This window comes from Euphorbia lathyris, chromosome 1 (assembly GCF_963576675.1).
Source record: "Euphorbia lathyris chromosome 1, ddEupLath1.1, whole genome shotgun sequence".
NCBI classification, from domain to species: domain Eukaryota; kingdom Viridiplantae; phylum Streptophyta; class Magnoliopsida; order Malpighiales; family Euphorbiaceae; genus Euphorbia; species Euphorbia lathyris.
Window position 1 is genome coordinate 106,468,402 of NC_088910.1, and position 72,089 is coordinate 106,540,490.

General features: G+C 37.7%; 3 protein-coding genes across 4 annotated transcripts; 2 read left to right on the top strand and 1 right to left on the bottom strand.

Moving 5' to 3' along the window:
- The first annotated feature begins 10,584 nt into the window (after positions 1–10,584).
- Positions 10,585–16,672, top strand: LOC136210518 (uncharacterized). The gene is made up of 2 exons (XM_066001802.1): positions 10,585–11,364; positions 15,381–16,672. Exons 1-2 carry the CDS (start codon positions 10,711–10,713, stop codon positions 16,461–16,463), a joined length of 1,737 nt encoding a protein of 578 aa, XP_065857874.1. The 5' UTR covers positions 10,585–10,710; the 3' UTR covers positions 16,464–16,672.
- Positions 16,673–34,899: 18,227 nt separating this feature from the next.
- Positions 34,900–38,312, top strand: LOC136210520 (peroxisome biogenesis protein 19-2-like). Of its 2 annotated transcripts, none has more exons than XM_066001806.1 (5): positions 34,900–35,181; positions 35,260–35,308; positions 35,509–35,791; positions 37,560–37,876; positions 37,993–38,312. In XM_066001806.1, exons 1-5 carry the CDS (start codon positions 35,136–35,138, stop codon positions 38,036–38,038), a joined length of 741 nt encoding a protein of 246 aa, XP_065857878.1. In that variant the 5' UTR covers positions 34,900–35,135; the 3' UTR covers positions 38,039–38,312. The 2 variants fall into 2 exon arrangements, with proteins under 2 accessions (XP_065857878.1, XP_065857877.1); XM_066001805.1 differs by having other exon boundaries at positions 34,903–35,181; positions 35,506–35,791.
- Positions 38,313–38,680: 368 nt separating this feature from the next.
- LOC136210519 (probable pectinesterase 68) lies at positions 38,681–43,339 on the bottom strand. The gene is made up of 5 exons (XM_066001803.1): positions 42,989–43,339; positions 42,531–42,720; positions 41,094–41,300; positions 39,232–39,470; positions 38,681–39,143 (listed from the first exon to the last, which is right to left on the bottom strand). Exons 1-5 carry the CDS (start codon positions 43,240–43,242, stop codon positions 38,987–38,989), a joined length of 1,047 nt encoding a protein of 348 aa, XP_065857875.1. The 5' UTR covers positions 43,243–43,339; the 3' UTR covers positions 38,681–38,986.
- Between the last annotated feature and the right edge of the window lie 28,750 nt (positions 43,340–72,089).

Sequence of the window (72,089 nt, forward strand, 5' to 3'; positions counted from 1 at the left end):
GTTTATATGGCCTAAACGACAATGCCACAAGTAAGTTGAATTATCTAGCTTATGTCTTTTGGTATCAATTGCAAAAATAGGAGTTTTATCATCTAACACATAAATCCCATTTTGTGATATTCCTGAAAAATAAAAGATCGAATCTTTATAAAAATTGCAACTATTGTTCTTTATTGAAATATGAAAACCGTCGTCAACGAGACGGCTAATAGAAATAATGTTACGAGACATCTCAGGAACGTATAAACAATTCCTTAATTCTATTACAAGCCCAGAGGGCAAAAGTAAAACATAATCTCCAATTGCGAGGGCGGCAACTCTTGCTCCATTTCCCACTCGCAAGTTTATGCTTCCTTTCTTTAGTTCCTTAGTCTGTTTTAGCTCCTGCATATTTGTACAAATATGAGATCCACATCCGGTATCAAGTACCCAAGATTCAGACAATGAAACCGTATTTATTTCAATATAGAACATACCAGACGTAGAAGCACTGTCTTTTCCCTTCTTGAGGGTGGCTAGATACTCCTTGCAGTTTCTCTTCCAATGCCCATCTTTACCACAGTGCATTCTCCTTTGGGCTTCTTCACTTCCTTTCCCTTGGACACATCTCTCTTACCTTTCTTGGGATGTTTAGGATTGGGAAAATTCCCTTTCCTTTTCTTCGATCCCTCGATTACAAGAGCCGGTATGGCCTTGTCTTTCTTCATATTGGGCTCAACTGATTTGAGCATGTTTGCAAGCTCTTCAAGAGAGGTTTGCAAGTCATTCATTTGGTAGTTCATGATGAACTGTGAATAACTCTCTGGGAGGGACTGAAGAACCAAGTCGGTACTTAATTCGTTGTCCATCACAAATCCAATACTAGAAAGTTTGGTAATATAGCCTATCATCTTGACACAATATGTCATGACAGATGTGCCCTCTTGCATCCTGCAACGATATAACAATTTTGATATCTCGTAGCGTTCGCACCTGGTTTGTTTCCCAAACAATTCCTTTAGGTGCATGATGATGGAATAGGCATTCATCTCCTCATGTTGCCTTTGTAATTCTGATGTCATCGATGCAAGTATGATGCAAGCGGCATGATCATCATCAGCCTTGTGCTTCTGATAAGCATCAATTTCCTTGATGGGAGCATCATCTTCAGGGACAGGGGGTATCGACGTATCAAGTACATACCCAATTTTCTCGAACTTCAAAACAATTTTGAGGTTACGAAACCAGTCGGTGAAGTTTGAACCATTCAATTTGTTATTGGTAAGAATGTTTTGCAGATTGGTTTTAGTCATGATTTTAAGAGTGTGTGTTTAAACAAAACCTGAGAGTGAGAAAGAGTAAACGTATGTCATTCATTTGCTTTAAAGTATAACAATCTAAAATTATAGGCCTTTTAATTTATTTCAGATTGCTCCCACTATTTTGTCAAATTAATAGCCCTCCATATTAATTCGAAGAATTTCACAAATCCTTTAGTGAGCTAGGATCCTAACTCCTGAGATTTCGCCTTGAGTTTGCTCAACAAGCTAGTCCCATTTGTCAGGTAGATTCATGTAATCAATCACATCTTGAATGTGATTCCTAGGTTATTGGGTTACTAACCACATTAGTAACTAATATGTTATTCACATTAATCCCAACCATATTGCCCATTAGTTTATGACAACATGAGTTTGCTCATCCAATTATCATAATCTAATTTAAGTATTACCCCATATTCATGAAAGAATAACTTTCGATAATTCAGGTGTTACCATAAGACCCCGAGCTTGAGTTTTCTCAACAACCCAAAGGCCCCCAGTACTGCCGGCTGAATTATAATATTAGGGAGGGGCAACCGATTTTAATAACTTGCTTATTTACTTAACTTTTTAACGAGGGATTTTATTTAAGTCTCATAATCTAACTTAGTCTTGATTTGCTTTAGCATACATCAGACATACATACATTCACATACATTGGCGTTATGGACACATCATCTAAATTATTCCGTCGAGCCAGAGACGGAATAAAAGGCCAAACCTAAGGAAATACTAACTATTACATATTTCTCTTTAGGTCCTCCGTCTTCTCCATGGCGCCTTGAAATTACATATTAATTTCTATACTACTATAAGAAAACTTCAATTGAATTGAAGGGAATCAGTTGAGAGGAGAAATTACAATAGATAGTAGAAAGGCAGGACGCGCAGGCCCTATTTCAAAAATACCAAAAGACTAAAAGAGGGTCCAAATATGTCCATAACTCCAAACATGCATAGACTCAATTAAATAAATTTAATTGGTTGATTACATAACCGGCTTATGTAATATTTAGGTTAATCACATTAACTCGTCAAATTAACTTTCATCCAATTTTACTTCTAATCGTTTTGTATCTTTATATTAATCCTTAGATTAATATAACCATATAAAACGTTGATTATGCACGTCCCAATTATTTTGATTTCAATTCATTTAACACTTTGATTTACATATTGGTAAAAACAAACATTTAAACGAATTTTTCATTCGATAATCAAAACAGAAAACTATTAATTTCTGAAACATATATATACATTTAATACAAAACGATTTTAAACCATTTAAAATCAAGTGGGTATCGGGCCGGGCCCGAGAGCGGGCTGCTGCCGATTGGCAGCATCCCTTAGGGCACGCGGGACGCCGCTGCCTTGCGGAAGTGGCGCCCCTGCGTTGTGGCGGCAGCGGCGCCCCTGCGCCGCACGCGGCTGCTGCCGCGCGACAGCGGCCAGTCGCGCCGTGAGGCGCGACTCGGGCTGCTGTCGTTATTATTTTTTTTTATTATATATATATATATATGTATATGTATATACATCAGTTCTAAAATAATTTTAAAACGATTTTCAGAAATAGGAAAAACTACAATAGATTTCCGTTTTATCATTTAGAATTAATAAAACTAATTTTATCAACCTAACCATAAAACTAATAGATTTTGTTATAATGATTATCAACCGAAATAATTAGGAACATAAGCATAATCAGTTTTAATTAACAATTAATCAAAACTCTATTTATCTTTAGAATTAATTAATCAAAACTATTTGTCAATTAATCCTAACCATAAATATTTATTCAACCCTATTGAAAACTTCTATATTTTCATATATGAAATAACGGATTTAACGATGTCTCTGATACCACTGAAGGAAATTAGGGCTAAGGTATAGCAGCGGAAATATAAAAAATTTAGCCTATTTCCTTTTAACCATAGGATCCGTTAATCGTTATTTCATATAAAGAGGGATAAGAAGGAATACCTTTCGATGAACAATCTACCGTTGTTAAAGAAGCGCCCATAATTCTTCTCCGAGATTCCAACCACAAAGTTTAACACAGAGAGGTTAAGATGAAATCAACCCTTATGAGATGCAACCAAAATAGATTGCCTCTAATTAACCAACACAAGATCAAAGAGAAAGAGGGATGAATAAGATTAATCAATCGATGGAATGCCGTATGAATTCTTGTCCACGAACTAGGGGATGAGAATTCTTTTTCTCTCTCTAATTAGTAATTTCGAAAATCACTATAGGGGGAGGTTAGAGGCTTGGTCGAAATTCACATGGGAGGGGGTATATATAGTTGCTTGAATCTAAACCCTAGTTAGATAGGAATAGGTTACTTAATAGGAATCCAATTCGGAAAAGGATTCCTAATTATTATCTCACTATATATCTAATATATTTAGGATAATAATAAATAACCTAATTGGATAATAATAGGAGTATATTAATCCAATTAAAACTCCTAATTTAATTATCTTTTAATTAATTTAATTCATAATCCTAATCAAATTAGGATTAATGGAATAAAATCAATTCTTTATCTCTATATACAAATTTCGCCCCCCTCCATATATTTGGGCCTTACTGGGCTCAATTGGACTTCCATCTATTAATCATATCCATCTCTCTTTTGGTTCCAAGTCTTATGTGTGATCCATTAGGTTCTTACTACTTCTGGCCGTATGCAACTATTAAATTAATTTCTTCAAGAATTATATTTAATCCTTGCATAACGGAATGATGTACTGAGTATGTTATTGGCAAGTCTGTAATCATTCCCCCAGAGTCCGTTAAGAAGACAGGTTGATTCTGTCGTTAACCCTTCCGTATTAGTTACGGTATAATACGATCCTTTATCAACTACATCCTTGAACTGAATCTTATGACTATGGGTAATGTCAAGTCACATATAGCGAGACGTTTATTTTACTTGTTCTTAGCCGAGTCAACTCAAAAAGATAGGTTAAGTGAAATCTGTATTTCTACTCTTAAGCTATCACCTTGCAAGGGTTTAGAGTCGAGTCTTCCACAAGCGATCCTTGGATGTATCTCCCATTAATCGGGAGTGATAAATGCTCAATCCAATGTATAACTACCCTGAAATTACTTCCTGTGACACCCAACCTTTGCAGTTCACACCCCAGAGTCATCTCTGTTAAGGATCGTGGGACCGCAGGATCAAAGTCTCACATTCAGTAATTCAGGATGACCAATTAACATTCTTTTGAGTCTGAGGATTAGTTATACCTAGTAATACCAATGAGATGAACAGTTGACAAGGATGAATCTACCCATCCTGTTATCTCAAATCGGATCCCCAATCCTAATGAACAACGTTTCACCGGATCTATGTAACTGTCCAGATATCTATATATATGAAGCTTGTGAGATCAGCTTTCTGTCGGACAGAAGACATTGTTACATACAAGTCTCAACCGTGATATACCAATCCTAAACATATCACTTGACTTGGGGTGGTTTTAAGTTTATTATAAAGTTTTGTCTCACTTCATGCTTGTATGAACACTTTATAATCACTTTAAACAAACTTACAGATTTCCTTTTATTAGACTTTATTCAGTGCTTAAAAGGGATTGCCTTTATATAGTTATAAAACATATATCTCATTAAAACAAATGATATAAAGAATAATTCATTTACAATAAGTTTGTATCCCGCAACAATTGACTATAGGACACTAAACCCCAACATACTCCCACTTGGGTGGCAATGGGAGGCACTAGAAATCCAGGTCTTAAATAAAGACGTATGGAGTGTTCAAAACCCCCCAAATGACAAATGACAATCTCTCGCTCCGGTGGTCTTCCATCGTCCAAACGCATCGGCAGTATGGTACAACATCCTAACTGTGGCGCAGTAAAAAGGAATATCACTACATTCAACACAGATGCAGCAGCATATAAGTCGTCCCGACTCACCATCTAGTGAGATTGACCACACCCCGCTCCTATCCATCCAATATGTGTGAGGGCATCATCTAGTCCGTTCCAGAACACTAGCGCATACAGATCACGGTGGGCCCGCACCTCATTTTCTATAAGCACTCTCATCAGCTTCCACTCCTCTTGATTATTTGTGACAGCGTCGGCTAAAACACGAAATCCACAGTTACCATCTGATACAACATCTAGGTATCCAGTAATATATGGTACGATCAGTCCCTGGACCCTTCCGCTGATATCCGCATCAAATCCGGCTGCAAATATGAACATATGAAGTTCGTCGGCGATAATATATTTACTTTAACATGAACTTATATATTACAAAAAGAAAATATACACGAGATCTCGTTGTTATGTACAGAGGACGATGAGCTTCAGCCTCGACTATGGCTACTCCTCGAAGTAGAAGACCGAGCACGACCTCGTGGTCCCTGACTGTACTCCCATGCACTCGGATTCTGATTCGTAGATGAATTCCCCTTTGGTCTACCCCTAACTGTGTCTTTGACCTCGGGTTCTTTGTAACTACTTTGATCCGGGTTAATTTGATCATGGATGTAGACAGATATGCTACGCACCATTACATGATATAATTTGTCAACATTTTCCACATGAGAGTGAAAAAACCGGTGATCCTCGGACCCGTCACCATATACGGGAGCAGTAACTGGTATGTCAATCAAACCATCAAACGCAAGAGATCTCCAAAAAGGATGGAAGCGCTCCACACTAACCGATGTATCTGAATCAATATAACGTTTAAGTTCACATGCACAAGGAATGCCATGAGTCATGGGCAACACACATCCGCATTCGCTTAACACATCCACGCTCAATCCGCGCGTACGCACTATCTCATCATTAAGTACACGCAAACAGTAATGTGAAACATATAAGTCAAGTTAAGCGAAAGGAGCTACATAGTGAGACACCACAGATCTTCTCAAGTCCTCAAGTGAGTATCTGGTAATAAACAGTAAAAAATTACAAAACTAATTTATTACAATTTTAAATTTTAAATTTAAGAACAGAAAAAATGTCTTACTTGATCGCATCGATCTGAGCCTCAATGTCCTTGTGCACCTTCGCCCATACTGTATCGAGTGCACCAGTAGATGAATTCAACCACTGCTTCAACTGTGCATGTGAACTCTCCACTTGACAGGTTGTTGTGTTTCCTAAGTGCAACACTTTGCTCGTCCACGCTCGACAGAACTTCTCCTTATGCACTAGCCATGTGGTCTCCACATACTGTATCACACGAGGCCATTTGGCAGAAGTATTCTTCATGCTTACCACTGGCTTCTCATATTCGGCTACTGTCGGCGCTTCAATTATATTTTTCCATTTGGAATTCTTAAAAATTTCTCCAAAAACCTTCAACCAACACAACTTGCCTACTCTATCCTGCACATCTTTATTAATATGCCATGTACATAACAAATGATGAGTTTCAGGAAATACCTCACGGACCGGTCTCATCAACCCTAACTCCCGGTCCGTAGCAATGACTATTGGATGCACATCAGCTCCAGTCTCAATTTTTCTAAAACCCACATATAACCACCCTCAGTCTCATCCTTCATAATTGCATAGGCAATCAAGAAGTTCTTGTTTGAAGGCGTCATTCCAATGATCTCAAAAAATGACATTTTATACTTGTTTGTTTTATACGTTGAATCCATACCAACAAACAAGTAATATAATCGGAACAGTGTGATCGAAGTAGGATGTGCCATAAAGAGGTGAGTCACAACATTGCTGCCCGGCTCCACTTGCGTCCAATTTATGTAATCCTTATATATAGCAAGCCGATAAAACTGACTGATTACATCCCGACCCTCATAGCTCTTAATCCTTTTTTTCCCCTGTAGTTATACACATGTCTTTGTGACGGGCAATCCTCCGGGTGTTTTTCTTTAATTGCTGCAAAAATAGCACAAGGCTTTGCTTGAGCTGCACTCATTTGACGAACAATTTTTTTGAACCGGGACTTAGTCCGCTCATCTGTCTATAGCTCTGACGATATACAACCAAGAGATGATTGTGCTGTCCTCTCTCTCCAGCAACCCCATTCACCATCCAACCCGTTAATTCAACGATTTCCATAACCTTTACCTGGAATTTGCAACCACAGTATTTTATTTTCGTATTCCTCCGTACTACTTCCTCCATATCCATATCATTTTTCCTTTGAGTATTCTTTATAGCACGGACACATTTAACCAATATCCACTTTAACTTAGCCCCTGTCTTGTGAGACGCTATAGTTAACTCGAAGCCGAGCCCAATCACCGTCTGTTTTGCCTAGTTAACAGCTTCCCGGTATGTTTCAAACGTTTGCACATGAAAAAAATCCGCACTATAATCAACACCGTTGCCACCAAAATATTCTAACGGAACTTGCAAATGATAACTAACAAACATTAGATTCCATTACGGTCAATTTCATAAATTTTTCGGTGCCTAAACCCCTAAAATCCAAAGTTCAAGGTACTGGGGCGTGTGGCTATCACGCCCCACCACATGGTGGGGCGTGATAGCCACACGCCCCACCACAAGGTGGAGCGTAATGCTCACACGCCCGACAACAGCAATCCGAATTTTTTCTAAAAATTTGACAGAAATCATTATATACTCAATCGGAAAAATACCTCGACTTCAGCGGCTAGTTCATTCTCGTCTCATCCCGGTGATAACGAATTGCTCGCCATTGTATGTGTAATCTTTGATTTCGGAAAGAAATGAGTTTGGGAGAGTTTGAGAGAATTTGAGAGAGTTTAGAAATTTTGAATTTTTGCTAAAGGGGCAGTTTCGTCTTTTTACGGGACTGATGGTGAAAAATTGGATATAGTAATTCACATTGTTAAACTAAAATTATAACACAAGTGGCAAGATATGTATATTCCATGTGTAAATGTGTAAATTATCACACATTTGGATTTTATTTGCCATATATATTTTGTAAATTATTACTATACTACTTGAATTTTATTTGCATGTATTTCTTAATTTACCGTAAACAATCAAAAGCTAAATTTGACTCTTTGTGATATTTCTTCTAAATTGATTTACATTTTTATTAATATCCATATTAATGGATTGCTATACGTCGTTGCTATTTTACTTACCGTCGCTTTCTGTTTGACATTTTTGCCCTTTTCATTTTTCATTCAAAAAAGTGAAATTCTCTCAACCTCGAAGAACAAAAAGAAGAAAAATCATGTCTCCAAAACAAGGAAAAATACTTGAACATCTAAGTTCCGTATTTACCAATAATCTGAAATTTAACGAATTTAACTTGAAATAATTTTTTTTTTCCGTTGAATTTGCTCTAAACGGGTAGCCCGTACGGTCTGGTCCATGGACCGGTAGTATGAACTACCCGTTTTACCTAGGTAAAAACGGGTAGCCTACCCGTTTCTACCTAGGCAAAACGGGTAGCCTACCCGTTTTTACCTAGGTATAAACAGATAGGCTACCCATTTTTACCTAGGAGAAACGGGTAGCCTACCCGTTTTTCATTTAGGGGGCGTTTGGTTCAAATTTCGGAATCGGAATTGGAATTGGAATCGGAATGTTACGGAATCAGAATCGGAATGACTATTTATTTGTTTTGTTTGGTTTAATCCGGAATCGGAATCTAATTACATTTAAGGTTGTTTGGTTCAAATTTCGGAATTGGAATCAAAATCATGTGGAATAAAATTAAAATTTACTTATTTCAAACTAATAAAAAAATTTCATTAAATAATATAATATAATATTACATTAATAAATGAATTAATAAATTTAATATATGATATTTTATATATTGAAAAAAATTGATATATAGAATTAATATGAATCAATATGTTTATGTGCATATATATAGTTTCATTTATTATTATTTTATTTACATATATGATAGTTAGTGGAAATGTGGGGTTAGTGGAAATATGGGTTTCTTAAAAATTGAACAAAAACGTTTATTAAAAAATTTGAACAAAAACGTGGGTTTTATGGATTTCATTTCACAAGGAAAGGGAATGCTATTTGATTAATGGGGAGGGAGAAAGGAATCAATAATTCTAAATATGGGGAATGTGATTCCCATTAAACTAAACAATAAGAAAAGCAATCATTCCCATTCCCATTCCATACCATAAATTTATCTAACCAAACACTCCCTTAAAGAAAACAAGTTTATTTATTTATTTATTTTTAATTATAATAAATATTAAAAATTGATTGGACGCTTCAATACGTTTTTTATTTCCAATTATCTATACGTTTTTTCTATCCAATCAATACATAATTTATCAATAATTAAATTTACGTTCTAAAAGATAAATAAATATAAATTAACAAATAAAAATTAATTGCACGCGTTAATACGTATTTTTTTTATTTCCAATCAGTAATTTATATATACGTTTTTTCTATCCAGTCAATACATAATTTACGTATAATTAAATTTACGTTCTAAAAGGTAAATAAATATAATTTACCAAATAAAAATTAATTGGACACTTCAATACGTATTTTTTATTTCCAATCAATAATTTATCTATACGTTTTTTCTATCCAATCAATACATAATTTATCTATAATTAATATTTATTATAATTAAAAAAATAAATAAATAAACCCGTTTTCCCGTTCAGGACCCATTTTACCTAGGTAAAAACGGGTAGCCTACCCGTTTCTACCTAGGCAAAACAGGTAGCCTACCCGTTTCTACCTAGGTAAAAACGGGTAGGCTACCCGTTTTGCCTAGGTAGAAACGGGTAGGCTACCTGTTTTTACCTAGGTAAAACGGGTAGTTCATACTACCGGTCCATGGACCGGACCGTATGGGCTACCCGTTTAGAGCAAATTCAACGGAAAAAAAAATTCGTTTCAAGTTAAATTCATTAAATTTCAAATTATTGGTAAATACGAAACTTAGATGTTCAAGTATTTTTTCTTGTTTTGGAGGCATGATTTTTCTTCGTTTTGTTTTTCGGAGTTGAGAGAATTTCATTTTTTTTAATGAAAAATGAAAAGGAAAAAAACGTCAAACAGAAGGCGACGGTAAGTAAAATAGGGACGACGTATAGCAAAACCTATTAATATGACCAAGTTAGTAGTCGAGGATACAAACATTAGTAACATTTATGATAGTTTTTTTTTTTTTTTTGTGCGCAAACATTTATGATAGTTCATGGGTCAAAATAATACACTTTGAGTCTTTGAGACCCGTTAATTGTAAATCTGTAATTCAAAAAAACAACAAGATAAATTTTGAACCTTATCTTTTTTTCCATTTTAAAAAATGGTGCAGGCCACCACGTGTCAAAGTAAACCATGGAAGCATGAGTACCCAAGATTTACCTTGTTCATGGTTTAATTAACCTACGCTAAAATTCCCCTTTCTTCATTCTGTAATCAACCAATTCATCAATACCCCTTAATCAATGGAGGTTTCTTCATCTCTTCCAGAATCCGCCCAGCCACCACAATCGCAACCTCAACCTCAATCGGACCCTCAAACTCAACCTCAGCCGCAACAGCAATTGCAATTGCAACCTCAACCTCAACTCAATCCTCAGATTCATGACCAATCGCAGCAATACCCTCAACAACCAAACCAAATTCAAGATTATTACTATCAAAACCCAGCCCAAGTCTATGACCAGTCTTATTACTCGTATTATCAGCAATACCCATACCAAAATCAATGGCAATATCCCCAACAACCGCAAAATTATGCTTATTACCCACCTGATTATGCCGCTGCATACCAACAACAACCTTTAACTCAACAGCCCCCCGAGTCAGGGCCAGCGGTTTCAGCGCAAGGAATGCAAATTGCTGATGCTAGTGGTACTGCAGCACCCCAGGTACAGGTACTGCAGCAACCCCAACATCACCAGCAGATCGCTTATCCTCCGGTTCAGAGCTCCGGAAATGTGGTGGTTCCACCTGGGATGAATCCAGCAGCGGCTGCAGCGATTGCTGCACTTGAACGGCTGACCCAGTTCGCTGGAACGATGGATGCTGCAGAGAGGGCTATGGCCGGGATTCCGGCGTATAATCCGAACTTTGTGCCGATGGCTATGCGTCCTCCGGTACGATGTTTCTGATTTTGTCAATTTAAATTGGAAGTGGAGGAGCGTTTATCTGATATTTATATCTTAGTCTAACTGACCATTCTGATCCCAATTCCTTGTACAGCTGCTTAATGTAAATTGATGTATTTTGGTTCACGGTTGCATTCGATAGTGTTTCCCAATTCTTGAAGCTTTTCCGTCATATGCTTTGCTATTTTGATAGTTCACCTATTGTCTGTGTAATGTTTATAAATCTAAATTAGGGGTGGCATTTCATAGTTTGATCCTCTATGATGCGAAGGAAAGGATTTACATTTGTTAAGTTCTTGCTCAAAATTAGTTGGAATTTAGATGAGTAATAATCTAGTTCTTCGTGATTGTATTTGTAACTCTTGTATATTTGCTGTGAGAGTGAAACTGAGGAGTTGACTGTTGAATCTTGGAGAAATTTGTTCTCTCTATTTTGCTTATGCCTTCTCTCTATGTGCATATAAGTGGATACATAATACTGAAATACATACACATTTATGATTCCAATGACCTTTTAATTGGAAGGGGGCTTATATATGTTGTAGTTTTACAGAAGATAGATCTTTTAGCATCCCATTTTGTTTGTACTATTCAAAGGGTCCAGAATTGTCAAAGTTATACAGTTCTTTTGTTCTTTTAACGTTGTGCTAGCTTGCTACTAAAAATTATAAACATTTGATTGCCATCCTATTTGCAGTCTTATCCTCAATGGCTATTGGGTTGCTATTGTTGAAGATGTTATCTACTGCATTAAGAAATTGTAGTGCTTTTGCTTTGGCCATGTGATACCATGTTAGTCATTCTTCAACAATGCCAGGTTGCTATAATCTTTACACGTTTGCTTTTGGTAGTCAATTGCACTCATTCAAATTTTATGAGGCGTAGAAACGGCTTTTATTTGTGAGGGTTTGTTCATTTGTGGGATCAGTCTAGCCCATATGTCTAGATGAAGAAGCAGGTTTAAGAAATATATTCTTTTTGGTACATGGCTTATAGGATTATGTTGAAAAATCACTAGCATACTGAATATGGTTATTGGTTAAGATATATGTTTATAGGTACACAGTTTTCTTTGTAGGTGTCCTCTAGTCACTGGTCACACCTTTAGCTGAAAGAAGTCTATAAAATCTTAGCCATGTGAATGGAATGGACAACTTTCTCTGTTAAGTAGAAAAATAGATTTAGCTGTGACATGGTATTTGGTTTGGAATAATTGATTTTCTTCATGGATGCTAAGCAGATTCTAGCACTGAAAATTCACATGAGTGGGTGTGAGCCAAAAGGGCTGGGCATAACAATAGATAGCTGTATTCCAAGTATTTGAGATTAATGGAGGTTTTTCATGATTGAGTCATGGAATACCACATCCTAACCGACAAGGGATTCAAAATTCAGTCTTTTTTGGTTTTCCCCTTAAAGAAATTAAGACTTTTAGGAACTAGAAAATTGTGGCAATAGAGAGTTGGACCATTGAAATTTTAGAATTCATTTGCAAATTATTCTAAATTTTATTCACCATGGTCAGTTTTTACTGCTTCAGCCGGCTAATTTTATTCAACCCTTAGTTTTCATATCTTATGGTGGCTTGTATCAGTGTAAATTTATGTTAGGTTATAATTGTTATCGTTGATTAAAATGTTTCTGGATGTTACATGCAGTTATAGGTCAATTGTTTTGTGGCCTTAGCTATTAATTCACAGCATGAAGAGGATGTTCGGGCCTTAGTACTTGAATTTGATTATAATTGTTGCTTATGGTTACAGAAATTCATATTTAATCGTCCGGTTGAGTCGAAGTTTCCTCAATGTACAGTTTATCTTGTTTATATTGTCCTGTGCTTTCATGAATAGATGGTTCATGGTTGATATAGTTTTCTCTCTTCAGTTTAAATGGCAGTTTACTATCAACACTTAACATGGTATTTCACTAAAGATGCAAGGTCCAGTATTGACATATTGTCAATTTTTAGTTTTAATCAAAATTGAAATACTTATACATGACATGACATGGTGATTTCATACGTTAACTGTGAGAATGAAGGAAAGTTAGTTCTTGCTTGTTTGAAGCTCAGATTGCATTATGAGCTTGCAGCTTGATAAGTTTGTAAATCTTAGAGCTTTTTTAGATTGTTTTATGTGGATTATCTGACCATTATGAACATATCTTGAGCTTCTCATGATGAACCCAATCATGAATTGCTTGCTTTTCTCAGGAAGCTCATTAGCATAATATATTCAGTTTGACAAACAATGACTTGTTAAGCGAATTCCTTATGATCTCAATAGATTGTTCAGGAAACATCATTATATGCAATTGCAATTTCTTCAACCATGAATTTGGCTGCATATCTAATAAAGTGAGCATGTCTTCTTCTGGAAATGAAACAGATATTAGGTTTGGAAGCTAAACGGGAAATCCACTCTGTTTGTACTTCTAAGATTGACAAGTTTGTCGTTATGCATTTGGAAGCTTGCTAATCTGTTGTTCTTATGTCATTGGCTGACCTAGGAATTCAACTAATTTTTGGATGTGAGAATTGAACTATTTCTGACAAAGTAACTTGGTAGATGCTGGTGTAAAATGCAATTTGAAACTGTTTGGAGCCTTTTAAAACCTTTTATGTTCAAAAGGTGTCAAATTTACTGCGAACCCATTTTTCTTGAATTGCTTTTGATGAACATATATAATAAACTACTTTTTCATAGGCAGCTATGATAATAATGCTGATTAAACCTTTAGACCACTTATAGCCAAGCTTCAACTTTTAAGCTATAATCTTTAGGATATCTTACCCTGGCAATTATAACCTAATTATGGTGAGGTGTACTTAATCAGAGTGTATCATATTATACGTGACTACTCGTCATTTAAGTCTATTGATGTTGGCAAGTTCAGTTAGGCCAAACCAAGCAAGTTGCTGATTTATGTCATTTGCCTACTATAAGAGATGAACCAGGAGCCATTTTCATTGGTCTTGGATTGCTTGCCAGGAAGAATAGGTATGGATCTCTTAATTCAATTACATTGCTCGTGGTGAGTGCATAACAGCTGGGAAAACATTAGAAGTTTACTTCTGGTAGGTTGTTCATTCAATCTGCTTGAAACAGCTTGGATTTGGCCAGAAGTTCTCTACTTCTATCCATGTTGCTCAGACTTATGTACAAGTGTCAGATGCATGTTGATGTCTGACACTAGTACATTTGTTTTTCTTGAGTTTTACTCCGTTAGATTGAAAATTGTACCCAAGGACCCATGTGTTTTTCAACTGCACTATACGGTCCTTAGGTATAGTAGAGAGTCCGAGCAACTGAATTTCTGACAGGTTCAAGTTGTATGATGCTATTGATGAATGTGTAAGGTTAAGATGTAACCAATTGGCATTTGAAAATTGTGCGTGTATGTGTTGATAGAATGTGGAAAAAGAAAATTTATTTTCTTTTCTTAACAAGTGCAAGATCTCTTCTAATGCTGTAGGCTTAAGAAAAGAAAATTTATTTTCTTTTCCTAACATGTGCAAGTTAAATAATTTTGATCTTGGCAGAAATTTGTGGCATGATTAAGACTTTAAAAAGATTTTATCATTCTTGGGGATCTGTAACACTAAGACTGTAAATGGAGATTTACATAATCTGGTTGAAGGGGAGTTTTGGTGGAGCAGAAATAAATTCAAAATTAGAGTTAAATGGCTAAGTGTTTTCTGAGACATTATCTGTACCTTCTCACAGTATGGTCATTTCTTTTGTATTTTCTCCTTATATGCAGAACAAAGGTTTTATTTGTATCTGACTTGTGTTCAAGTGAGCTACAATTTGGGGATACGTTTGTTCTTGCTTAAATATGTGTAAGGATGAAGCAGTAATTTGCTAATTTTGCCCCAGTGCCACAAATGTCATGCGGTTAATCTGATCTTAGACTGTATTTAAACTTGGCATATATGAAGGACACTATTGGCTGTTCTATTTTTGTTAATTTTTTTTGAAAATCAATTTAAGTACATTTTGCAGGATGCTCGACATCTACACAGGGGTCGTGGGAGAAGGGGTGGCGGATGGGTGAATGTTGGCCATCGTAATGGTTCTGCCCCTCCTTCTCGGGGAAGAGGGCGTGGTCGGGGACCTCGGGGTAGGGGTCGATTTAGGCATGGTCAAGAAAGAGGTGCACCATCATCTTCCCATCCAGAACCTTCATCTGTCATAGCAGATGCAGCTCAATCTGCTCCAGCACCAGAAAACGAAGCACCTAATCATCGGCAGGTACAGATTGCTTGGTGTGAACTTTGTAGGGTAGACTGCACTAGTTCGGAAATTCTCGAGCAGCACAAGAATGGAAAGCGGCATAAAAAGAATTTGCTTAGGTTTGAAGAATTGAAAAACAAAACTAAACCTGGGGAGGAAATATCAAATGATCATGTACCTGTAATTGATTCCAACCCAGAAGCGACTCAGCAGGCTCAGGTTGCACAGGTTATCCAAGAGCAGAAGGCAGTTGAAAATTTACCCTCTGAATCTACCAGCAAGGAACCTATGATAGAGAACAATCTGCAGAATGATGCAGCGAAGTTGCCTGAAGTTCCAGCAGAGGCATCTGATCAGCCAGAAAACCAGCCAAGGGTGAATAAGTTTGAGAACAGGAAACATGGAACGAAACGCAAAATAAAGGGTGGTCGGGGGGCAAAACGTGAAACTCGTAGACGTACAATTGAACCTCCCAAACCTAAAGTGGTGATTCCCTTAATTTGTGATTTGTGCAATGTCAAGTGTGATACACGGGAGGTTCTTGACCGCCATCTTTCTGGTAAAAAGCACATTGCTAAGCTTAAACGATTTGAAGGTCATCAGGCTATGTATGGATCTCAAGGGCTTCAGGTGCTGTACCCGCCCAATCCTATTGCTCAAACTCATTTTATCCCTCAAGTGCATCAACCTTTCTGCGGTCCTATGGGCTCATTTCCTCCCCAAGGCGGTCCTTTCCCTTCCCAACCCCACCAACCTACTGCTGTTTTGGATCCTCAAGTCTCCCAAATTTCCATGCCTCAAGTGCCAGAAGCCACTGTAATTGTTGAGGCAAATCCTACAAGTGCAGTATGATTATCTGAAGGCAAGATGATTGTACTTTTTCTCTCATTAACATCACAGCTTAAATCTATCTTGTTATATGTATGCTATTTTACCTCATCTCCGAATTCTGTTCTATGTTTGAAGCTAGGAAGTTATTTTGTGGTTTGAGTCTATAGACCGGGTAGGCAGTGAATTTCCTATGAACTTGTTTTGATTGAATATTAAGAATAATTTGGTTATTGTTTTTGGTTTTGGTGGAGTAGATACAATGATATTCTCAACTGCAATTGAATCATCTAAACGCAGGTCACAGGCGGTAGTAAGTATTAAAATTTAATATGGCTTCCATTGATGGTTGAATAAAAGCTTTTGCAGATGGTATTATTATGGCACATTATCCTAGTCAATCACCATGTAGTTCTCTAGTATCTTGTTGATTTGAATAAGCCGAATGCCTGTTTGGATGCAAAATCTTGACAGCAGAATTTACATTGTTTGTTTGGGTTTGACGTTTGCTGGGAAATATTACCAGAAATATATGTCTTCATCTAATATGTTGCTGGTTGTCATCATTATATTGAAAGTCTATAATTATATAGTTGTAGATACAAGAGAATTTCAAATGCTAAATTATAGGGATAATTATATCAGCCCCTAAATTATAGGAATCAAGACCAACAATTAAAGGAAACAAAATAAAGTCTCAAGTAGCAAAAGGAAGCAAATCTAAATTCTGGAATAGGAAAGAGTGAAAGATTTATTCCTTCCAATAAAGGCATCTATGTTATCACTCCCCAACTCCATTTCGAGCTTGGATAAGCTTCTTGGTAGTGTTTTAATGGCTCCTAGGTTGTATGTTGAGGAAGAACATTCAGCCCATTGTACAGCAACTTTGCGATTGAGTCTGCTACGTAAATTAGAGTGCGGGGCTGGCAAAGCTTTGCCATCACATGTAGGTGGTAGGTGGCCCACGATAATTGGTGGAGGCCCTTTATATTCCTTGAGCAAAGTGTAACGATTAGGAATACTTGGCTGTAGTAATTAGGGCAAAATTGAAATAGGGAAGAGAAGAATAGAAGAAAAGAGAAGAACATAGATTAGAAGAAGGAATTGCAGAGTTTAGAGAAGAGGGGTGGAAGGAAAGAAAGTAAGATTTCATTGATTTTCATTTGAGAATCGATAAGTTCCTAAGGAAGAGACTAAATAGGAAAAGCTACGCTGACGTGGCAGCAGTTACCATAGCACACAGATGTGCTATTTTACAGTTATTGTGTAACAAACTCATAATAGGAAATAACCACCAAATAAGCAATAACAAGACAATTAACTCCTAATTAATAGCTAAAATAACTCCTTAATAGTCGTGACAATATCCTCCCCTTCAGAGCATTCTTGTCCCCAAGAATGTATGAAAGCAGTGAATTGAACTTGTCACACATACTGAAACTTCACAGGATTGCCCGTTGTTGTCACATTAAGCTTCAATACTACATGAACCACAACCAGAATGGTTTCCTTCTCTCGATCTTGGAAATTTTCAAGTATTGAGATTGCTTCGTCCCTAAGCTTAGCTTCAGTGTCGCTCAACATTTTCAGCAAAACAGTTTGTAGTGCATTCCTTAAGAAGTCTGTTTGCATGGAAACACTTGCATCAACAACAACACCTATTTTATACCCCGCTTTTCTCAAGCCATCATGAGTGTTTGTACTTTCATTGGATGAGTAGCTCAATTTGAAACCTCTAGCACTTCCATGTTTCTCATCATCGCTATCAACACCAAGAGAAAGGCTTAATAGCTCTTGCGTAGTTGCTCCTTTGCAAGAAAATTTAAAGAGTACAGCACCCTTTCGAATCTTGTCAGTCAGTCTCTTCAAATGCTTGAAGAGCGCCTTTCGGTCAAGTGGGAAAATCTGAACTCCAACAACTATTAAAGCAACCCCGGCTGCCGTTGTGGTCTTTGTAATATGCACCAGTGAGCTTGTCTCTCTAACATATATATGAGTGTCATGAAAACTAGGAGCAACTTGAATCCAAACATTCTTCTTCAACTTGGATGGCAAAGCAAGTAGTGCATTTGCCTCATCATTCGTTTCATTTAATGGAACTGCAGTATCCATGTTCAATCTGTTGAGCCCTTGAATTATTCTTGCCTCAAGAACTGCTGCTTCCTTGCACATTGTTGATCCGCAATCACCATCACCTACATTGTTGTCCCTAAGATCAATTTTTGCATTCATTGCTTTCTCGGTAGCTACATCAAAATATGCCAATTCAATAGGGTCTTTTCTCTGAGTGCCTCCATGATAAATGAAGAAAGTCATATTGGCTTCATTTGCAACTTTATTCTTTAATTCCCTTGCCATAAAATTAATTATGTGTTTCTTTATGCTCCTATTTATGGTCGGGTAATACACAATATCACCATGATATAGATTATAGTAACTACCAATTACTAATGCTCTCAATGGCGTCGCAACAGCTCCCGGAGGTGAAGGAATTCTTCTGTTAATTCCACTTAGAATCCCCTTTTCTGATACCAAATGTCAGAACTTAAAGTTTCGGCGTCAGATTAGAAAGGAATAGAAGAAGAGAATTAGAGAGAGAAAAGAGAAGAATGGGGGAAAAGAGAATTTTACAGAATTTAGGAAGAAGAAAGAAAATGACTTCATTAATCTTTTGCATAACCCAAAAGATATGTCATCCTCCTCTATATAAAGCATGGACAAAAACAGTTACAGATAACTGCCAATAAATGCAAACAACTTCACTACTACCACTACTGCATATAATTGTCCTAGCCTTTAGGGAAAAGAAATAATACAGGAAATAGGAAATAACAACTATTTTGACACAATAAACTAATTCTGGGACTAAGTATCTCAATTAGTCCTTCAACTTCTTAACTCAACACTGGTATGTGACAATACCCCCTTCTTTTCCACATTGTTGTCCCCAAGAATGATAGAATTTGGGAAAATGATTGGCAATGGTACTTTCATCCTCGCAATTAGAATCAATTTCTTCTTAAAGAGAGATATGTGAAACACATGGTGAATTCGACAGTCAGGAGGAAGCTGTAGCTTATAGGCAACCTCCCCAATTTTCTCAATTATTGCAGATGACCCATAGTATTTTGCAGAAAGCTTTAGTGAACTATGCATGGCAATTTGTACTTGTCTGTATGGTTGTAGTTTAAAAAATACCATATTTATTATGTATAGCTTCATTGGAGAACAACTAAGGTCCACTAGAGGTAGATTATTTCAGACAGGATTTTCAGTTTGTTTTGGGTGTTTTGGGTCCAAAGTGGAGTGATGATGGGAGATCTAAATGTCGGGTTAGGTTTCTGAGTTGTTATAGATGTTGAGCCGATTTCAGCAGAGATTTTGGTGTAGTAATGGTTAGTTTTGGGCCATTGCTTTGGAGTAAGGGGAGATCTAAAATTAGGATTGGGCTTAGGAGCCTCAATCACATCATTTAGAGGAATATCCTAAAAGTTAGCTTGCTTAAAAAAAATATGGATGGGTATGAACTTGATTCAAACTGCTTTTCAGTTTTCAACCTAGATGGCAATTTCTGCTCAGACTTTTCATCAAACACTTGGGGTGCAACTGAAGAAGGATATGAAAATCCTCTAATTTCTTGAATCGATTGAATCAAGTTTGAGAAGGATTTGCAGATCTGTTCATAATTTTCTTGTTGCTTCTTGCGAAGCGGTTCCATTATTCGTCAAACCTTTGTTGTTGCACGCGCATCTCCCTGCGGTAACGTTCCATTTGCTGTTCAAAATCTTCCATGGTCGGAGGAAAGACTGGCTTTGATACCAATGTCAGAACTTAAAGCTCTGGCGTCAGATTAGAAAGGAATAGAAGAAGAGAATTAGAGAGAGAAGAGAGAAGAATGAGGGGAAAAAGAATTTTACAGAATTTAGGAAGAAGAAAGAAAATGACTTCATTAATCTTTTGCATAACCCGAAAGATATGTCCTCCTCCTCTATATAGAGCATGGACAAAAATAGTTGCAGATAACTGCCAATAACTGCCAACAACTCCACTACTGCATATAACTGTCCTAGCCTTTAAGGAAAAGAAATAATACAGGAAATAGGAAATAGCAACTATTTTGACAGAATAAACTAATTCTAGGACTAAGTATCTCAATTAGTCCTTCAACTTCTTAGCTCAACACTGGTATGTGACACAAAGACACATGAAAAACACCATGGTTTCTACTATTTTGGAAGAAGTTTATGATACTTTTATCTTGATATTATTAGGTGGAAGTTGCAACCATATCTAATCCCCAACTGCAAAAGCTTATCCTTTGTTATTAGAATTATAAGTCTCCTTTCCTCCACCATGGTTTCTACTGTTTTGGAAGAAGTTTATGATACTTTTGTCTTGATATTATTAGGTGGAAGTTGCAGCCATATCCAATCCCCAACTGCAAAAGCCTATCCTTTGTTATTAGAATTATAAGTCTCCTTTATCCACCATGGTTTTTACTATTTTGGAAGAAGTTTATGATACTTTTGTCTTGATATTATTAGGTGGAAGTTGCAGCCATATCCAATCCCCAACTGCAAAAGCCTATCCTTTGTTATTAGAATTATAAGTCTCCTTTCATCCACCATGGTTTCTACTATTTTGGAAGAAGTTTATGATACTTTTATCTTGATATTATTAGGTGGAAGTTGCAGCCATATCTAATCCCCAACTGCAAAAGCCTATCCTTTGTTATTAGAATTATAAGTCTCCTTTCATCCACCATGGTTTCTACTATTTTGGAAGAAGTTTATGATACTTTTGTCTTGATATTATTAGGTGGAAGTTGCAGCCATATCCAATCCCCAACTACAAAAGCCTATCCTTTGTTATTAGAATTATAAGTCTCCTTCATCCACCATGGTTTCTACTATTTTGGAAGAAGTTTATGATACTTTTGTCTTGGTATTATTAGGTGGAAGTTGTAGCCATATCCAATCCCCAACTACAAAAGCCAATCCTTTGTTGTTAGAATTATAAGTCTCCTTCATCCGTAGTTAAACTTGCAAAAGTTTTGTACATGCAGATTTAAGGATAACATCTCTCTCTTGAAGAGTTGTATCTACTGCTTCAACCCTGTGTAGAACCCGATGAATAAGAAAAAAAGTTGAGGAGGTTCTCTGCCATATACCAATTGGAAAGGCGTAGTGTCTAGAGAAGTGTGATAAAATGTATTATAACAATACTCAACCCATGGTAACCAATCAACCGATTATTGTGGTTGGTCGTCCATTAGACATCTCAAGTACATCTCAATTGTTCGATTGACCATTAGATTGAGGATGGTAAACGAAAGAGAAAGCCAACCTGGAACCACGAAGGCAAAATAGCTCATTCCAAAACATACTAAGGAAAATCTTGTCTCGATCCAAGGTTATCGATTCAGGCAAACCATGAAGAAAAAATGCCTCACTGACGAATATAATAGTCACAAATATAACAATAAATGGATGAACCAAGGGTATAAAATGGGCATACTTTGTAAACCGATCAACCACCACCAAGACACTGACTTTGCTTGAACCTTAGGCAAGCCCTCCACAAAGTCCATACAGATATCACTCCAAACTTGTTGCGGAATAACAAGAGGTTGGATTAATCTTGTAGGTTGGAAGTTTTGCCATTTATAGCGTTGGCATACTAAACACTTTTGCACAAATATCAAGACAATATGCTACCCTTCCAATAAAAATAATGACGAAGGTGTTGTATGGTTTTTGGCCCCCCTTCATAATAGTGGAGGCAATGGCTGATGTAGGCAGAAGGTATACCTTTCTTGAAAGAAAATCAGATCATCTCGTAACTTTAAATTTGTCCCTAACTCCGCTTGTTCAATGCGTTGTTGCATCTGTAATAATTCTTAAGAATCTGTTAGTTTTTAACGAATCGTATAAAAAAATTCAACTTAAGGAAAATAGACTGCTATGAGTTGGGGGGAGTCATCAAATCATCTAGATAGGGCATCATCTGCTTTGTTTAATTTTCCAACCTTAAATTCTACTCGAAAATCAAATCCCATCAGCTTACTAATCCAATGTTGTTGTGGGGAAGTGGTGAGACGCTGCTCCCGAAAGTATTTAAGGCTAAAATGATCCGTACGAATGAGGAAGGTCTACCCCATAAGTAGGGCCGCTAGTTAGAAATTGCATTAGCTAATTTTATTAGTTCCTGCTCATATTTATCAATTTAAGGCGACGTTGTGCAATCTTTCAGTTGTAGAAAGCAATATGATGACCTTGTTGTTGTAATATAATCCTAAACGCGCTACTAAAAGCATCACATTGCACTAGGAACTCTTTTTCAAAATTAGGTAATTGTAAAATCAGAGTTGTGGAGGAAGGTCTTCAATTGATGGAAAGCAATATCGGCTTCAACATTCCACGTAAAATCATTTTTCTTCAAAAGGCTGGTTAAAGGAGCAACAACCAGCCCATAATTTTTAATTAATTTTCTATAGTACCCAGCTAAGCTAAAAAAACCCTTACAACCTTAGTGGATTGTGGAGTTGGCCAATCATTAATAGCTTTAATTTTTTTCGACATTTTTCATGTCAATTCCATGGATGACATGTCCAAGATAGGTCACATATGACTCACCAAAAAGACACTTGGACTTCTTCAAGGATAGTACGTTAATACGTAAGAGTTAAAAAATTGTTCCTACATGTTGCATGTGTTGAACCTATGCTTTACTGTAAATTAAAATGTCCTAAAAAAACTAAGACAAACTTATGCAAAGGTGGATAAAAATAATTCATCAAACCTTGAAAAGTTAAAGGGGGCACTGACGCTCTGTAACCATCATAATACTCTTACAACGAAAACCATCACTATACTCTACCTTTGTAATGTCTTACATCAGTCAATACAGTACTTAGACCAGAAACCATAGCTTTTACACCAGCACAATAGTCTACTTTCGTAACCACCAGTATTATTTGGCTTACTCTAGCGTAGTAAAGAATATATAAGGAACTGAGGATTTATGAAAGCCTAATCCCAGGGACTGAGGCTGAGAAGAAGATTTAGAGTCTCAAGCCAATCCATGAGGAAATAAATGAGGGTAAAGCAAGAGTGGAGAGCAAGACGGTACCGAAAATAATAAGTCAAGGGCACTGGATACTCCATCAACTCCATTTCGCTACGTAAGTGAGGATGCTAGTCATCCTAGTTTGAACTTAAAATCTTTCGTAAGCTCATCTCATCAATTGTCATGTCAATCTTTTTATAGATACTCATAGGCTATGTCAATTCCCAATAGCTTCTGCTCGTTCCCTATTCCATTAAAGAATGAATTGGATTTGATCTGACAACGGATGGGCAAAATCCATCTCTTTCCATCTCTCTTTTTGCTAAACTTGTTTGCTAACAGCTCGGAAACAAGAAGTTTCTTATGTTAGTAAATCAAGAAAGCCCAATAACGCTATTCACCTAAGAGGTCTAACCGGATACTAAGGTATAAGTTTGACATAACTAGCTTCTCTTGTAGGGAACAAAACTCTAGCAAATTTTCTTTAGACTTCAGCAATCTTTGTTTTCCAAGTTCAGTTTTCGCTTTTGAATTTCCTTCTCAGTTTGTAGACATTCAATTCAGTTTCAATCCAAGCACATCATTTCATTTCCTTTCAATTTATTTTGTTTTCTAAGTATTTCTTAGGTTGGTATCATTTTGTGGTGGAACAAATCGAACTGCGATCTTATATTACTGGTCACACAATTTCTATGCCAAACGACTTTGAGAGTAAAAGTGACAAATCCACGGACCAAATGTAAACTTACTTTGATGACTTGTGGAGAATTTCCGATTAGCTTCCGTCCCTGTGGGGGCATCGTTGGGTTCGACGGGGGGAAGCTCCGATGCCAAAGTCAGTATTGAGGAACAAGAGAGTAAACTGAATTGACAAAAGGTAAGTGAATGTGTAAAATGTACCTTGATAGATCGAGATACAAGCTATATATAGTCATGAAGTTGTAACCTTTAGTAACTAGAAAGTCTCCATTAATGCTCCATTAATGGCGGTTACTGGTTTCCTTTAAGCACATCCGTTAGCTCATTAATAGTTCGTTAATAGCTTTTATGAAGGAATCGGCTCAGCTGTTTCAACTAGCGGATCGAGGGATTATGGCGGATCTCTACGTAGGTTTGCCTACGGATCTCAGATGGCGTAGTCTTGTTGATCCGCCCATCGGATCTCTTCGTTTGATTCGCCTTAGCGTTCTGACATCGAGTGATCAATACACGACCGTTTTAAGGTAAATATCTCTTTTGATCCTTTAGCTAATATCCCAATGTTATCAGAAGCCCCCCTAAAGTTCGTTTAAAGTCCTTTAGGGCTTTTGAGCTTCTTCGCGCGCCGTCATGATGACTGCCATTAATGGTCACTTTGTTTGATGCCAATCGATGGGTGACATGTGTCATGGACGCGCCGCTCGAGGAAAGAGAAAACGCCTTCTTCCTTCCTCCTTTTCTCTTTCTTCCTCATTTGTTCTTCTCTTTCCATTTTTCTTTACGCTTTCTTTGCCCAGAGTTTTTTCCCGGAGTTTCAGAGTCCTCCAAGCTTTTACTTTCATGTAAGTGAATCTTTTTCATTCTATTTTTTCTGAATGTTTAGGAGCTCTTCTTCATCCTCCGAATCGACCTTCGAACTTTTTAATTTGACCTCTTCCTCTGAAATCGTAGTTAGCTGGACTACTTCTTCGTCGGAAAATTCTTATTCCTCCGAAGATACAGTTAGCTCTGATTTAGCTGAGTTGCGTAACTCGGCACGAAATAGTGGTCGAACTCGTTCAAGTAGAATTCAAAACCTTTCCGTCCCCGTTACTGGTACTGCTCCGGCAATAGATTTTAGGCGATTTTTCGGGATGGTGGCCTCTTCTTCTGCCCCGTCTAGGAAAAAGGCGCCTCGTGCGGAGTCTACTCCATCTCGCATGAGCGCCGTGGATCTAGCGGATCTGGTGAATCGCTTTTCGTGGATAAATGACTATGAGACCCAGTTGGCGGCTGCCCATCAATGATCTGCCTGTCCGCCAAGCGGATATCTGTCTGTATATAGTAGTCATGTAGAAAGAGGGTTCCGGCTTCCTCTTCCGAAGATGATGGCGGACATCCTTGCTTACTTTGACATCACTGCCAGCCAATTACATCCAAATGGCTGGTTAGATCTGGCTTTAGATTGTTACTTAGCTTCAAACTTAGGGGTAGTGTGCACCCCTCGTGTCTTTCTATCATTTTATAAATCGTCAAAGCGAAAGTCTGAGTCTTTCCTCACTTTTGCAAAGTTTGGAATATATTCGCCGTTTAGCGGCATGATGTCCAACATCCATCTTTGGGACGAAAAATTCTTCTATGTAAAGATAAAAGAGGGCGAGTCTTTAGGCTTTCCATCGTTCTGGAATGCCAAACCTCTGCATATGGCGGGAGACATGTGCATATTGACAGATAGTGATGAGATAGTGGCGAACCTCATGAAGAGTGTCAAGGCGGATGCTTGGACATACGTTGGCGCCTTGGACTTCATGATGAATGACATTCCCTTGATTCGCCGAGAAGGGGACAAGTTCATTTACTCAAAGTTTGCACAACTTGATCAAGGTAACTTTGTTTTTTCTTTGAACCTTGATTACTTTATTGTTCTCTTTGTCAGGGGTTTATCTAAGGCCAATCACGCTCTTATAGAGATGCGTAAGAAACTGAAGGAGGATGAGGCTCGAAAGAAAGGGCAGGCAGCGGATCCACAAAAGATTGTAGGAAAACGTCCCGCTGATACAATGGCCGATCCGCCTTTGAAGAAGAAGAAGCTCACAGCTTCCGGCGGACAAAAGTTTATGGCGGATGCCATGAAATCCGCAATGCCCTTGGTGGAGAAGGAACAGGCAAGCTATTTTTACCATTTCTCTCTTCCACATTATGAATCTCAGTTCTGACCTTCCCATCTTTGCGCAGATGGCGAAGCCTGACCTGGGCGGTTACTGGTCCGCCAAATATGGTGACAGGGGATCTTTGAAGAATGAGTCTGTCATTAATGACCTGGACGAGGCTCTTGGTCAGTTGGACGAGGTGCAGAAGAGCCAGAACCAGATCTCAGGATCAGCCCATGTCCAAATGGGAAAAACGGAGCTTCTAACGGTAAGTTCCCTCTATCCTTTTGCTATTTTTTGGATGAATGAGTGATCCCTCTTGAGGAGGATTTTGCTGTTGTTCTTTCATTTGAATGGACTATTTGCATTGATAGGTATACACCCGTTTGCGTGCCGTGGAAGCTGAGCTCCTTCAAGGTGTGGCGGATAAGGCCACTATAAAAAGGTTGGAAAAAGAAGTTGCGGATGCTAACGCGAATGCCGCATCCGCCATTGCCCTCAAGGATGCCGAGATCTAGAAGCTGAAGGAAAAGATCGAAGCAGATGCTAAGGAGCATGAGGATGCCTTAGGAGACACAGAATTTATGGCAGGGGAGCAAGCTTTCTTTTACGGCGAGCAGATCATGGCATATGTCCAACTGGCATATCCCGAGATTGATTTTACAGATCCGGAGTTCGCCGTTCCCGACCCGGATGTTGTCCTCAAATATCACAAAATCCCGGACGTCAAGGATTACATCCGTGATCACGTTCAGAAATGGATGAAGGGATCCGCCGAAGAAAGCAAACCTCCTTCCAGCATCAAGCTGGTGGACCTTGAAGAAGTACCTCCAAAGGCGGGTGAGGAGCTGATAACTGATGGTACCCTTCCTCTTGAGGGAACTACTTCTGTGGAAAAGGAAGTCCCTTTGTTGGGCGTATCTGGAACCGTTGAGAAGGAAGCCTCACAGGAGGGCGCATCAGGCGAAAAAGATGTTAAGGAGGATGCTCCTATCAACGTTTAGTTTTGTTTGTAAAACTAAGTATAATATTTTAATTCTTGCTATAAATATTTACTCTTACTTTTGCGTTTTGTGCAAGTAAATTTATAGGCTTTGTAGAATTGATTTGAAGTAGGTGGCCAGCCATACCTCATAGTATGAACCTTTGTGAAGGCTTGAAGCTTTTATTCCTTTAGAGGAAGTTAAGCTGCCTTAGGTGATCAGTTTTCTTCCTATCTTTGAGGTGAATCGATCCGCCCTTAGGACTTTGAACCCTTTTTGGAAAGGGCGTAAGAGAGTGTAAAGACCTCGCGTCCGAGGAATGTTTTAACTCTATCTCGAATGGTGATCACTTAAGGATTGATCCGCCCATGAGATCAGTCTCCTATCTTTGAGGAGAAAAAGTAACCATGTCGTGATTTGGCGTGTGGGAAGCGTTGGGTGCCCCCCTTCTTTTTTAGGCGGGAATATTTATATTGCTACAAAAATACTTAAAAAAGAATGTTGACAAGATAACAATTGCTTTTTATTGAATGGTGATACACCTTATTACAGCAAGTGGGTCTTTACATGTGAGCCTCATTAAAACCTTTAATAAGAAAAACCTCATGGGAAAAAGCTTACTAAAGGAAAAAGAGTACTCAAGACCTTGGTTACATTCTATTTTTTGGCGAAGTATTTGCGAAGATTTTGGAGATTCCATGTCCGTGGCAGCGTATTTCCTTCCATGTCTTGAATTTTAAATGTGGCGAATCCAATCTTGTTGATTATTTTGTACGGACCCGTCCAGGTGAGTCCCAGCTTTCCTTTCCCTTCCTTAGATTGAATTTTGTCCGCTTTACGGAGCACAAGGTCTCCCACATTCAGGTTGATAAGCTTCGCATTTTTATCATGGTAAGTTGCGATCCGCTGCTTGTAGGCTGCTATGCGGACATATGCCTGTTCCCGCTTGTCCTCCACTTGATCAAGACTTTCTTTCAATCTTTGGCTGTTTTCGTCTTCGAAGTAGAATGCGACTCGGTCACTGGGGACCTGTATTTCGACTGGGATTACAGCTTCCACGCCATGAGAGAGGGCGAATGGCGTTTCGCCTGTGGCTGTTCTAGGCATAGTGCGATACGCCCATAGGACGCTCATTAATTGATCCGCCCATTTTTTATCATGCTCCCCCAATCTTTTCTTTATTCCTTTTACGATCGTCCGATTTGTGACTTCGGTCATACCGTTGGATTGAGGATAATAAACGGAGGCGAATCTGTTCTGAATGCCCAATTGTTCACAGAAAGTTTTGAACTCTCCATAGTTGAATTGTGTCCCATTATCAGTGATAATCGTGTGGGGAACTCCATATCTTCCCACGATATTATCTTTGATGAACTCTACCATTCGTTCCGCATTGATAGAGGAGACAGCTTCAGCCTCTACCCATTTGGTGAAATGATCTACTGCCACTACCACGTACTTCCTTTGTCTTCGGGTAGGAGGAAATGGTCCAACAATATCAATTCCCCAAATAGCAAAGGGTCGAACTTCAAGGATGGGTCTCTGGAGGTGTTTGGCGGTGTGTGATTCATTTGCATGAATCTGACAACTATGGCAAGATTCCACCAATTTTTGTGCATCGAGTTCCGCTGTGGGCCAATAAAATCCTGCTAACCTGGATTTCTTCAAGATGGAGGCAGATGCCTCATGGGCTCCACATATTCCTTCGTGCAACTCCTTGAGGACCTGTTGTCCTTCTTCTGGCACAATGCATTTTAACCAGGGGTGGCTAAAAGACTTTCTATAGAGGCAACCATTAATCATGGAGAAATAGGCCGCCTTCCTTACTATCCGTCGAGCTTCTTCCTTGTCCAAAGGCAGAGTTCCATCTATCAGATACTGGCGGATTAATGATCTCAAATCATTTTCCACTGTTGTGAGTAAGGATACCTCCTCCAAGGCAAATGTCGGGGCTGCTTTGACTTCGAATGGGCACTGTAGATCCGCCCAGTTCTCCTTGCTGGAAGCCATTTTAGCTAGGTGATCCGCCTCTGCGTTTGATCCTCGAGGTATATGGATTAGCTCCCACTTAGTTTCTTTGGCTTCAAGGTGATTCAGTAATTTTTTAACCTCATCAACGTATTTGGCTAGAACATCATCTTTTACCTCGAAATTTTTGATCACCTGGTTAACCATTAATTTGGAATCACTGTAGATCACGATCTGCTCAGGAGTGATTTCCTTTAACAGGCGTAGCCCCAATATTAAGGCCTCATATTCCGCCCTTGCAAGGAAATCCAATTTTGCTACGTACCGTAGCTTTATATATTGGGGACCCTTGATCACGATGCCTATACCTGCACCTTCTGCCGAGGAAGCTCCATCTGTATACATCGTCCATTCCTCGATTTTAGATTTGGGGAGATTCATTCCCTTTTCAGTGAATTCATTCACAAAGTCTGCCAAGACTTGACTTTTCAGGGCTGATCGGCTTTCATAACGAACATCGAATTCTCCCAGGCGAATTGCCCATTCCATCAATCTTCCTGAGGTCTCGGGCTTTTGCAACACTTTCCTCATTAGTATGTTTGTGCGAACTATAACAACATGAGCCTGAAAGTAGGGCCTAAGGCGAATCGCTGTGGTGACAACGGCCAACGCCATTTTATCGAGCTTGGAGTATCGGGTTTCAGCATCTTTTAATACTTTGCTCACGTAATAAATGGGATACTGCTGACCATCTTCTTCCCTTATCATGACCGTGCAAACGGCTTTATCTGTTACCGAAACATACATATAGAGATTCTCACCTTTCTGAGGCCGACTCATCAGGGGCGGCTCCGTGAGAAACCGTTTGATCCCTTTAAAGGCCTTCTCACAATCATCGTTCCATTCACATGCCTTTTTCTTCTTGATTACTTCGTAGAAGGGTTGGCATCTACGAGCAGAACATGAGATAAACCTGCCCAAGGCTACGATGCACCCGTTAAGACGTTGCACCTCCCTAATATTCTATGGCGCTTTCATTTCCAGGACAGCTTTGATTTTGTCGGGATTTGGGCTTACTCCCTTCTGGCTGATCATGAATCCCAAGAATTTTCCATACGTTGCTCCAAAGGTACATTTTTCTGGATTTAACTTGATGTTGTGACGTCGAAGTACGCCCAGTACCTCCTTTATATCATCCGCATGTTTTTCCACAGTGGTACTCTTGATGATCATATCATCTACATAGACAGAAAAGTTATCACATTTGCTTTCTCCGAATATTTTGTTCATCATCCGTTGATAAGTTGCCCCTGCATTTTTAAGCCCGAAGGGCATGACTTTGAAGCAATAGGTGGCCTGGTGAGTCACGAACGAAGTCTTGATTCTATCCGATGGCTCCATTGGGATCTGGTGATAACTCGACTTCACGTCGGTGAAGGAGTACATGGCGTGTCCCACGATTCCATCCACTAAGATATCAATACATGGCAAGGGGTAGTTGTCTTTGGGACAAGCTTTGTTGAGATCTGTGAATTCAATACACATGCGGTACGATCCGCCTGCTTTTTTGACGAGAACCACATTTGCCAGCCACTGTGTATAAAGCACCTCCTCGATGGCGTCCGCCCGTTTAAGCTTGGTGATCTCCTCTTCTATTACCTTCTGCCTTTCAGGGCCATGATTTCATCGTTTTTGTGCCACCGGGACCGCATCCTTGTCAATGTTGAGCTTGTGGGTGATCACGTCTGGACTAATTCCGGGGAGAACCTCATCTTTCCACGCAAAGACATCCTCCGACTCATGGAGAACTTTGGTAATCGCTTCTTTGATCTCTCCCTTCAGCCTCTTAGCCATCCGTGCTTTTCATCCGCCATAAGGTACATCTCCGTTTCACCCAAGGCCATGGTGACAAGTTCTTCCTCGTCTTCCTCCTTAGACTGCGGACGAATCGTTAAAGAGGCCGAATATGTCTCCTGAGCCACTTTTTGATTCCCTCGGATCATTACACCTCCCTTGGCCGTGGGGATGTAAATGGTTAAATGGCGTATGGAGATGAGAGCTGCAGCTTCGGAGATAAAGGGTCTCCCAAGGATAATATTGTAAGCTAACTGGCCATCCAGGATGGAGAATTCCAGATCTCCTTTCCAGACTTGATCTTCATCAGCTAACTCACAATCTAATGTTACATGGCCCTTTGTTTGGATGGTGTGCCCTGTTACTCCCAGAATGTCTACTATGGTGGTTTCCACTTGGATGGGGTCGACCATAAGCTTGGCGAATGGTCCTCTCGTGATTACATTGCATGAACTTCCCGTATCAATCATCACTCTTTTCATCTCCCAGCCTTCCACCATCATAGTAATGACCAGGGCATCCGCATGAGGAGAGATCTCAGAGCCAGCATCTGCAAAAGGGTGATTGAGTGATGTCCTATCCAGAGCAGTTGTTTTCGCCTTTTTCAACACAGGTTGGTATCCAGGTCCGCCTGCTATGACATTGATGGTCCCTTTTGCCTTTTTCTTCTGATCATCTCTCGACCTGTCTCCATCACCCTTCTTACTATCATTTTGGACGAACCTGTCCAACTTTCCTCTTTCGATAAGCCTTTCTATCTCCCTGGCCAACTCCCAGCATGCGTTTGTGTCATGGCCATTCTTTCTATGGTATTTGCAATAATTTTTGGGATTTTTCCCGGTGTTGGTATACTCCCCCCTTTTGGTTCGGGGTATGAAATGCTCCGCTTGTGCTGGTTGTTCTCAATCCACATAAGCACTTCGCTTTTAGAGGCATTGAGCGGCGTAAATGATGACATGTATGCCGATTTGTTCTTGAAGCCCCTCCGCCGACCTCTAGATGAGGAATCAGAGTTCTTATCTTTCTCCTTATCCCGATGGCGAGATTCACCTTTATCCTTCTTTGGTGGAGATAAGGACTCCCTGCGGATATCATCGACCTCCATGAAGTCTTTGCATCTTTCAATTAGTTTTGCCATATCTCTGGGCTTCTTCCTAATTAGATCTTCCTGCAAGCTTTTACACGTGGTGTTCTTCACTAAAGCTTCCACTGCCATGGAGACATCCACATCGACAATTCGTATGCATAATTTGTTGAAATTGTCTACATATTCTCGAAGGGGTTCATTCGTCTTCTGCTTCAATTCAAAAAGCTTCCGCGACTTGACCACTGGAGGGATACACCCGACGAATTTAGCACAAAATTCCCTACTCAACTGATCCCAGCTGTCTATTGATCCGGGAGGTAAAGATTGGAACCAATCATAAGCAGGGCCTCCTAATGTGGTGATAAACATCCGGCATAAGACCGCCTCACTTGCACGGTTAAGGCTGAGCAACATTCGATACTTTCTGGCATGGGCCTCCGGGTTGTCTGCAGCCATGTAAACCGGGATATTAGGTATTTTAAAATGCCTATCTGTTTCCTCAACTTCGATCCATGCCGTAAATGGCGAATCACGATTGGCGAATGGGTTATGCCTGACATTCTCTTCATTTATGCGGAGCACCGCAGCTCTAACTCGATCGTCAAAATTTTCTGGACCCCCCCTGGGGCGTCCCCGACGCGGGGATCGACTTGGTGAAGATGAGGAGCTAGAGCCGGACGACGGGTCTGATGGCGAACGTCCACCTCCACCTCCACGTCCTCCAGGAGGAGCTTGTCCATCGTCCCCTCCATGTCTTCCAGGAGGTGCTTGCCTATCTTCCCCCTGGTTCGGCGGTGGTGGAGGCCTATCTGAACGAGGTGTCTCTATTGGCCGCTTACTTTGTCTCCGTCCGGAGGATGGGGGTGATCTACCTCGTCGGGAGGATCTCCGTCTAGGCGAAGGTGACTTTGATCGCCTGCTTTTCCCCTTTCTTCTTTTTTTGTGCCTTTGGCCCTCCGATCCATCGTCTGGAATATTTGGTCGTGAGTGACCGGGTGCACCGGATCCGCCGAGAGAAACTCTAGGGTTTGCTGATCCGCCAGGAAATGCTGTAGCATTCCTCTGACTTCCTTCTGCTCCGTCAGGAAATAATTCCCGATTGATCGGCCGTTCGCCAGGCGGTAATGTGGTGGTTACCAAGGAATCTGTAGTTTGAGCTTGGAAAAATGAAGAGTTATGGGCATTCGATCCTATAGCCGCCTGTGGCCATTGAGATACAGTAGAAGTGGGTGCCATGCTCCAAAGCGGAGGAATGATCATGAATGACTGTAGGCGGTTACCCATCTCAGGTCCGAACTCTCTTCCTATTGCTCCCGCACACATGTCAATGAATGCATCCGGCGCCATACTCCCTTCAGCCTGCGTCGTTGGAGCACTTGTGTCAGCGCGACCAGCACTGGTGACAGGTTGGCTTGATGGTGTTACCAATGGGGTTTCGACCCCCGAGGAGGGGTTCTGTTCTCCATTCGTCATATCTTTTAACGTGAACGAAAACCCTTTATTTGATTAAGGCTTTCACGATCACCGCACCAATTGATGACTTGTGGAGAATTTCCGATTAGCTTCCGTCCCTGTGGGGGCGTCGTTTGGTTCGACGGGGGGAAGCTCCGATGCCAAAGTCAATATTGAGGAACAAGAGAGTAAACTGAATTGACAAAAGGTAAGTGAATGTGTAAAATGTACCTTGATAGCTCGAGATACAAGCTATATATAGTCATGAAGTTGTAACCTTTAGTAACTAGAAAGTCTCCATTAATGCTCCATTAATAGCGGTTATTGGTTTCCTTTAAGCACATCTGTTAGCTCATTAATAGTTCGTTAATAGCTTTTATGAAGGAATCGGCTCAGCTGTTTCAACTGGCGGATCGAGGGATTATGGCGGATCTCTACGTAGGTTTGCCTACGGATCTCAGATGGCGTAGTCTTGTTGATCCGCCCATCGGATCTCTTCGTTTGATTCGCCTTAGCGTTCCGACATCGAGTGATCAATACACGGCCGTTTTGAGGTAAATATCCCAATGTTATCATACTTATATGGTATGAAACTTATTTTTATGCATTATGGAGAAAATCTTCATTTTATGGTCTTGATTAATTGAAGATAATAGCTAATTTGCACCATAAATCTTGATTAATTGAAGATAATAGCTAATTTAAGTGATATTTTGGTCCTTACCAAAATACCTTCAATCGTACCTAAATCATAATTCGGTTTTAACGATATGTTTCTGATACGACATCTAATCCGACTATAATTCCAACACTTTCAAAAATAATAATAATAATTAAAAAAATGAAAATTAAAAGCAAGATTCTTAATATCACATCCAACCACAACAAATGGCTTTGTGACCAAATATATATTTTACTTTTATTAAAAAACAACATTATTTTTCTAAAAGGATTAATGATTTTTAATGCCTAGCTATTCACATGTGGTATGGTGTGAATCTAATAAAAAATAAAAAATTCTTGTATTATTAACCAATTAATATACAACCACGTGAATAAAAAAATTTATTTCTTTCTTTTAAAATAAAATTTATTATTTTTTTCTTGAGAAAAAAATAAATAAATTTTGGATGGAAATTGAAAAGGATCGAAATAAATCAATACTAGAATGGAACAAGTGGTTGGGTATGAGTTAGGTTAATTTTAATTACTACTGAAACAGCAAAAGAAAAGATAAGACCCAAAATATCTCCCTTATACTAGATACTATAGCATTTGCAAGTGTAAAAGATTGGATCTTCCCAATTCCATGGGTTGCACCGCCTAATCACGTCATCAAGCAAGACTGCTGCTTTTTTCCCCCCCTTTCTCTTCTTTTTACTCTAACCTAAACCCCCAAAGGATACCCAATTGAAGTTGCCATCGTCTTCAAAGTTGAGGTACACAGATTATTATTATGATGGCTGACCACCAACATGATGATTTAGACCAACTTCTTGATAGTAAGTCCGCCTCTTCTTCTATCCATTCATTTCTTTGTCCAATTTTTTGAATTTTTTTAAAGCTTTCGATATTTTCAGGTGCTCTTGATGATTTCCAGGATCTCAACCTCGCTCCTGCTTCTCAAAGGTTGGGATTTCTTTGATATGTTAACATAATTTCTTTGATAAAAGAATCATCTGAGTTTACTAGCATGAATTTGTGTTTAATCAATGATGAACAGCTCTAATTTTCTATGAATTTTCTAACACTTAAAACCCTGGAGTCCTTTGTTCTTTTATATGTTCTTGGGATTTAGTATTGATTTGCCTACTGTTTGATTGTAGAAGTGATGGTATTAAAGATAGCAAGCTTGAAGATTCATCTCCTTCACTGCCAACTGGGATTCAAGGTTTGGGTATGGGATTGCCTGACTTGAAAAGCAAGAAGAAGGGAAAGCAAAAGGCATCTAATGGGTCTCATGCCGCTGAAGCACTTGATAAGCTTAGGGAACAGACGAGGGAGGCTGTTAAGGGACTGGAGTCCGTCACTGGTCCTAAACCAGATGATTTGAATAAGGATGCAATGATGGAGGATTGGGTTAAGCAGTTTGAGGAGCTTGCTGGTTCTCAGGTAAATTTGCTTTCAATTCATTTTTTCTTAATTCTACTTCTTTCTTTGATTGAACTGATTCTGGTCTGGATTGTTTTACTTAATGTCTGTGGCTTTCTAGTAGTAAAGACAATTAAGATGTATTTTAAAGTAGTGTAGAACTTGCATTCAGGTGTCATTTTCTATTTTGCCACGTTGAATTTGTAGTGTAAATTGGGACTTTCTGGTTTCTAATTTGTTTTATAAATGGGACGGATGTGTCAGAGCTTAAGTTGGGTGCATTTGTTCTATTTTGGTTCATGAGGTTTGTGATGAATGCAAGTATACAAGTTATGCCATGTGCTTTTTGCACCCGTAGGGCATGTTTTGGAAAGCCCTATGGTTGAAGTAACAGGATTGAGTATGTTGCTTTTGTTGTTCAATTTTGCATTTTCTTTTACAGTTTCTTCCTAAAGCAGGTTGATGTGATTGAATTTTCGTGGTTTGGAATACAAGCACATTGTGAATTCCTATTGGCATTTGGTTTACTTGAGTTTTGTACTCAACAATATGCCTGGATTAAAAGCCTCTCTAGTAAATCATTTGTCATGAGCTTGTTGTGGTACTAATGATATAGTCGCTGCATATTTTGGTCTTTGTTGAGAAGGGTTGTACATTAAGGAAACATAACTTTTTAATTAAGTTATATTAAAGACTTAAATGATTCATGTTGCTACTTCAGCATGAGTTTAACTGGCATCATTATCTCTATGAGCTTTTACTGCATGGTGGAGTAAATCAAAACAAAAGTACTACTTTGATGAAAGTCGCCATACCTAGTTGTTAAGTAAATCAACCTTGTTATTTCGAATAACTGATTTCAGTGCTAGAAATGCATATACAACTTTTATTTTCACTCTGCAATCTTTGATAATCAAATGGATCCTCGTGCACCGCTAGTACTCTGCAGTTGATTCCCAAGCTTATTAGGTGCGTTGATAATGGTTTTGGCCTTGGGACCACATAGTGTTGGTTTGATATTACTTATTAGAAGTGGTTAATTTCGTAAAAAAGAAAGCTTACTTTATTACGATTTCCAAAATCTCCGTGTCTGTATCCTTCCAAGCATAACTAGGCTATTTGATGCTGAAGTTTGGTCTCAGTCATGGTATCAATCTTATACTACATATTACTACAGAATTTTATTATTACTGTTCTCAACACTAACTTCGCTCCAGCCTCCACATATTTATATCTATACCTTTCTCTTCAATGTAAAAAGAGGAAGTGGTCCCTTTATGTACTCGAGTTCAATTATTGGCATTGTCTTTATGACATTTAGAATTAATTGTGGTGTACAAATGCTGGTGGAGGAAATTTCGTTTTAATGTTAAGGCTTAACTGCTCTTTTTATTAGATTTTTGGTACGAGTAACAGATCTATACAATTATAGAGTTGAATTTAGCGAGTTCAGCACTTCAGCTGCAACTGGTCCAGGTTTCTGTTGCATGTTTTATTGTAAAATGTTTGTGATACCTACTAGCAGTATACCAACTAGACATAAATCATTTTTTACACTTCCTAACAAAACTCAGCCTCTTCAGTTCCATTCCCCAAATATAAAAAAATGAAAAAAATTGTGATATTTCAATCTGATTGACGAGTACCTTTATATGCTGATGCGGTTCTTATCATGAATATTCATTGTATTAAGTTTTGTAGCCTTTTCACTGCTTTTCGTTTATTTAATTTTTGCATTCACCATATGGGAATTTGAATATCTTAAAGGTCTCATTTCCTCTTCAAATAGGATATGGAGTCCATCGTAGAGACCATGATGCAACAACTTTTGTCCAAGGAGATCCTTCACGAACCGATGAGGGAAATTGGAGAAAGATATCCAAAGTGGTTGGAGGAACACAAAGATACATTGACCAAAGAAGAATATGACCGCTACTTTCACCAATATGAATTGATAAACACCCTTAATGAAGTTTATGAGAAGGAGCCAAATAACTTCACCAAGATTGTTGATCTCATGCAGAAAATGCAAGAATGTGGACAACCACCAAATGACATCGTCCAAGAGCTTGCTCCGGATATTGATTTTGCTAATCTTGGCCAACTGTAAGTTCTTACTTTTGTTTCTTGGCATTTCTGTATATATAAATTGCACATATAGACATCATCTCTGAGCCTTAAAATGGCAATTTGTAATCAAATGGTTCATTTGTTTTGGACAGATCGCCGGAGATGTTAGAGTCCCAGGCAAATTGTTGCATAATGTGAGGCAATGGTTCCATCTTTTTAATGCTCCTGTGCCATTTCTATTTGTCTCAGGTATTTTCTGTGATGAATTTGTAAAAAGACAATATACATTATGGCTTATTTTGTTTTCCCCACCAATATTAGCTAATAATAGAAGAAGAAAATGGTCATTGTTTAGGGCATCCATTCATATTCAATTTGTGTACATGATTTAGGTTCTCTTCGAACTTAATTTGGAGCGACAAGTGTTATTTCTTACAGTTAATTTATATTAGCACATTGCAAATTGCAAAAACTTACAGGTATCTATGGGTTCTCATTATATTTCATAATTTTTGAAGCCAGGTTTCACAGCATTTGCTTTTCATTCTTTTTATAAATCACAAATTTGCTCTTCAAGTTTTATCCCCACAACAACTTGCAGCTGTGTAAGTACAAAAACCCTTTCTTTTATCACATAATCATTTCAAGCCACCATTTATTTGCTGGAAAAGAAAATACTGAGTTAGGAATTTATTATCGGAGGTAATTGTATTTATAGGAAAATTATATTTGCAAGACAGTCATTTTCTGCTGATTTATTTTTCTAAGCAAACAAACAATGGAAAATTAAGAAAATATTTCCCTGCATAATATTTTTTGATAAATAAACGGGTCCAAAGTATTGAAAAGTTATTACTACGAAGAACAAATCAATTTATTCAGAGTACAGACTACAAAGTATGTGGAAAGAATGACAATGTATTTGGTAGAAAGATTGAAAGAATATATAGACTAATAGAATGGTAAGTAATGTTTACGTATATGAAACCACAAATGAATCAAAGAATGGTGCTATATTATGTTGCACGGAAACTCTGTCGTCGGTAGTATTTCCGGATTTTGTGTTCATTTCCTATCATTTCGTGTACGTTTCCATGTTTGTTTTTTGGCTATGTTTTGAACTATTATTATCTTGGATCAATTTAATTAAGCATCAGATGGTGCGATCCAGTGTCTTCCATTTACGAAACTCTTGGCCAAAAATTTGTGGGCAGATTCATAATCCAGATCTCTTGCCCATGAAACACCCCTCACTTTCGCTGCTCCTGGCCCCCAGCATTTGTACACTCCAAAATAAGCAGTCCTTTTTCAGGAAAATACCCAAATAATTAGATTACTCAATTTCATGAATCACAAAGAAAGATTTTCAAAAAAGAAGAAAGAAAGAGTACTTGTTCTTGTTGCTGAGGTGGTCCCAATCATCCCAGCCACCGTGAGCGACGAGGTCATCAAAATAAGTGTAGGAGTAGACAATCCTGGAGTACTGCCCCATGGCTCGCCCAACATATAATGGGCCAGTGCCAGTAACCTTACACCTAAGAAATGCGAAGCCCGATTTCTCGTCCGGTGATTTCCTGTCTTGGGCCGCAATTGATCCAAATCTTGTTGCTATTGAATGCAGCTCACACTCCTGCAACCAACACCACTTTTCTCCTTTAACCACTACAACATTATATTCTATTCTATTCTAACAATTCTTTTTTAACCTCATAATTTTATAAGAAAATTTCATGGGGCAGAAAAACAATAAAACTCTAATTTTGACACACTTTTTGAAACATAATGATTATTCATCTATACAATGATTATAGCACAATGGGAATCTAGAATATTATGACCATTAATTCAACTAAATGAGAGAATATTTGAGTAAAAAATGAAGCATGTGTAATGATGGGTGATTGGTTGAATTTAGCAGTAATATACAGTGTGTATAGCGCGCTTAAGTCAAGCCTTTTTCCGGCAATTAAGTTGGGTACCACTGCTACTGACACCCATAAATTGCTTTCGAGATTAAAGGAAAAAGCAACCCATGCCTCACTACAGACTACAGTACAGTAACATCACTTTCTCGTTGCTATAATATTATATTTGAACCCAATGTATAAGGGTAAATTGCTTGCTGAATTTTATTTATTTTTAATGTATACTAATACTACTAAACTCCAAAATGGTAACGCCTCAAAATGAAAACGTTAAAGTTGTTTGTAAACCACATTTAATATGGAACTACGTTTTTATTTTCAAAAATTTCGATTTTTTGAGCTTTGTTTCTCTAAATATTCATTTTATCTCCTAACCAAATAACATATAAATCATCTCAAAATAGAAAAGTAAAGTTGACTAGAATATCATTAGTTATTAGAATTTTCTATTTGAATGTAATCAACGGTTATTTTAAAGCGTTAATTGAAGTTTAATGGTCATAGTACTAATGTCTTTTATGTTACATTCAAAATGGTAACCGTAATGTTAGTTAAAGTAAAAGTAAAGTTTAGTAAATAGGGATGTAATTTACCCAATGTATAGGCTCACCATTCCAATTTCAACATATACATGGAAAATTACACTATGACCCATCAAATTATTATTATTATTGTTATTATTATTATTTTATGATTTCTCAACTTTTGAGTTTTGAAACCGATCATAATAAGTCACAGACTTTTACTCTTTACTAACTTAAAAGTCTCTTATGCAAATAAGTGATCTTAAAATAAAAAACCTCAGCAATTGAAGCTGTTTAGACTGGTATTTTTCATAAAACCTACATTTTCTGTTTTCTAAATCACTATTTTCCTAGTTTTTTTTTTTTTTTTGAAACTAACATGGCACCCAAAAGCAAAATATCAGAAAAAAACTAGTATTATTTTTAATAGTCATTTTTGATGTACTAACTAAAAAACATCTGAATAACTTAAAAAAAATTGGAAAGAATTAAAATTTCATAGAATATGATGTAATATGAAATAAAACCAAAGTTGATGGGTCATGAATGCAATTTACCTTATATATATATGAAATGTCCCCATCAGTAGTCACGAGCATACTACATTACACTATGATCATGAATGACTATCTTAGCCATACTTATTACTTGAGTTGGAAACAAGTCGAAAAGGACATTATTACCAAGGGACAAAATGGGAAAAGGCAACATTCATCTATCTTATTGGTTTGAACTTTTATGGTTTGGTAGTTTCTGAATAAATTTCATAATTTGTTATAATATAATATAGAGAGAAGGACTTACTTTATACATGGAACGGCCATTTCCAAAAATGAAATCAATAGAGCCCTCAATGTAGCATTGTTTGAAATAATGTCTACCAGCATCGTCACAGAGAGTGTCTTGAGCACCATAGAATCCACAGCCTGAGAAGTATGCTTTATCTCCTGATATCCTAAATGCTGCTGCTTGCCACCCTTGCATTCCCGGCATCGGTGCTGGTGCTGTGTTCTATTTTTTTTTTTTTTTAATACAACGCTTATTTTATTAATTTACTTACTCACTTAATTTCATAATAGATAATAGATGTCTTTTTATAATTTAAACTCTAAACTTTAAATTATAAATCCTAGATTTTAAAATATGCAACATCATATCAAACTATTGACTCGGTGCATGAATGACATTGACATTGTGCGCTAGACGTATGTAAAATTTCTCTGGATGAAGATGATTCGGTTTTTAAGTAAATCCAGTGGCGGAGCCAGCCCCCTCTAATATTGACTTACATTAATGATTGTATTATATAATATTTTATTTTATTATTAAAAGTGAATAAAATTGAATTAAAATATAAATAGGTTAGAGTACCTCACTCATTAAATGGTTAATTACATTCTCTAATGTAGAGAATTCGTATCACCCGATAAATGCTTTAATGCAATAATTCATGAGTTGTAATTCTATAAGTTCATTTTTTTAATAAAAAATTTATTTGTTTAAATTTTATTTTATAAATAACATGCTGCCATTATTATTACTTCCGAGAATTCACTATTTTCATAAAACTTTTTAGCTGATTTTTTCCTAAACCTAAATTTTGATTTTTGGACTAAAAAAACATAAGTTTTTAATTAAATTATAATTCATAAAAATTTAAATTTAAAATAAAAAGCTATAAAAAACTAAGTGTAAAAGATTAAAGATGTCTACAATTTTTAAACTAGATATATATATATTTTATTTTTTTAACCTACAACACATCAAAACTTAAAATATTTTAACAATTTAAGTCAATCTTAATTGTTAAATTGAACCATTATTTATATAAAGCTTAAAATGACAAAAAGTGAGAAATTATCTTAAAAACTAAGAAGATAAATAATATGAAATAAATTGATTAAATGTGTAAATTATTTTAAAATGGATGGAATATAGGTAATATACTACCTATATGAAAATCTATATTTGCACGAGATGTCCCTGACTCTTTTTCAAAATGTCAAATAATGTAAATATGTTTTGTAGACGTTGCCATACCATACAAAGGGTTTAAGGTTTTTTAATTACAAAAAGCAACAAAGCAGTCTTCTTTTTTCTTTCTTTCCACAACAGAAAGAAAAATAACTTTATGTAATAAATTAAAGTTTATCTTCTTCTTCTTGCTTTTTGTGTCTTTTTTTATGATGTGGGTAGTGAATTAAATAACATAATTAATACAACTATTGAATAAGTATGTACCTTAAAGCTGATATTTCTAGCAGAGAAGTAACTGGCGAAAACAGTGACTGAAGCAGTCCTGTAAGTCCGCAGCTGCTGACCACTCGGACCAGGATCACTTGCTCTATCATGCCATTCAATGAACGTCAAGTCCTTCCCTGCTCCTTGAAACGTCACATAGGGTTTCGTCGCCGGCACCACCACTTTTTCCCTGCATCCACCACCACCACCATATCAGTTTATGACAAAACATACTTTCTTTATTTAATTAAAAAGTTTAGGACTAATTTAATTGTTGAATGGATAGGGTAAAATTTTGAAACTGATATCAATAAATAAAATTGTCGTTTCTTTCTGATGAAGACAAAAAAAAAGTCTCAGTATTAACCCGTGACACTAAGCTTTTGTCAGTCGGAAAGTTCCACATATCTAGATAAGATTTATTTACAGGAACCAAACTAAATTAATTGAAACATTACACGTAATATCCAGCGGCAATTAGGAGGAGGACGTTTTCAGAATTGTTCTCCGGGATAGAATCAACAGCAGCCTGGACGGAACGGAACTCGCCGGAGCCACCAACATCTACAGTGATAACACGGTGGCCGACGGGACCAACCCACTTGTGGTGGTGCTTGGTGGAGTTGAGACGAGCTGACCTGAAAATAGAAGAAGAAACTAAGAATGGTGCAGCATGCAATATGAAAAACAAAGTGAAAATGAAAGAAGCCATTAATAAAATAGCTAAATAGAGGAAATAGAATTATTGGAGTGAATCCTATTTCGTCAGAATAGGAAGAGAAGAGCTGCAGAAAAAAGAGAAGGAAATATATGAATTTATAATCTCAATTTATATAATGAGGAAATGAAATTTATTATTATTTTAATTTCCAATTCCCAACGGTCATATTTTTTTTGTTAGGGTTAGGGCTATAGGCTTTTATGGAATTTTGGCAGCATTATTATAATGTGGGGCACTTTTTATTTTTTTTTTTAGAAAAGCTTTTGTCATTTTTAGATAACTTGCATTAGTTTCTCACTCTCAGATACTCCACAAGTGCTGTGTGATGTTATAATGATGAATGCTGGATAATATATGTAAACGGCATGCAATCAAAATGTCCGTTGAATTGACCCAACCCTCTTAGACATATATATGTTTCATAATTTCACTTCTGTCTATAAATTTTATCATAATTAGTATACATTTTTCAATTCAAATTTCGATCTCTTTCGCAGGCTATTATAGAACCAATTAAATTAAAAGGTTAAATTGTTAATTAAGATCTAATAATAATTTTTATATTAATATCTGTCACACTTTTTCATTGGACTTGAAACACGTGCAACACAGATTCATCTTACCATGTGTTGAAATTTAATCAACAAATGGATTGTTAGGATTCGAACTACTTAGTGTAAGAGAATTTGATATCATGTTATGAAAACAATTGAACTAAAAACTTAAACGGATAGTTAAAGCACAACAATTGTTTTTATATTAATATTTGACACCGTCCAAGAAGATTCCTACAAAGTGGGGTGTCGGCAACCGGACATAAACACTCTGATGTTTAAGTTAGTTTTTCGAGAGAAATAGAGAATAATAGGCTAAGGTTTTCAACATGCCTTGAAGATTCCCTAATAAATTCTCTATTTATAGGTTGTTGTGACCTCTATTAAAGTCTTTCACGTGTAGCAACCCTTCTTTTACTAGGTTCACACTAGCATTCTCATGTCTTCATCTCACGCGCTCAGCCCGTAAAAGGATTAGGTGATCCCACCTTAACCTATAACCACTATTAAAAAATAAGACCACCTAGGCGTTCGAAATTGAGAATTCATCCCATTTTTCTCTCATTAGTCTCTCTATGCATTTTTTTATCCCTGAGTGATTTTTAGCCGCCTAGCTAGGCCCCTTGGACACATGCTGGCACGTGTTTTTTTTTTATAATCTCTCTTCAAGATGTTAGGCTAGAAGATTCTAACGTATCTTTAAAAATGATTTTCCGCCTATTATCACTCTCAATTTTACTTTTAAGTTCTAAATTTTATCAAAATATAATCTCTTAACAGAAATCATCATACCATGACATAGTTTTTATTGCTTAGAAATACAAATTAAGGGTCAAAAATTACTTTTGAAGTTGACAATTAGGTTCGGTTTAGACCAACTAGAAGTTTAGGAATCAATTTAGTCATAAAGTTAACAATAATTGATAAATTAGTCCAAATTTTATAGATTTTTAAATAGTAAAACTAATTATATTTGAGTTAATTTGACAAATATTACCAATTTCAATCTGAATTGATTCTTAAACTTTTATTTGGGCTAAATTTATCATTTCTTTAAAGACAATTTTGATCTTTAATTTTTAGAGATATATTTTTGTGGCTTATTAAGTAAGATAATTATGTCCATTAAAGGTTATAATTTGAATAAAAAAAATTAGGAACCAAATGTCATTAAGTCAAAGTTTAATGATTGAAACTCAAAATTCACCTAATTAGAGGGACTAATATATAATATATTATGTATAAATTTAAAGTCAAAATTTTATTTCATAATTTTATTCAAACCTATATTTATAGGGATGAGAGAGGATGAACGGAATTCGAAATGAAATCATTCTTTCAAATAAATAAATCCGACATAGATTGAGTGTTTTGTGGTTAATTTGTAGTTATAACATTCTATAAGAAATTAAAAATTGTTTATATATCTTGTTACAGTTATTTTTATTTTTATTCTTAAAAAAAGTGAACCATAATATAAAATATATAAAAAGAAAATATGTATATATTTTCATGGGAGGTAAGCTTATGAACCGAACTAATTTTATGTATATGTAACAGTGCCCTAAATAATTAATATCCAGTGACCATGTCTATTCACATGTACAACAATATTGTAGAAGATGTACAGGACTCAATTAATAGATCATTCAAACAATTATTTAAGAAAAATAAAAAGTCAAAAAATATAGCAAAAACGTAACATGATGAAATAGGAATTATGAATATTTAACCCCCAAAAATCTGTTGGGAATAACGTGGAAAAATTATTCCGTAAAAATATTGACGAGCAAAATAATCAATAAAAATGAGACCGATAATTTAACAGACTGCGTCCACGAACAAGGTTGAGAGTAAATTCTTCGACTATAAAATAGTAGACGTATAAAGAGGGCGTTCTCTAAAAACTTTCTAGAGTTGCAATGAGATAAAACCAAAATAGTAGAACTCAGGTGTTTCCCGAAAAACCTCAAAATAGTAGCATTCTACTTTATCCAGGATTCCAATAAAATTAACCTAAATTAATTAAAAAAAAAACTTAGCTATCATATGTGTATTTATATGGTTCTTACCAATACAAATCTCTATGATTAACTTTAAAAGTTAAATTAATTAAATAAACAGCAACCAAAAAGGATGTAGCACCAAGTAATTAATTTAATATATTAAATGTTATCCATACATGATGAGCATAATCACTTAATTAATTTTCATTTGATCTAATAATAATAATGTTTTCAATTCAAATCTAAACCTGAAAAACGGTCATCTAATATTGCCCAACAAGTGGTAGCTGAGGCGTGCATTATGGTCCAGGCATGCTTCTATTCTTATCTATTTCTTTTACCCTAATTTCCACTACTTTTTCTATTTTATTTTATATATATATATATATATATATATATATATATTTTTTTTTTTTTTGCTTAACAGACACCTAACCCCCTAAACCTGTAACTTTTTTTCACCTGACCCCCTCAACTTAGGGGACAATCTCTCAACCCCCTCAACTCTCCAAAAACATCACATACAGCCCCTTACACCCCTATGTTCAGTCAAAATATTGACCCGTGTAGAAAACACGCTTGACTGTTGACCACACCAATGCCACGTGTCACTTTTTTATTAAATTTTTCCAAGTGATTTCACCTCGACGAGCACTACCGCCAACCTCAGCACCTCGATAAGGCTGCGACGACAAACAGCGACAACACCTCGCATACAATAATCACTTGGAAAAATTTAATAAAAAAATGACGCGTGGCATTGGTGTAGTCAACAGTCAAGCGCGTTTTCTACACCGGTCAATATTTTGACCGAACATAAGGGTGTAAGGAGCTGTATGTGATGTTTTTGGAAAGTTGAGGAGGTTAAGAGGTTGTCCCCTAAATTGAGGGGGCCAGGTGAAAAAAAGTTACAAGTTTAGGGGATTGGGTGTCTATTCTATATTTTTTTCTTATAAAATTTGTTTATTTTGAACGTTGGGATATTTTTTTTTCTCTTGTAGCTCAATTAGGGCAAGGGACAAACTTTTCCCAAACTCACATAATGTTGCCTTTTGTGACAAAAATGCCCCTACACAACAACAATGCTAATGCTACTCCTAATGATTGAATTTATTATAGCTCTGGACCCATCAGGAAAAGGAAAAAAATAACACAAGGACAAAGAAAAATGCGCAAACTTGTCCCTTTAGTTTTGGCGAAAGTTCATATTTATATAAAAAATGATACGAATTTATTTCTAATATTTTCAACCAACTTGAATTTTATTCCTACATAACTAAATTTTGAATGGACTGATTTAACTGTCATATATTAGATCTTTATAACATCAATTACATCCAAAATGTTTATTTTTTTACAAACAACATTCCATAATGCAACAATTAAGTTTATCACATATCATTTAACCACAATTTTCTTCATAGTGGATATAAATATTTACTATATTACTAATACGATGCGGACATCTCCAACACGGACCCGCCAAGAGGAGTGGAAAAGACCAAGGGGACAGAACCTGAGTGACACGCCGTGTCACTTTCCGCACACCGTGTCACTCAGTGTGCCAATCAGGCTCGACGTACGGAGGAAAGGGCGAAATGCTTGCGAGAGTCCAGAACTGGCCTCACACGTCATGTGAGTTATATGGCACAACGTGTGGATTCATAGAGATGCCTTCTTCGCCAAGATGATCTGGGGGGGACAAGGGCTGCCATCAACTTATTTACTGTTCTACCATTAGCTCTATTTTCCTTATTACCATTTACCTTAATTACCTCATCCTACCCCTATTACCTTCTTCTTTAATTGTAACCCTATTGGGGATATATTGGTATTTTTACCTAACCTAGAGGGAAATATATAACCCTTTTCTTTTTGTAATGAACCACAACTTTTATGAATTTAAACAAACTATCCTCCATTAGAAAGCTTTGTTCATCTATATGGGATTAACTCTTTCAAACAAAGGCCTAAGAAGAAACATCTTTGTGGATTTACGATTAAAATCCTCACTTCGATCACTCTGTAACAATTGGTATCAGAGCCGAGTCATTTTCTTTCCCGGAGACTTCTTCTTGGCAATGGTTTAACCACGTCCTCAACTAGAAGCTCTGGGATCCAATGATCAACAGTTTGAAGCGACAGAAGTTGTTATGAAGAAGTTGAGTGATACTCTTCACGAGCAAAATGAGCGGCATCAAGCAAGTATATGGGAGTTAGCTCTCGCCATTGAAGAACTCAAGTTGGAGGGCTGAAATACCCGCCGGAGATCCTCACCGGCGACAAGAAGAGGCTATTCAGACTCAACCCTAACCACACTCACCACCCCCTATGCGAAATGCAATGCATCAACAAATGGGCCCTCAGGTTCATGAGGTAAGGCGTCCTAATCATGTTATTGTCTGAAATGCCAATAGTGATAATGACAGGGGTGCTTTTGATGATTTTGAACCCCCATATGATCGCTAGGAATATGGGAATCTATAATTATATTGATGTTGTTAGCCCTAGGCATATGAATGCTAGGAATATGGATGTTGTAAATGATGTTGATGTTGTTCGCCCTAGGCAATTGAATGCTAGGAATGTGGATATTGTGAATGATATTGATGTACGTGGTTATGGAAGGAGGAATTATGGTGGAGAGGATCCGTATAAGGAGAATGTAAATGTTAGAGGCATATATGGGGGAAACTTCGGTAGAGATGATGATGCCTTCAAACTAAAAATTGATTTACCCTCATTTGGGGGTAAACTTGACATAAAGGGATTCCTTGATTAACTTTTAGAAGTTGAGAGGTTCTTCAACTATGCGAGGATACCCGAAGATATAAAGGTTCGGTTGGTAGCATACTAGTTGAAGGGTGGAGCCTCGGTGCGGTGGGATCATATGAGAGAAGAAGATGAGGGGGGGAGCATATAAGGTCTTAGTTGAGGATGAAGTCGATGTTGAGGGAGCGGTTCTTACCACCCGATTATGAGCAATACATCTATAGCTCATATCATAATTGCTCATGAGGGGAAAGGAATGTACATGAATATACTTCGGAGTTCTTACGACTTTCGACAAGGGAAAACTTGTTAGAAACTGAAAACCAAAAGACTTCAAGGTATCTTAAAGGGCTATGGTACAACATACAAGATAGGATCAGAACACAAATGGTGATTTGGGTTCAAGATGCTAGAGACCTTGCTTTGAAAGTCGAGTCTCAACTGAGCGTGAGAGCACATGATGGGTATAGAAGGTTGGAAAGTGATGGTGCTTATGGTGGGAGAGAAGTTTCCAAAGAAGTTGATAAGAGAAAGGGTGTTGCGAGCTTGAGTGGTACCAAGGCTCCAATTGTGGGTAAAGCACCTAGCGGGGATGTAAGGCCCTTTAGGGCGACACCGCCTCCTAGGGGAAATAACCCTTATGCCAAGCCAACCCCATTCAAGTGATTTAGATGCAATGAGTTGCGTCATCGCTCCAATGAATGTCCCAAGAGAAGGAGTGCTAATGTAGTTGAGCGGTATGAGGATGCTACGAAGAGGAAGATAATGTGTGTTATGAGCCGATTAAGGATAAGGAGGATAAAGATTATGATGACGACCGTGCTATCCATATTATGAGGAGGTTATTATTCTCTAATTGAGTGGAGGATGACCAAAGACACTAACTTTTTCGCACATGCTACCTCATGCAAGGAGTGAGGTGTGACGTGATCACTGATAGTAGAAGTCAAGAAAATATCAGTAACGATGTATCAGCTAAGAAGTTTAGGTTGACTATGGAGGTGCACCCTAACCCCTATAATATGGGGTGGATAAAGAATGTTGGAGAAATGAAGGTGACCCAAAGGTGTAAGGTGCCTCTTGAGATAGGGGAGTATAGTGATGAGATCTATTGTGATGTGGTTGATATAGATGTTTGCCATCTCCCTTTGGGGCGTCCATGGCAATTCGATCATGATGCTACCCATGCGGAAAAAAAATACTTATCTTTTTGTGAAGGATTCTATTCAATTCGTACTTACACCTATAGTAGGAGAGCCTAATGTTGGTCCCTTATAACGTACCAAGTTAGTTCCAAGGGGGGGATAGGAACTATTTAAAATTTTAATATGTTAAGTCTGACTTCTTTTTCTTTGAAAAAGGATTACACAGCGCGCTGAGTAAATTAAGACACTAGCTTAGTCAACTGGTGACTAAGTCAGCTTCTTTCTTTGAGTCAGGAGATAGCACTTGAGTCTATTCCTGAACTCAGATACTCAATACAACACAACTTAGCTTGACCTCTTTACTTGGTCAGTTTTGTTTAAGCAAGCAATATATATATTAAGGAGTTTAAGGTTAGAAAGATGTTACTCAGCAGATTTATCCAGGTTCGGCCTCTAAGCCTACGTCCTGTCCCCGGAACACGTTCCGAGCTTTCGAATCCTCTACTGAGCTCTTTAACGGTAGAGCATCAAACCTTTTACAACTTAGAAGTTGAGTATAACAAGAGTACCTTCCTCTATACCTCTACTCACTCCTAATCTCTCGCTGAGTACTATAACCGAGTACTCAGTCTCTCCTTTCTAATCTCAAGAAATGATAAAGATTTGTCCTAAACAACAATTGCTAAGACACCTTAGATGATTAAATAATCACTCTAGACTTTTACACGAAAGATATAGAATTTGGTGTAAGTATTTGCTTGCTTTTTCTCACAGAACTTTGAGTAGAATTTTGGTCAGCGTAATGGCTTGATAAAGTTCTGTATTGAATGAAGCAAGTGAAAGGCCCTATTTATAGAGACGTCTGAGGTATCAATCATTTCGAATTTCGAAATAACCGTTGAAGGGAAACGGCTTCCTGTCATTGTCACTCAGTCCTACTCAGTGCTCTTGGCCAATCAGATTCAAGTATCTTCTGTCTTCGGTCAGTGCTGAGCAGCTTTTAGTTAGTCCGGCAGAATGTCTCTCCATTTATGGTAAGGTCAACTAGACAGCTTTCTGTGTCTTTTGAACTTTACCCAAAGTAGAAATACTTTGTCTGGAAGTTGTTCTTGCTCAGCTGCTGTCTTGTACTCTTTGTCGATACAGCTCAGCAGCTTCGTTCCGAAGTTGTTCAACGAAGGTCTTCTCGAACCTTCTCTTGCTGAGCTGCGTTTTGTTCACAACGGCAGCGTTTTGCACACGCGGGCCGAGTGGTCTGGATCTGTTTGACTTGGGCTTTGACTTCCGTATTGGGCTTTAAGCCTTTTAGTCTTTATGTCTTATAAACAATTTAACTCAACATTGAACAAACACATTAGTGTAATAAATCAAAGCATTTAAACTTAGTGTGTTTAGAATATATTTAATTTTACTTAAATAATTTTGTCAAATCAAAATCATGTGGAAAGGTGTTTCAACAAACTCCCCCATTTTGATGTTGGCAAAACTATTCAGCGAGGAACTCAGTATTGAGCTCCCCCATGATAGTTGACCTAATATAACTTAGCAAACTCCCCCGTAAGGGTTGAGCTACTGACTTAGTTTTACTTAAACATTTTAAGGTTTAATCGAGTAAGTCTAACGTCAGTTTTCAGATATAGGTCAGCTCATGGAATATATTCTATTTTACTCAGTGTTAAGCGGAAGATTTAACATTCAGAGAACGTTGAGTATTTTATTGTTCAATGGGTCTTATAAGACAGTGTTTAATAAGCATACAAGATGATGTCAAACATTTTATCAACATAGCATACAATCAACGAGTATTATAAACAGTAAACACAGTTGAATTATTTGAAGATACATAATAACATAATACTCAGCATCATATAAAATAACTCAAGGTTGGATAAAAGATGCAAGTATTGTATTGAAATAAAGTAGTCAGCATATACAGCAAAAAGATAAGCAAAAAGCAACATAAGCCTATTTCTATTTCTTCTTCTTATGCTTAGACTGACTACTTCTTGCAGCCTCCTGCTGAGTTCTAGCTTGTTCTTTCTCCCCCATTTTGTCAGCATCGGGAGGAGGAATTCGAAAGGAGTCGGTTAAGACCGCGTTGGTCAGTGTGTCGGACAACTCCTTAAGCTTATCGGCGCTTTCATTGATGCCGTCGAAGACAACAACGCCTTCATCCAAGACCTCTTGAGGTATACCGAGTTCAGCTGCGCTGAGCATGCTCATTATGTAGGCTTGATACTTACCCACCCAAGTAATTGTATCTGACAGTGCCGCAAAAACTTGATGAAATATCTTCAGCAAGATTGAGTCATAATATTGACGCTGGATATTGTAGTGACGCACATGGGTGAAGGTCTTTTGGGTAGTGACCAGTATCTCATTCTGCTTCATCTGGTCAGTGTCCATCTCTTGCTTATTCAAGTTCAGCAAACGAACGGCTTCGTTAATTTGCTCCACCGAGCATTGGGAGTAGGAAGCCAGCTGATGGTTGGTCTTGATTTGCTCAGTGTGAAGCTGGGCAAAGAGCATCTTAACTTCAGCAGAAGTGGCATATTGAGTGTTCGAAGTTGACAAGGTTTGGAATTGCTCTTGAAGAGTGTTTAGATGTTGAGCCATTGTCAGTTGGATCTCAGCCAGCTTCGTGATTGAGTCGTGCTTGGGCTATTGTGTTTGGATGGAGATCACAACACTTAGCAAATCCTTCAGTCCTTTAACTTCATTTAAAAGCTGAGTGACTTAGGACAGCTGAGTTGACTCATTGTTGGTAGACCCAGCAGTAGGTTCAGCATTTTGATGAAGATCCTTGATTAATGACTGCACCGAGTTGATGAGTTGACTACCAGACTCGGTGGCATGCAGATAGCTGGGTGATGCTTCATTAGGTTGCCGAATTTCCTCAGTGTGACCAGTTGATGGAAGAGTAGGATTTTTCTCAGGGATGACATGGTCAGTGACTGGAAGGGGGTTGTCAATCTACATTTGGTTGTCTTGTAGAGATGATGGATCAGCAGGAATGATTGTTATTGCAGAAGTAGGCTGAATGGGTTCAGTGCTGACAGGGGCAGGAATTTCCTTAGTCAGCACAGTGCTTGGAGCATCAGCATTAGCGAGAACTTGCTCGGTTTGGCTTGAAGGGTTAGTAGAAGCATTCAAGTCGGCTTGTTCCTTTGGTGAAGAAACAGAGGCTTGCTTTTCAAGAGAAGCTGGTTGAGAAGAAGAAGTTTGTTTACTGAAAAACTTTAAGTGTAGAAGGATCTTTGGTCAGCTTTGGAGCAGGAAGGTCAATGACAGTTGTCTAACTTGCCTTTACTAGTCTTCTTCTTCGAGGAGGAGGAGTATTGTCAGCTAGGATAGACTCTACTGAGTGGGAGGAGAAGTTTCTTCTTGTTCAGCATTGAGCTGATCAGCTTGTTCTTGTTCTTCATCTGCAGCCAACTCAGTATTAGTTGGGTCAGCAGCTTCCTCTTCACTGACTGTCTCCTCAGTGTCATCCTGACCACTGTCTTCTCCTTCTTCTGCTTCTTCATCATCCTGATCTTCGTTATCTAATTCTTCTTCCACCTGAGTGATGAAGTGATCATCCAGTTGCACATCATCTTCTTGATGCTCAGCTTCAGTTCCCTGACATTGTGTGAAGTGAGAATCACCAGGAACAATGATGTCAGTGGGGATAGCATCAATAGGGTCAGCTCTGAAGACTTCTTCTTCTTCAGAGGTTGCTCATCAGCATCCACTCTTTCTTCTGTATCAGGCTCATCTTGCCTGCTTCTCTTATCAGCTGTCTTAGGTCTCTCCTGACCTTTTTGAGCAGCTGACTTCAGCTTCTTGGCCGGCGACTCAGCATCTTTTGAAGGAGTCCCAATAGCTTTCCTTTTGCGGCCAGCTGGAGCCTTTGTTCTTATGTCCTTCTTTGGGACAGTCTCCTCAGCAGGCTGATCACCACCTTTGGCTTTCTTAATTGGTTGGTTAAACTTCAAGGCACGCAGCGCAGCAGCTGTTATCTCAGAGCCTTGGGCCTGAGTTTCCTCGAATAGGTCAATCTGATGGTCAATGAGGATTCTGGTTATGAGTGAGCCTGGCCTTAAAGTTCCAGTGCTCCTTTGGAAGCCGGCAATTAAGAAAACTGGCATATTGATGGGCTTGTAGGTCAGCATATGCCATATGAAGCACTGCTCGAAGTTTGTCGCTGAGCTGGTGCAATTAATCTTGGGGTAGATGTAATTGGTCAACAGGTAGTGTGCCATCTTTTGGTGCTGGCCCATTGAGGAACTGGAGATTTCTCCAGAATGGCCAGGGGGCTTGCAGAAGGTGGCTAAGTACCCAGTACCTTCATGATCACCAGTTCTCCTTAGTTTTGTCCCTTCATTCTTTAACTTTAGCAAGTTGGCAAGGTAGGTAGGGTTGATAAAGATTGCTTTCTCTTTTACCACAGTTACTAGGTAGTCCTGGTTATCGTCAGCAACCCGCAGATTATGGTAGAATTCCCTTACTAAGTCAGGGTAAGTTGGATCTCTGATAGAGAATAGCTCCGTCCATCCATTCTTCGATATCCATTCACAGAATGGTTGCTCGGTTTCTACGAAAGCCTCAGAGAACGATCTTGAGAAGTCTATCTTCCACTCTCTAACGTCTTCGAAGACCTTAGAATAGGTTCTGACTTTGGTCGGCTTTCCTTTGGAGGAAGTGGCTTGGCCAGCTTTGCCTTTGCTCGGTGTAGTGGACTTAGTCGTTTCAGGCAGAGTAGTATGCTTAAAAGGTTCATCGGAACTGGTCTTAGGGTGACCGACACCGGAGATGTTCACTGAAATCTTAGTCATAGTTTCAGAGAGGGGTTTGGAGTTTTTGAGAGTTTTTAGAGAGAAAATGCTTATACCAGAGAATTCGGTAAGTGTAAAGAGATAAAAATGGGGATTTGCCCATTATTTATAGCGGTGTAAGGTGGATCTTATCGAATCCATGTGTCAGTTTTGCCTTGGGATTGTCAACCGACAATAATCCTGGCACTTATGACACATTCGGCGCATACGTCATCCTAGGTGGCTATTCGCGTGCTTTAGCATTAAATGCAACGGATCTTATACTCAGCGTTTAGAATTCTAAACGTTCTATATTCTGAGTAGTCAGTTTTATACAAACGGATGGTTCAAGTAGTTGGTTGCTCAGTTTGAGATAACTACTCAGTGCTCATATTTGCTCAGTATGTGATGTTCATTCATTTAGCATTAAACACTCAGCATACATCAATTCACTCAGCGAATAATATCATAAGTCATTCAGCATGGTAATTCACTCAGCATGTTAATTCACTCAACATGAATATATATTAATTGCTGGAATTTACTGAAGAGGATTAAACATACCAATGGCTTCTCTCAGTATGCTGAACTGCTCACGAGCCAGTGGCTTTGTGAAGATATCCGCAAGCTGCTCATCCGTTGGGACATAGGTCAGCTTTATCTCACCCTTGAGTACATGGTCTCTAATGAAGTGATGTCTGATGCTGACATGCTTCATCCTGCTGTGCTGAATTGAGTTCTTTGATAGATCAATTGCACTTTTGTTGTCACATTTGACCTCAATTGTCTTTGTTTGAACACCATAGTCTTCAAGCTGTTGCTTAATCCATAGGACTTGAGCAACACAGTGTCCAGCAGCAATGTACTCAGCTTTATTGGTAGACAAGGCTACTGACGCCTGCTTCTTACTGAACCAGGATACAAGACAGCTTCCTAAGAAGTGACATCCTCCAGAGGTGCTTTTTCGTTCAAGCTTGTCTCGTCCATAGTCAGCGTCAGTGTATCCAACGAGTGTGAAACCTTGAGTGTTGGGATACCATAATCCTGCGTTCACTGAGCTTTGCAAATATCTAAGGATTCTTTTTACAGCTATGTAATGAGATTCCTTAGGGTTCAATTGATATCTAGCACAGTAGCATACTGAGAACTGAATGTCCGGTCTACTTGCTGTTAAGTAAAGTAGAGAGCCTATCATACCTCGATACAATTTGCTGTCTACCGACTTACCATTCTCGTCAGCGCAGAGGACAGTGTCAGTGCCCATAGGAGTAGATATTGGCTTGCAATTTTCAAGATCATATTTCTTCAATATCTCCTTGGTATATTTAGCTTGACTGATGAAGATGCCATTTTTCCCTTGTTTGATTTGAAGTCCAAGGAAGAAGTTGAGTTCTCCCATCATTGACATTTCAAACTCAGTCTGCATTTGCTTGCTAAATTCCTTGCACATTGACTCATTAGTAGCACCGAAAATAATATCATCAACATATATTTGAGCCAGCAGGGTGTCTTTACCCTTTCTCTTAATGAATAAGGTTGTATCAGGTTTGCCTCTGACATAATTTCTAGTCAGCAGGAAACTGGTCAGCCTCTCATACCAAGCACGTGGTGCTTGCTTGAGGCCGTACAGAGCCTTTTTGAGTTTATAAACGTGGTTTGGGAATTTAGGACCCTCAAACCCTGGAGGTTGATTAACATAGACTTCCTCATTTATAACTCCATTAAGGAATGCACTCTTAACATCCATTTGAAACAGTTTAAAGTTCATATAACTTGCATAAGCGCATAAAATTCTAATAGCCTCTAGCCTTGCCACTAGGGCAAAGGTCTGACCGTAGTTAATACCTTTTTGTTGACTGTAGCCCTAAGCTACAAGCCTTGCTTTGTTCCTGACTACATTTCCTTGCTCATCCAGCTTGTTGCAGAAGACCCATCTTGTTCTAATGGTCTTCTGACTCCTTGGATGTGGCACTAACTCCCATACATCGTTTCTTCTGAATTGGTCAAGTTCCTCTTGCATTGCGCTCATCCAGAATTCATCTTCCTCAGCATCAGCGAAGTTCTTCGGTTCCTGAACTGAGACGAAGGCTACGTTGCTGAGGTATCTCCTGAGTTGATTTCTTATCATCAGGGTATTCTCAGCGGCATCAAGAATGGCACTCTCTGAGTGTCCTCTTGGTATCCTTATCTCCTTTGGTAGATTGATGTCTTGTGCTGTCTGTGTTTCAACAATCTCTGCAGGTATATATTGGTCAGTGAAAACAATTTGAGGTTCACTTTTACCATTGGTCAGCCCTTGAGGGAATGACTCAGCGGCTGGATCTTGATCAGCGGATACTGAGTGTGGATCATCCTCGGTCAGCGGGAGATATCTTCCTGCAGGGTTAGTTTCGTCGAACTCAACATGTACTGACTCTTCTAAAACTTGAGTTCGTTTATTGAAAACTCTGTATGCTTTGCTGTTTGTTGAGTAGCCTAAAAAGATAGCCTCATCAGCTTTTGAGTCAAACTTAGCTAAGCTATCTTTGGTGTTTAAAATAAAACATTTATAGCCAAAGGCTCGAAAGTATCCAATGTTGGGCTTTCGTCCTTTCCAAAGTTCGTAGGGGGTTTTCTTTAGTATATGTCTAACAAGAGCCCTATTAAGAATATAGCACGCTGTGTTAACAGCTTCTCCCCAAAAGTACTTTGGAAGCCTATGCTCACTCAGCAATGTCCTGGCTATTTCAACCAAGGTTCTGTTTTTCCTTTCAACAACCCCATTTTTTTGAGGCGTCCTAGGAGCAGAAAAATTATGGTCAATGCCGCTGGCTTCACAGAATTCAACAAACTGTTGGTTTTTGAATTCTCCACCATTATCACTTCGGATGTGAGCCAATTTTAGGTCTTTATCATTTTCAAGTTTTCTAACCAAATTTGAAAATGTCTCAAAGGTCTCATCCTTGCTACTCAGCAAGATGATCCAAGTGTACCGAGAGAAGTCATCTACAATGACCAAGGAAAATCTTCTTCCACCCAGACTCAGCGGCTGGACTGGACCGAAGAGATCCAAGTGTAGTAACTCTAATGGACGCTTAGTTGAGACAATATTTTTACTATGAAAAGATTGTTTGGTTTGTTTTCCAGCTTGGCAAGCGTGGCATAGTTGATCTTTTTCAAATTTAAGTTCAGGCAGTCCCTCAACCAATTGCTTTCTTGCTAATTTGGCCAGGAGGTCCATGCTTACATGACCAAGTCTCCTGTGCCATAGCCAGGAATTTTCTTCCTTTGATACTAAGCATATATTTTTTGAAAACTTTTTCTCTAATTTCAGCATGAAGACATTATCAATGCGAGGGGCAGTTAAAATTAACTCATTAGTTTTACCCTCGAATATTTTACATCCAGTGTCATCAAATATAACTTTTCTCCCATTGTCACATAGCTGAGCTACGCTGAGCAAGTTATATTTAAGTCCGCTGACTAGGGAGACAGACTCAATAGTAGGATTACCTCCAACGGTTCCTGACCCTACTATCTTACCCTTTTTGTTGTCTCCAAAACTTACGCTTCCTCCTCGTTTACGCTCGAATGTGATGAACTGAGTTTCATCACCAGTCATATGCCTTGAGCATGCGCTGTCAATATACCACATCTTTGACTTCTTAGCACATCTCAAGCTTACCTGCAATGTAACTAGTTACTTTTAGGTACCCAATTCTTTTTGGGTCCTTGCTTGTTAGGTTCAACAGGTAAAGCATCATATTTAATTTTATGGCGGCATACTTGGACAGTATGGCCATTCTTTCCACAGAAGTCATAGCTGACCTTCCGTTTAGGATGTCTCACTGACTGGTCAGCACCCCAGTGCTGAGCATGCCAGCAAACCTTTGTAGTGTGTCCTTTCTTCCCACAGAAGTCACACTGGACATTCCGCTGGGGATTCCATCTCTGCTGACCAGTACCTCGGTACTGAGTATTCAGAGGAATATTTCTTTTGTTTGGAACCTTTAGTTGGTTCTGGATAGTTGTGACGTCCTTTCTCAGTTTCTTAGGATCTGATTGGACTTCAGAGACAGACTTATATATGATTTCCATGTTATCATGCAAAGTTGAGTTGTCTTGAAGAAGGAATCTGAGGTCACTCAGCTTGACCTCTTCAACCTCGTCACAGCGCCTGTTGAGTGCTCTAACTTTCTTATTACACTTTTTGACAAGTGTGTAAAGGACACTCAGGGCATTAACCATTTCATTTCTGAGCTGGGGTAGTGATATTACCTCATTTGATTGCTCCTCATCATCAGATGCAATGGAGGGGTCAGCATGCTCAGAGACGTACGGCTCAGCAAGTTCGTCAGCCATAAAACAGATCTTTGCTGACTCAGTGGCATCAGCTTCTGATGATGAAGACTCATCACTGTCGCTCCATATTGCCACCATTGCCTTTTTGCCGTTCTTCCTTTCTTTCCTCAGCGTGGGGCAGCTTGACTTGATATGGCCAGTTTGATGACATTCAAAGCATGTAATGGGCTTTGAGTTGTTCTTCTTGTATTTGCTGTCGCTGGACTCAGCTTTATACTTATCAAACTTTTTGTAAGGCTTCTTAGAATATTTGTCATTCTTTCTGAACAGCCTTTTCATCTTCCTGGTGAACATGGCCATCTCCTCATCATCTGTTGAGCTCCCATCAGTGGAGTCAGCTTTCATGAGAAGAGATTTTTTCTTCTTGTCTTCAGACTTTTCCTTCACCTCGAAATTCTTCATTGAGATCTCATGGGTCAGCAGTGAGCCGATGAGTTCATCATATTTGTAGGTGGTTAAGTCTTGAGCTTCCTCAACAGCAGTCTTCTTTGCTTGCCAGTCTTTAGGAAGACTCCTAATAATCTTCTTAACTTGTTCTTCCTTAGTGAAGATCTTCCCAAGTCTCTTGAGCTCGTTGATGATGTTTGTAAACCTTGCATTCATGTCAGAGATTCCCTCATCATCGTTCATTTCGAACAGCTCGTATAGTCTCATCTGCTGGTTCACCTTGGACTCCTTTACTTTGTTGGTTCCTTCGTAGGTGACCTCCAGCTTCTTCCAGATCTCTTGCGCTGACTCACAACCTGATATCTTATTATATTCTGCAGCATCAAGCGCACAGTGAAGCATGTTTATAGCCGAAGCATGGTTTTGTAGCTTCTTGAGATCATCTTCTGTCCATTTGGCCTCAGCTTTGACAACTGTTTGGCCAGCCACAACTTCAACAGGAACAAAGGGCCTTGGACTATTGAAAGCCATGCACTCATATTTGTTGCCTGAATAAAGTTTTTCATCCTATTCTTCCAGAAGGTGTAGTTAGACCCGAAGAATAGGGGAGGCCGAGTAATGGACAACCCCTCAGGTAAGATCTGAGTTGTCTGGTTTCCTGGGAGAAACCGAGTGCTGTTTTCAGCCATAATGGGGATCAGCTCAAGGTAGTTAAACCTTTCACAGTGAGCTTTTAGGCTCTGATACCACTTGTTGGTCCCTTATAACGTACCAAGTTAGTTCCAAGGGGGGGATAGGAACTATTTAAAATTTTAATACGTTAAGGCTGACTTCTTTTTCTTTGAAAAAGGATTACACAGCGCGCTGAGTAAATTAAGACACTAGCTTAGTCAACTGGTGACTAAGTCAGCTTCTTTCTTTGAGTCAGGAGATAGCACTTGAGTCTATTCCTGAACTCAGATACTCAATACAACACAACTTAGCTTGACCTCTTTACTTGGTCAGTTTTGTTTAAGCAAGCAATATATATATTAAGGAGTTTAAGGTTAGAAAGATGTTACTCAGCAGATTTATCCAGGTTCGGCCTCTAAGCCTACGTCCTGTCCCCGGGACACGTTCCGAGCTTTCGAATCCTCTACTGAGCTCTTTAACGGTAGAGCATCAAACCTTTTACAACTTAGAAGCTGAGTATAACAAGAGTACCTTCCTCTATACCTCTACTCACTCCTAATCTCTCGCTGAGTACTATAACCGAGTACTCAGCCTCTCCTTTCTAATCTCTAGAAATGATAAAGATTTGTCCTAAACAACAATTACTAAGACACCTTAGATGATTAAATAATCATTCTAGACTTTTACACGAAAGATATAGAATTTGGTGTAAGTATTTGCTTGCTTTTTCTCACAGAACTTTGAGTAGAATTTTGGTCAGCGTAATGGCTTGATAAAGTTCTGTATTGAATGAAGCAAGTGAAAGGCCCTATTTATAGAGACGTCTGAGGCATCAGTCATTTCAAATTTCGAAATAACCGTTGGAGGGAAACGGCTTCCTATCGTTGTCACTCAGTCCTGCTCAGTGCTCTTGGCCAATCAGATTCAAGTATCTTCTATCTTCAGTCAGTGCTGAGCAGCTTTTAGTCAGTCCGGCAGAATGTCTCTCCATTTATGGTAAGGTCAACTAGACAGCGTTCTGTGTCTTTTGAACTTTACCCAAAGTAGAAATACTTTGTCTGGAAGTTGTTCTTGCTCAGCTGCTGTCTTGTACTCTTTGTCGATACAACTCAGCAGCTTCGTTCCGAAGTTGTTCAACGAAGGTCTTCTCGAACCTTCTCTCGTTGAGCTGCGTTTTGTTCACAACGGCAGCGTTTTGCACACGCGGGCCGAGTGGTCTGGATCTGTTTGACTTGGGCTTTGACTTCCGTATTGGGCTTTAAGCCTTTTAGTCTTTATGTCTTATAAACAATTTAACTCAACATTGAACAAACACATTAGTGTAATAAATCAAAGCATTTAAACTTAGTGTGTTTAGAATATATTTAATTTTACTTAAATAATTTTGTCAAATCAAAATCATGTGGAAAGGTGTTTCAACACCTAAGACCAAGAGGAACGCTACTTTGATCGTTTGTCCTACTCACAAAGCGTTTATCAGCGAGTGTGAGGAAAGTCAAATGGTCTATGTAGTTATGGTAAAGGATAATGGGAAGTCTTGTGATGAAGAAAATGAGAAGAAAGAAGTTCTGAAAGAAGTGGGACAGATGCTTAATGAGTATAGCGATATCTTTCCGGAAGAGTTGCCTCACAAGTTGCCACCTCTAAGGGAAATTCATCACCATATCGACTTAGTATCGGGGGCTAGCTTGCCTAGTCTTATTGACTACTGAATGATCCCCGAAAGAGAGTGAGATTATGAAGGAGAAAGTGGAAGAATTAGTGAAGATGGGGTACGTGAGAGAAAGCATAAGCCCATGTGCGGTTCTGGCCTTACTAACGCCAAAAAAAGATGGTTCACGATGGATATGTGTGGATAGTAGGTCCATTAATAAGATCACCATCCGATACAAGTTCCCCATACCCCGATTTGATGATATGCTAGACCAATTGAATGGCTTTAAAGTTTTCTCCAAGATTGACTTGAGGAGCGAGTACCACCAAATCCAAATTAGAGCCGAAGATGAATGGAAGACGGTGTTTAAGATGCGGGATTGATATGCACCGAGCACTTCCATAAGATTAATGAACCAAATACTTCAGCCCGTGATAGGGAAGTTTGTGGTGGTCTACTTTGACGACATACTCATCCATAGCAAGACCTTGGAAGAGCATATGGAACATTTGAGGGTGGTGTTGAACTTATTGAGGGAGAACCAATTATTTGCTAAGACCAATAAGTGTGACTTTGTGATGGAGAACTTAGTGTTTCTCGGGTATGTGATAAGTGGAGATGTTATCCGGGTTGACGAAGATAAAGTGAGGGCTATCCGTTATGGCCGACTCCAAAGAACGTTGGCTACATTAGAAGCTTCCATGGATTGGCTACTTTCTATAGACGGTTCATTCAGAATTTTAGTGCAATCGTGGCACCGATAAATCGAGTGCTTGAACAAAGGAAGGGGCTTCAAATTGGAGGATATGAATAAAAATGTAGTTTTGCATTGATTAAAGAGAAGCTAAGCACGGCTCCAGTGTTAGCTTTTCCAGACTTTGACAAGTTCTTTGAGGTAGAGTGCAATGTAAGTGGAGTAGGCGTTGGGGGAGTGCTAATGCAAGAAATGAGGCCCATTGCTTATGTTAGTGAGAAATTATGTGAGTCAAGAATAAAGTGGGCCACTTCTGACAAAGAGTTCTATACCGTGGTTCGGGCCTTGAAGTCATGGGGGCACTATCTTATGGGCAAGGAGTTCATGTTATACACCGACCACCAAGCTCTCAAATACTTGGGAAGTCAAAAACAGCTCCGGAGCTCCATGCATGCCAGGTGGTCCGCCTTTATGGACAAGTTCCCTTACAAGCTTCTCTATAAAGCTGGCTAACAAAAAAAAAGTGACAGATGCCTTAAGTAGGAGGGTTACACTCCTCAAAACAGTAGCACTTGAGCTAGGGGATTTTGAACACGTCAAAAGGAATTACTGGGAGGATCAGGATTTTGGTAGTATTTGGGAGAAGTGTAGGGATCGAACTGGGGATGGGCGAATATCAAATGTTTGATGGATATCTCATGTGGGAAAGTCAATTGTGCCTTCTGGGTACGTCGATCCGAGAGAGAGTGATCCGAGAGTTGCATGAAGGAGCTTTGGGAGGACATTTTGGTAGTGACAAGAACATCAAATCCGTGAGCTCTAGTTATTATTAGACGAAACTAAGAAGAGATATGGCTTACATTGTGGAGCAATGTGAGAATTGCCAAACTAATAAGGGGAACGCCACTAATGCGGGTTTGTTTATGCCTTTGCCGGTGGCAGAGTCTATTTGGAAGGACCTCTCTATGGATTTCATATTGGGGCTACCGAGGACTCAATGTGGCATGGAATCCATTTTTTTAATGATGGATCGATTCTCCAAGATGGCTCATTTTATTCCCTCTCATAAGACCAATGATGCTACGGCAATTGCTAAGCTGTTTTTCCGGGAAGTGGTAAGGCTACATGGGGTTCCGAAGAGCATAGTTTCGGATAGAGACACCAAGTTTGTTATCCATTTTTGGTGTAGCTTATAGGCTATCCTTGACACGACACTAAAGTTTAGCACTACAGCTCACTCACAAATGGATGGACAAACCGAATGGGTCAACCGAACTTTGGGGAATTTATTGAGGAGTAAGTGTCGGGATAAGCCCAAGATATGGAATGGCATGATTGCACAAGCTGGATTTGCATATAACTCCACTGTGAGTAACACTACGGAGAAGAGTTCTTTTGAGGTTGTATACACGAAGGTTCCTAATCATCCGCTTGATCTATTGGACATTCCAAAATGGGAAAAGAAGAGTGTGGCTGCTCAACACCTTGCCACCGATTACCACCAAATGCATCAAGAGGTAAGGCGAAGTATTGAAGAGAAGAATAGCAAGGTCAAGGCTAGCGTGGATGGGCACTGAAGGGATCTTCAATTTGAGGTAGAGGACAAGTTGATGGTTCACTTGGTTAAGGAAAGGCTAGTGCATGCTCCGAGTAGTAAGCTCAAACCGAGGAAGTACGGACCATACAAAATTATTAAGAAGATGAGTGTCAACGCCTATCAAATAGCTCTCCCCAATTGGCTCGGGAAGATGTCAAACTCATCCAATGTGTGGGATTTAAGCTTGTGGAAACCAGATGAACATCTTAAGACTACAAAGAATGAGTTGGGGCCCAACTCCTTTGAAGAAGGGGTGAATGATGCGGACATCTCCAATACGGACCCAACAAGAGGAGCGAAAAAGACCAAGGGGACAAAACCTGAGTGACGTATCGTGTCACTTTCTGCATGTTGTGTCACTCAGCGTGCCAATCATGCTCAACGTGTGGAGCTCATACGGAGGAAAAGGTGAAATGCCTGCGAGATTCCAGAACTGGCCTCACATGCCGTGTGAGTTATATGGCATGATGTGTGGGTTCATGGAGATGCCTTCTTCGCCAAGTTGATCTGGGGGGGACAAGGGCTGCCATCAACTTATATACTGTTTTGTCATCACAACGAATTATTATTCTGCCATTAGCTCTATTTGCCTTATTTCCATTTACCCCAATTACTCCATCCTACCCCTATTGGGGATATGTTGGTATTTTTACCTAACCTAAATGGAAGTATATAACCCTTTCTTTTTATAATGAACCATAATTTTTATGAATTGAATTAAACTAGTCTTCATTAGAGAGCTTTGTTCATCTATGTGGGATTAACTCCTTCAAGCAAAGGCTTGAGAAGAAATATCTTTGTGGATTTACGATTAAAATCCTCACTTCGATTTCACTTTGTAACATACTATAGGTAACAACCTACCAAAAATGCGATATTGCTTTAGTTTATAAAATAACTTGTTTGGAAGATTTAATATGACAGTCAAATAGTTATTGAACCACTTCGTTCAAATTTTCTATTAGATGTGAGTAAATTTGATCCTTCTTGGAAACTAAGCGGGTAAATTTGATATACACAACTCATCATCCTATTCCAAATCAACACAATCAACCCTATAACAATTCTACCTCTCAGCCAAGTGTAGAGCCAGCCCAGGGGTCGGGGGGCTTTGTGCCCCTCCTGCTTCTGGTTGTCGGCTCTATCCTTGGCTAGTATCAGTTTGGTATTTGATATCCCCTCTAACTTTAGTTTATATTATCGTGTTTGTAGTGTAATTTTAATATTTTAAAATGGTTGAGTTGGTTAAGAGGTATGTTTTAATGAAAGAGGTCCTGAGTTTAAATTCCATATTTCCCTAACTCCGATATTAGCTAATAATTAACAATTTGAATTCTGCTTGTTTGGTATAGCACGCTCTGGAAAGAGTCATGGAACAATTTGGGACAACTATTAACCATAGTTGACAATTGAACTCCAATAGCTTAGGAGCAGGGGTAGATGAGGGTCTGTAAGGGACCCTTTTGCACAAGGTTTCAAAATTGTAAGGATCTCAAAATTTAAGACATGTTTAGTCAAATATATATATCAGTTTAAATTGAAAAAAAAAATATAATATAATAAGATCCATTTACACTCTTTCACTCCATTAAGTGTATATGTAATTTAAATATTCAATCCTTTAAAATTCACAAAAGAGTTTAATACTGCCGGCTTAGTAGTAATGATCTCTTTATTCATGCCTATTTATAAAAAAAAAAAGCTTAATACATCATTTGCCCCCTGAACTTGTCCAAAAATATTCATTGGCCCCTTGAACTTTCAAAGTGTCCCGATAGCCCCCTAAACTTGTATAAAATATTTAGTTAGCCCACTGAACTTGCATAAAATGTAATCAATTGATCACTCGATTGCAACAAAGTAAGTTAAATGCGGGAAATGTATTCTACGCATCTTAGAATGTTACTACATAATTAAAAAATAAATTAAAAATGAAGTTATTACTTGCTCAACTATACAACTTGTCTTCTCTAATATTAGAACTGCATACCCCGATTTTGGTCGTTTTGCTTTTTTTAAGACTTGTAAAATACATCTTCCGCATTTAACTTACTTTTTTGCGACCGAGTGATCAATTGATTACATTTTGCGCAAGTTTAGGAAGCTAACTGAACATTTTATGCAAGTTCAGGAGGCTATCGGGAAACTTTGAAAGTTCAGGGGGCCAATCAAACTTTTTGGACAAGTTCAGGAGACAATGATGTATTAAGCCTACAAAAAATGAAGGTCATAAATGATGACCTTGCTGTTGTTGGAAATTTGATCCTTCAAACAAAAATGATGACTACGATTTTTAGTTCAATCAAATCCAGTCGATTTTTATGAACTTTATGATCGCATAGTGGCTCATGAATTCCTTTTGAATAGTATCAAGGATCTTCCCATGGACAATTTCTCAACTAAGTCCACAAATCATAATACCAAACACACAGCTCTTTTTGGAAAAACATGTGTGGAGACAATAGTCACTCTGCTAACAAATATGGAAAACGACACAGAAGGGTGGTCGTGGTACATCTCGCAATCTCAACTCTATACTCTAAGCTCACACGGCATGAAATTGCTCCTTTCCCAATATAACCCTTTTGTGACTTAAACATGGTATATGAATACGGCTTTCACACACCACATGATATTTGATGCTAGTTAACTTCAAAATCATGTGTTGTATCATGGAGCTGAGAATGTTCGATTTGGTAATGGTTAAGGTTTAGTGATTTCTCGTTATGGAACTCCTAAAGTTAATTATAACAAGATGAGCCATAAATCATCTGACTGAAGGCTACCCAAGGAGGTCAACCCAAATGGAATGAACGTTATGGAAACCATTTCACAATATGTGTTTGACATCAATTTTTGTGCTGTGGTTTCAGAAGTCAATATGGTTGATTCCAAGCCAATGTAGTAGTGCATGGATATCGGTGTCAAGATAAGGGGTCCTTTTATAAACTGACTTCTAAGGTTGGAGAGAAACTCTTTATAATTTTGTTTGCTACATCTATGATTAAGAGGACCAGAACTATGATTCTAAAGGTGACTTCTGAAAAAAAAAACAAGTGAAATTGCAGAATGTCTTGTATGTGCTCGACATTTAAAAGAACATGGTTTTAGGAAGCCTTTATTAGCATTCGCGATCATAACATGATTTTTGAACCTGAAAAGTTTGTTTTGTCTAAAGGGAAATCTATGTAGGAAATGGTCATGTATCTAATGGGATGTGGAATTCAATGTAAATTCTTATATGTCCAACACAGTGAATATTATAAAAATAATGTTTCTTCTATTTATTTTATTGAGTTGTTTAATTTATGGTATGGTAGACTTGGATATGTTAATTATAACGCATTGCAAAGATTAATTAATTTACAACACATCCCTTCATTCCAAATTGACTATAAACATAAATGTGAAATTTGTGTTGAGACAAAATTAATGAGGTCTTCATTCCATACGGTGGAAAGTAAAACAGAACTGCTTGATTTGATACATAGTGATATTTGTGATTCAAAATTTATTCAAACTAAAAGAGGTTATAAATATTTTATTACCTTCATTAATGATAGTACAAAAATATTGCTATTTATATTTGTCTAAAAGCAAAGACGAGGCTATAGTGAGATTTTTTTGTCTATAAACAAGAAGTAGAAACAAACTTATAAAAAACATTAAAGCGGTTAGAAGCAATGGTGATGGTGAATATGTTGAGCCATTTAGCGAGTTTTTCTCTCAACATAGAATTATTCACAAGGTAGCACCACGGTACTCTTCTCATTCTAATAGAGTGACAGAACGTAAAAATCGTACCTTGAAGGAAATGATAAACGCAATGCTAAACAATTATGTGTTTCCACAAAATATATGGGAGGGAAGCAGTTTTATTAGCTAATTACCTTTTAAATTTGTGCCCCGTAAGAAATTAAACAATACATCATATGAATTGTGGAAAGGAATGAAATATTTCTGTAATTACTTGAAAATGTGGGGGTGTCTTGCTAAAGTAATGGCTCCGTTGCAAAAAAATAATGAAAATAGTTCCAAAGATGGTGGATTGTATTTTCATTAGCTTTGCGCTTTATAGTAATGCACATTGATTTCTTGTGTATGAATCTAAGAATCTTGAGATTCATAAGAACGCCATCATGGAGCCAAAGAATGTCTCATTCTTTGAAAAACGTGTTTCCACACAAGAAAAACGAGAGTGGTTCGAGACACAAATGAGCTCTAGAGACTATTGATAAAAACAGTCAAGACCTTCAACAAGAAGTTGAGGTTGGAGTTGAGGAAGATGTAGAGCCTATAAGAAGTAAAAGAGCAAGGATGGAAAAATCTTTTCGAGCATATTTTCTAATCTATGTGGTAGAGACTAATTCTCAGACCTATAAAGAAGTTGTAAGCTCAACAGAAAGACTTTTATTGAAAAAGGCTATAAGGAGCGAAATATGTGAATATGTAAGCTTTTGGTTTAGAGTAAGATTTGCTTCAATTCAATCATATTAATACAAAGTAGAGAATAAAGTATTAAATTTTTATAACATTTATTTCCGAATTATTCAATTAAGATAAATTGTCTTGAAAATTCTGGTGAATTTACATCCAAAAATTTCATGATCATTGTATGTCACCCAAGATAAGTGTTGAACATCGTGCAACTTGTGTTCATACACAAAATGGTCTAGCATAATTATTTATTAAATTTTTGCAATTAATTGCTAGACTATTACTTAAATGCATTAGACCAACAAGTTATCATGAGTACTCCTCATTATAATTAGCTTTTGGTCATGAGCCCAATATTTTTCATCTAAGAGTCTTTGGTTGTGTAGTATACATTCCTATTACTCCAGTTCTAAGGTAGGTCCTCAAAGGCGACTAAAAATTTGTGTTGGATATGAATCTCCCTCAATAATTAAATATCTTGAGCCATTAACACGAGATATGTTTAGTGCACGATTTACAGATTGTCATTTTGATGAATCCATATTCCTTAAATTAGGCGGATTATGAGATAAAGAAACCCTAAAAATAATATATGAAAATAATGGAAGTTGCATTGCTTAATTGAAAGAAGCTATATTATAAGAGATAAAATAAAACACATTTCACCGAAACGTTTATTTACTCGCGATCTTAAAAAAACAGTAAAATCAATATCCAACAAATTCGATCATGTGAGATTAACAAGTAAAAGTGACTCTATCTGCAGCAATGGTGATTTTGTTATTTTTTGTTGTTTTGTATATATGTTTTCTTCTTTTTAAGATTTTTTTTAAAACTAAAATAATTTTTTAAAATGATTTTTTTATATATAGTTTGTCCAATTTCTCAGTTCGAAACTCGTCATGCACCTTTTTAGATAGATGCTATTCCAATTAAAACTTTATGCTCAAAATTAAAACAAAACAACAATTGTTGGTAAATATTTGATAATTACCCAACCTATCGGGATATTTAGGGTTGTAAATGGAGTGGGGCAGGACGGGGATTGCATTAACCATCCTCGACCACCAGGGCCGTCTCTAGCATTTTAGAGGCCCTAAGCAATATTTGTATTTTCTTTCGCGTCTAAATTTAATTTAATTTTAAAAATAATAAATACTAAAAAACAATTCAAATCATATATTAATTTTAATAATCAAAATCAAATAATAATAACTCAGTTTTAAGAAATTATTATTCTTCTTATTTTTGTGTGCGTAAAATCAAGTTTCTTCTCACCAGTCATGAGAGCGGCAAGCATACAACAAAGTACTAATTTATAAAAATTAACCTTAGACGGTTGAACTCAGACCTAATCGTAAGATTTTGTGGAGAGAAATATAAGAAATATAAGAAGTATAAACCACTATTTGACCCTCGATTTATCTAATTTTTTTGTCATTTGACCCTCAAGCTATCCAAAATTTTGTCATTTGACCTCTAACTCATCACAATTGGTGAAATTTCACTCAATTTGGATGGAGACTTAATAGAACTGTATTCTATTAGCACGTAATGATATTTTGACAAATAAGACTTGATAAATTTTAGTTTAGAGATTTATTTTTATTTATTTTTATTGTTTTAATCTAATTAATTATTTTCTCATAAGAAAATCTGTGTCAAAATAAACTATAAGACATGTGATTTGTCAAGTCTATATGTCAAAATATCATTATATATCAGAGGGATGAGGATTTTGTAAGCTCTTCATCAAAATTGGGTAAATTTTTACCAATTGAGATAGTTTAGGGGTCAAATGTGATTAAATAATAGATAAGTGGTTAAATAACAAAATTTTAACAAGATCATGTAAAAAATTTAAGAAAATCATGAGAGAGTTTTTACAGGAAAGTGTGTTACTATTGTTTCTTTTATCAGTACAGGTGTCTTGGTAAGAGAAAAAAATGAGTAGAATTTGAGAGCAAGCGAAAGTAATGGATATAAATCTTTTATTTATAAAAATTAATATACAAAAAAATCATTAATTGGTTAAAAAGAAAAAAACATGTTCTTGTAATTAGAAACAGAAGGCATCATTTATTAAAAAGAAAAAAAAATGGAGGCCTCACCAAATGTGAGGCCCTAGGCGCTGCCCTTGGGCTAGAGCCGGCCCAGTCGACTACTGGTTTATCGGGGCTTTTCCATTTTCATCTCCGAATAACATATTGGGATAATTTGGCTACCATTCCCGTCCGTGAGGAATCCCCATATCCATTTAAGTTTTTAATTTCTTTATTTTTTTCAAGATTTCTAAGGTTTTGATTATCCAAGATCCTCATCCCCGCGGGAATCCCCATCCCCCGATATATGCATTACTTATTAGCTTTTAATTTTTTGATTTTATAATTTCTACTCCTAATATGTTCCGTTTTAATTTTAAACCAACCTAGTTAGAGCTCTTACTTAATCTATCTTAATATATTTTCAGAATATATCCCGTTTTAAACAAATCACATTACAACTCAATCTTTTTTAGTTTATTTTTTTAGTTTATCTAAATCACATATATATTTTTTAATTTATTTTCTTTATCTTCAAGTATTTAATCGGGGATCCTCGTTGGGGATATTCGGGGACGGGAATGGGACACTTATAACCATTTCCGACTGTCGGGGACAAAATAAAAACTATCTCTGTTCTATGAGATCCCAAATGGGGATTTTCCGTCCCCAATGGACCGGGTCTCCAATGGGGATGGGAATCCCTAACTAATTGACAGTCCTAGGATATTAAGCTAGGTGATTGGGCTTAATTCACCCCAAATTATCCATAGCATAAACCCAGCCCAAATTTAAAATTTGGGTCAGTTGGCGTGGATTTTTGGACATTGGTACTGATGCCAAGTGATTTCAAACTAACAAAATCTCATAATTTTTTGTAAGATTGTAAGAAAAAAAATCTACATAAAAAATTTATAATCAGTTATAAAATTATTTAAAAAAATTAATTCTAAATATCTCAATATTTTAATATATTATAAATAAAGTATATTTTTATATTCTAATTTACAAATTTTAAGACTATAATTCATAAATCTTAAAACCTAAAATATATGTTCTGAACCCCCAATTTAAAAACACGAGTCCCTTTCTTCAGAAAAAAAAAAAAAACAAACAAACAGGAGTCCTTAAAAACATTAAAAATAATTATTTTAATTTAGGATAATTTAAATTACTATTTTAAATAATTTTAAATAATTTTTTAAAACCGAATTTCTGTGTAAATTTCCTTAAAAATAATGGGGCGGGAAATAATTTTCCAGTCCTGAAATATTTTAGAGAATCTCCATTTTATCACCATAGATTAATAAAAAAAAATCCTCTTCCTTGTTCCACGGAGATCCGCATTGGAATGCTAATGTCCTAGAGATTTTATTTTATTTTTTAAATATTAATTAAAAATTATATTTATATAAAATAAAACTTCAAATTAATAAATAAAAATATCTATAACAAGCCAACATTTAAATTAAATGTAAACAATATGTATTAGATTTATTATGCATAAAAAGTAATATTAATATTTAAAGAATATATATATATATATTAGTATTTTTTGGGATTACCACAAAATTGGGGTTCCCACGAGATAAGGAGGACATTCCCATTTCTATCCTCCTTCAGAGATAAAAAAAAAATATCTTCACTCCCGCTCTGCTAAGATTATTGTTTTTTTCAAAAATTCTCATCTTTGTCGGGACGAATTCCCACGGGAATGAATAATCCCTACCCCGTAACAATT

What these genes read in the sequence shown, in the direction of transcription:
- LOC136210519 (XM_066001803.1), bottom strand. Translation starts at nt 43,242, where the DNA reads ATGGCTTCTTTCATTTTCACTTTGTTTTTCATATTGCATGCTGCACCA. An exon ending in ATGGCCGTTCCATGTATAAA is followed by an intron (nt 39,471 to 41,093) that starts GTAAGTCCTTCT and finishes TGTTGGTTGCAG; the next exon opens with GAGTGTGAGCTGCATTCAAT. An exon ending in CACCTCAGCAACAAGAACAA is followed by an intron (nt 39,144 to 39,231) that starts GTACTCTTTCTT and finishes TTCCTGAAAAAG; the next exon opens with GACTGCTTATTTTGGAGTGT.
- LOC136210520 (XM_066001805.1), top strand. Translation starts at nt 35,136, where the DNA reads ATGATGGCTGACCACCAACATGATGATTTAGACCAACTTCTTGATA. An exon ending in CTCGCTCCTGCTTCTCAAAG is followed by an intron (nt 35,309 to 35,505) that starts GTTGGGATTTCT and finishes GTTTGATTGTAG; the next exon opens with AAGTGATGGTATTAAAGATA. An exon ending in AGGAGCTTGCTGGTTCTCAG is followed by an intron (nt 35,792 to 37,559) that starts GTAAATTTGCTT and finishes CTCTTCAAATAG; the next exon opens with GATATGGAGTCCATCGTAGA.
- LOC136210518 (XM_066001802.1), top strand. Translation starts at nt 10,711, where the DNA reads ATGGAGGTTTCTTCATCTCTTCCAGAATCCGCCCAGCCACCACAATCG. An exon ending in CGATGGCTATGCGTCCTCCG is followed by an intron (nt 11,365 to 15,380) that starts GTACGATGTTTC and finishes TACATTTTGCAG; the next exon opens with GATGCTCGACATCTACACAG.